The sequence below is a fragment of the Notothenia rossii genome, assembly GCF_949606895.1.
Source record: "Notothenia rossii genome assembly, chromosome: 6".
Classification (NCBI taxonomy): domain Eukaryota; kingdom Metazoa; phylum Chordata; class Actinopteri; order Perciformes; family Nototheniidae; genus Notothenia; species Notothenia rossii.
In genome coordinates, this window is record NC_136909.1 from 34,245,997 (window position 1) to 34,318,085 (window position 72,089).

Sequence of the window (72,089 nt, forward strand, 5' to 3'; positions counted from 1 at the left end):
GAGACAACGAACTGACAATTAACAGGAGGGAGCTAACACAATATATACACAGGTAAAGGGGACACAGTTGGAAACAATCAGGGCGGGGAAAATAATCAAGGACGCAGGAGACAGAAAAGGGGCGGGGAGCGTGGAGGCCTGAAAAGAGAGGAAGAAATAATTAAGGGTATAGACATAAAGCACAAGACAAAGGGACATGACAACTCTAACATAAAGAATAAACTTTCACAATAAGTTTCTTGGACATGACAGTACCCCCCCTTCTAGGGACGGCTCCTGACGGCCCAGGCTCCTCTGAGTTGAGGCGGTCAAAATCCTCAATGAGGCTTTTGTCCACGATGAAGCGGGAAGGAATCCATTGCCGCTCCTCAGGACCATAACCCTTCCAGTCAACCAGTAACTGTCGCCCTCTACCCCTTTTCCGACTAGCCAATAGTGACTTGACCGTGTAAACCGGACCTCCATCGATCATCCGGGGGGGCGGGGGGGGTTTGACGGTGGGAACCATAGCGCTCTCCTTCAATGGTTTTAATTTCCCTACATGGAAGGTGGGATGTACCTTCATGGCCCTGGGAAGCCGTAGTCTCACTGAGACTGGGTTTATGACCTTGGTGATGGGAAAAGGACCCACAAACCGGGGAGCCAGTTTTCGGGAGAGTACGTGGAGGGGAAGGTCTCGTGTAGAGAGCCAGACTTTTTGGCCTGGCTGGTATACAGGGGCTGGTCGGCGTTTTCGGTCTGCTGCTCTCTTAACCAGTTGTGAATTCCTGCAGAGTATCTTCCTAGCCGCAGCCCACACGCGCCGACAACGCCTGACCAGAGCGTGGGCAGACGGGACCGTGACCTCCCTCTCCGTGGCTGGGAACAGTGGCGGCTGGTAGCCATAAACACAGTGAAACGGGGACAGGCCCGTGGCAGAAGTAGGGAGGATGTTGTGTGCATACTCAACCCAGGTGAGGTGCTCGCTCCAGGAGGATGGATTCTGGGACACCAGGCAGCGCAGGCAGGTCTCCAGTTCTTGATTTAGGCGCTCTGTCTGGCCGTTAGACTCCGGATGATATCCAGACGAGAGACTGACCGTGGCACCGATGAGGCTGCAGAACTCCTTCCAGAAGCGTGACACAAACTGGGGGCCCCGGTCGGAGACAATATCCTTAGGGAAACCATGAAGCCGAAACACATTCTGCATCATGACCTCCGCCGTTTCCTTACCTGAGGGCATCTTTGGCAGAGCAATGAAATGTGTCATTTTGGAAAATCTGTCCACTACCGTGAGAACTGTGGTTTTACCTCTAGAGAGGGGCAGGCCAGTGACGAAGTCCATGGAGATCTCTGACCAGGGCCTGTTGGGAATAGGGAGTGGTTGTAATAACCCTATTCGCGACCTGGAAGAGGTCTTGTTTCGAGCGCAGATAGGGCACGCCTCCACATACTCCTTCACCTCCTTCTCCATGGATGTCCACCAGAAACGTTGTTTAACAATGAACATAGTTCTCTTGACTCCGGGGTGGCAGGTGAGCAGCGAAGTGTGAGCCCAGTGGATCACCTGTGGTCGCTCGGCCTCCTGAACAAAAATCCGGTTAGGCGGGCAACCCCTTGGTGCAGGAGCTCCAGCATTGGCACGTATTACCTCCTTTTCTACTGGCCAAGTCAGCGCTCCTACCACCCGGTTCAATGGGATGATGGGTTCCGGCTCCTTGGCTGCAGGCACAGGGTCAAACAGACGGGACAGAGCGTCAGGCTTGACATTCTGAGACCCCGGCCTGTAGGAAAGAACAAAGTCAAAACGGTTGAAAAACAAGGTCCACCTAGCCTGGCGGGAGTTCAGTCTTTTGGCCTTTCTGATGTACTCCAGGTTCTTGTGATCGGTCCAGACCACAAAAGGATGCTCGGCTCCCTCCAACCAATGCCTCCACTCTTCCAACGCTAACTTCACGGCCAGCAACTCACGGTTTCCCACGTCATAATTTCTCTCTGCCGGGGAGAGCTTCCTGGACAGGAAGGCGCAGGGGTGAAGTTTGTTGTCCTTCTGTTGTTGCTGGGAGAGGACCGCTCCCACCCCCTCGTTGGAGGCATCCACTTCCACCACGAACTGGCGAGTGGGATCCGGCATGGTAAGTATGGGGGCAGTGGTGAACATCTTTTTCAGCCGAGAAAAAGCCTCCTCAGCCTGAGGAGACCACACAAAAGGCACCTGAGGGGACGTGAGGACATGAAGAGGGGCTGCAATAGCGCTGAAGCTCCGCACAAAACGTCTGTAAAAATTAGCAAAGCCTAAAAACTGCTGCACTTTTTTGCGAGAGTCAGGGGTAGGCCAACAAGCTACTGCGCTAACCTTCTCTGGGTCCATCATAACCTGACCTGGGGAAATGATGAAGCCCAAAAAAGTGACTGTTTCCACATGAAATTCACACTTTTCAGCTTTGACAAACAACTTATTTTGGAGCAGTTTCTGTAGAACCAGGCGGACATGTTGTTTGTGGGTGTGAAGGTCAGGGGAGTAGATCAGAATGTCGTCCAGATAAACAAAAACGAAACGGTTCAGAAACTCCCTCAACACGTCGTTGATCATAGCCTGGAAGACTGCAGGAGCGTTTGACAATCCAAACGGCATGACCAGGTATTCATAATGTCCTGAAGGGGTGTTAAAACCCGTCTTCCATTCATCGCCCTCCCTGATCCTGACCAAATGATAGGCGTTCCGCAGGTCTAATTTGGTGAAAACCTTGGCTTCCTGAAGCTGCTCGAAAGCGGACGAGATGAGAGGGAGGGGGTACCGGTTTTTAACCGTAATGTCATTGAGAGGTGAGTAGTCGATACAGGGCCTAAGAGACCCATCCTTTTTGCCCACGAAAAAAAACCCTGCCCCTGCTGGGGATGAGGAATGACGAATAAGCCCTGTCTTGAGGGAGGCATCAATATAGTCCTTCATGGCCTCTTTCTCAGGTCCTGAAATTGCATAAAGTCGACCCTTAGGAATGGGAGACCCGGCAATCAAGTCAATAGCACAGTCATAGGAGCGGTGAGGAGGAAGAGCCAGAGCTTTGGACTTACTAAAAACTTCACTAAGGTCGTGGTAGCAGGAAGGAACTGAAAGTACATCCGGAAGATATATTTTTGGGACTGTATCCTGCCTAACACTCCCAGTGTTACATCCCCTGTCAATCTCTGCTACCTGCTTAAAACAGAGATCAATGCAATTCTTTCCCCACCCCTCCACCCTCCCAGATTGCCAATCTATGTGAGGGTTATGAAGTTTCAACCAGGGAAACCCCAAAATGAGTGGATGTTGGGCTGAGTTAAATAAGTGAAAAGACATTGTCTCATGGTGGTTATCATTACATCTTACTTCTAAAGGCTCCGTTTGGTGAGTCACTTTAAACAACAGCCGCCCATCGAGAGCACTCGCTTCAAGAGGCTGGGGTAGAGGTTTAGTTTTTATGTCCCATTTTTTAACTAAACCCCAATCCATAAGACTTTCGTCCGCCCCTGAGTCAATGAGAACACCATGAGTAACTACATTGTCTCTGATTTTTACCTGGATCCGGGTCAGGGTGCGAGGAGGAAAGTCAGAGGAAGAGATCCGGCTCACCAACGTACTCCTCTTCATTGGTGAGCCTCCTCTTTTACCGGACAAGCCGCTTGTGGGTGTCCGCGCTGCCCGCAGTAGAAACACAGACCTTCCTTGAATCGACGCTGACGTTCTGCCAGCGACAGCTTGGCGCGGCCCAACTGCATTGGCTCCTCCACGGAGCCAGGGGGCGCTGTTGTCCGGAACGCAGGTGGTGAGGGGTGACGGGGCCTCCAAGAAGAAGTAATATCCAGCGGCGAGCGTCTCCTCTGGAGAGGTGGATCAACCGCATCCTTGGATTTATTCCTTCTCCTCTCCGTCAAACGATTGTCTATACGTAAAGCCATGGATATGACAGAGTCCAAATCAGCGGGCAGATCGAGAGGCGCCAGCTGGTCTTGTAAAGAATCCGAGAGACCGCTGACGAAAGCGTCAAACAATGCAGCGGAGTTCCAGCCGCTGTCGGCTGCCTTAGTCCGGAACTCGATGGCGTAGTCAGCCACACTCCGCTGATGTTGTCGCAGCTTGATCAGAGCCCGAGCTGCTTCCCTGCCCGGCGTGGTTTGATCGAAGGTCTTCCTCATAGTGTCTATGAAGTTCTCCAGAGACCCGCAGATAGGCGAGCCTCGGGACCATTCTGCCGTGGCCCACGCTGCTGCTCGGCCGGAGAGATGAGAGATCATAAAAGCCACTTTGGAAATGTCCGTGGGAAAAGCAGCCGGTTGGTGGTGATAGTGTAACTCACACTGCACGATGAACGGCCGGCAGCCTTCTGAGTCCCCGGAGTACCTTTCGGGTGGAGCCAGACGCATGGAAGCCCTGTGCGGCTCAGTAACCCGGTTGGGATCGAATCCGGTCACCGCTGGAACCGGAGGAGTCGTAGGAGGAGAAACAGCCTGCAGGTGAGTGAGCACACGCTGAACCTCTGCTGCCAGTAGATTAACTTGGGTCGTCAACGATGTTTGTAGTTCCCCCTGGCTGCTGGTTAGATCCTGCACTCCCTGCTGCATGGTGGCCATACGCTCCTCTTGTTGCCCAAGACGTTGGCCCTGAGAACGGATAGCGTTCTTAATCTGATCTGAGTCGGCTGAGTTCATTTTGATGGTCAGTTCGTACTGTCAAGGGGAGAACACTGAGGCATGAACTCAATTGCACGACTCAAAACTCAGACTCAGATAGCGTTTCAAAATAAAGACTTTACTGGAATTTGCACAGTAATAAAACAAGGAAAACAAAACCACTCTTTCGAGGAAAACTATAATGCGATCTATAGCATAGGTCCGTGAAAGGTCCGTGAAAAGGTCCGTGAGGTAAGCCGATACGTGGTCTTCGTGAGACAACGAACTGACAATTAACAGGAGGGAGCTAACACAATATATACACAGGTAAAGGGGACACAGTTGGAAACAATCAGGGCGGGGAAAATAATCAAGGACGCAGGAGACAGAAAAGGGGCGGGGAGCGTGGAGGCCTGAAAAGAGAGGAAGAAATAATTAAGGGTATAGACATAAAGCACAAGACAAAGGGACATGACAACTCTAACATAAAGAATAAACTTTCACAATAAGTTTCTTGGACATGACATGTCATGAACGACATAAAACATAGACGACTGTAGCACAGGTATATTTTATCATGGAAAAGAGTGGGGCTTTGTCTGTTCGTGATGACTTTTTTCTCAGTATACATGAAAGCCTTTCTTCACTATCTTACTTAATTTTTGGAATTGTCACCCGAACTTGTCACCTCCCTTTAATCAAATACAGTATATATACATTTCCAACATAAACTGGTGCATACAAAATCGCCAGAATGTAGAACATGAACACTGATATCCCACTTAAAATGAGCCAATGTTGAAACTTAACCTACCCTTCTCCACCGCACACATTGATTCTCGTTGACAGTGGATAAAAAATCCCAACACACACACACACACACACACACACACACACACACACACACACACACACACACACACACACACACACACACACACACACACACACACACACACACACACACACACACACACACACACACACACAGCCTCCTTCTCCATGCTGACAGGTGGTGTGTCTGTAACAAGTGAACAGGTGTTGCTTTGTGGCTCCGCCAAGAGACAGCAAGCTGAAAAAAACTAAGCAAACAAGCAGCACCATGCTTGTCCTGCTAATGACTGAGAGAACATTTATGACTTTAGTTTGAGTTTAATTAAAAGCCTTTTCTTTGCACTTCAAATGCTTATCTCATTCCCCTCTGAGGTTTTCCTTCCACCTCTACTCGACTCCTCATTTCTCAGAGCTGTCTTTCAGAGCAGGCCTTGAACTTTGAAAGAAGAAAGGTTCAGGGACTGGAAGCTCTGTGGTAACTCAAAGAGGTCATCAACGGAGCGGGAACAACATGGCCGCCGCCAAATGGCACGTCTAGAGGGGCTGCTGATGATGGGAAATGCTGACGGGGACGTCCCCCAATGTGTTTGTGGATTCAGTGACATTTCTGAAGCAACGCTACTTTAAAGTCAATACATCAGCTGGCAGTGATTTGTTTGTGTGTCTAGAGGAAAATGGCCTCTTCACACTGCAAGACATGTATTCATTCCTATTCAAAGCATTAGTGTAAACATTGTAAATCATATATGACCCGGGTTACAGAATATGAAGGGAACTTGGCTGACCTCTGTAGTTGTAGCAGGAGACTAAAGAAAAAAGTCTGACGAAAGTCTTAAAATATTGGGTGGCCAAAGAATATGTAGACACAAACTAAGCGTGCTCGAGTAATTTGACTCCGACAAAAAGGCTCAGAGAGCAAAATAATATACAATGATCTGAGGCACAGCTCATTAATTCTGACCCATGCATGCCGGACAAGCAAAGGCAGAAACAAATTCCACATCAGTACAAATGTTAAACCAGTTCACTGTCAAATATGAACTTAAGGGGACTCATGCCTGGGTTTCTCAAGATGTCTTCTCCTCCATTTACAGTACTGAACAACTGCAGCACAAACATTCAATGTTGAGTTTGTTAAAGCTAACATGGGGGTAGTGTAAAGCTTGTTTTCTTCTAATTTCAGAGTTTTGGTCAAACAAGCTTTCAACTCAATTATGAGGCTTGGTTACATTTTCCACCCCTGTCTAGTAAGAAATGCTGAACCTTACTCCTCTATGGAGATACATGTAAGGGTTGCGGTCGAATAGTCAAAAAATCAGCTCCTATCGTCTATTCCTTGACCTCGGTGTGAAACGTCACTGGGTTAAGGGATAGTCGATAGGAGAATTCAAAAGGATTTAGGAGAAGAGACTGTGGTGCTTTGAGAATCCGACTGCACTTTCACTATCCAACGTGTTTATGATGCGCCAGCGGACGTCATGAATGTGTGTCTGCTGCTGTGGGGAAACTACAGTTTTCTATACAACGGACTACATGATGTAGAATAAGAACGACGGACTACTGTAAACTCAGAGACTCTGCAGTGCACCGTGCTCTGACACTGTTGTTTTATGCTTTATGAACGTGGACAACAGAGAAACATATTCATGACCAAAGTTGGAATTTATTTAAATAAAAAAGGAAAGTGAAACTTATGCTCATCACCCTCTCCCTCCAGTCCACATTAATAGAAATGATCCCAATACGTACGATTGTATGATAAAAAGGTCTTAAAATAAATACAAATATGTTTATTATAAACGTTAGTCCTTAACATCTATCACTGTGTATATCACCATTCAAACATCTTTTAAAAGTTGAACAAACCCAACACAGCTCAGTAAACACTGTGAAATGTTGACTTTATTTGATCATTTCAGTAAAAACTAACGTTCATATTTCTCTTTTTGATTATAATACTGATGAACGTTCAAAACAAAGCACTTTGGCAAGTTACCACATACGTTTTAAAATGCTTAATAAGCACCGTAACTTTCATGATATAATTTCTCGGTCATAATCGGTTGTTTCCGTGAAAGGCCGACTGTTGTGTGACGGCAAATGCTGTGGCTGCAAGGCATGGTGGGGCAGCATTTTCTCCTCTCCTTTTGGTGAGGGAGGTCCAGTGGTTCCTAAGCTAAAGGATGTTATATAGGAAGCTTGAAACCTCCTTTCCTATCATCTAGAGCAGTGGTTCTCAACCTTTTTACACCAAGTACCACCTAAGAAAATAGTTGGCTCTCCAAGTACCACCATATGACCAATGTTAAAATACAGTCCATGCAGGACTCGGAGGCAAATGTACTCATGCTCGCTCTCTCTCTCTCTCTCTCTCTCTCTCTCTCTCTCTCTCTCTCTCTCTCTCTCTCTCTCTCTCTCTCTCTCTCTCTCTCTCTCTCTCTCTCTCTCTCTCTCTCTCTCACCACAAGTGAGAATATAAAGAACAAAATAATAACTTATTGTCACACAACAAATGTCAACTGTACACACATGTCATTTCCTGGACCTATACCAAAGTTTGAATGTAGGCTTCCTGCAACAACCTACATCATAACATGTAAATGTCCCATTGGGAATTCTGTTCCACAATAATAATGAAGCCTCCAGGAGCAGATGAGCCTAAAGGCTAATAGCTCATCTTCAGTCTGCTGATGTTTGCTATTGCCATTTCTGTGGTGGCAAAGTAAAAAAGAAAAGAAAAAAGATAAGAAAAAAGACAACAATTAAGGACAAGTGTGTGCTTTTTCAGCGTTTGACCTCGGTCACAGCCTTCTCTCCATTATTTGAGCAAATGCCTTCTTCCTGAGTCATTTCTCTCCTCCATCACAGCGGCTGTGCATATCACTTTTGCGTTGCTTGCGGAGCCTGCGCTTGTGCTCGGTTGATGACTGTCCTCCTCCTCATTCCCTTGTTCACTTTCGCTGGTAATATTCTCCTCTGTACCTCTCTTCCGAATACCTCCCGTTTTGAGCCACGTTTTTAACATCATTCAGCTTTCTTCTTTCTTTAGCTTGCTTGCAACGTTAGCGGGTAGTAAGGTCGTAATTAGCAACGCCAGAAATAAAATTAAAAAAATGTTTTCGTTTCTAAATCTAAAAACAGCAATAGCCTATTAGAACTAATTCAAACCACAATTTCAATTATCTCAAGCTTATTTTCATTCGTTGTAGTATTTTGATAGTATGATTTATTTTTGTATTAATGTTATTCAATCAAGTCTCAAACTGATGGCACTTGTCCCTATAGCCTGTTTTAAATTGAAGTTGTCTGAGGTCCTTACCATCAGCTGCTCTTGCAGTAATAATAGTGTACCTTAATGTCCCAAATGTTTTTTCGTCTTTTTGTTTACTTAGTTGTGTTTCCTGTATTTTATATGTCTGTGTTATGTGTAAAGGTTAAAGGTGGGGTAGGTAAGTTTGAGAAACCGGCTCGAGATACACTTTTTGTTATATTCCATGAATGCTCTTAACATCCCGATAGCAATGAATATCTTAAGTGCTTTGACAAAAAAATCCATGAAAAAAACGTCATCTTTGGAAGGCTCTGTAAGAAAGTGGCATATTTTTTCCGGTTGTGTATTTTAAAATTCTAGTTCACTCGAGCTGGTTTCTCCAAAATTACCTGCCCCACCTTTGAATAAAAAGAAAATAAAAAAAAATTAATCTTTTTTTTTTTTTTTATATGTCAGATTCCTCCACGTACCACTAGCGGGAGCTGGCGTACCACCAGTGGTACGCGTACCACAGGTTGAGAACCACTGATCTAGAGAATCCGAACGGCACTTATAATGGCTGCCACTGAGGGACTTCCGGGTAATTTCACTCCGTTAGGAAGGTTCCTAAGCTAAATGGACTATTCGACCGCAACTGCTGCCCGTTTTAATTCACAGGAGGTATAACGAGAAAAACTGATGATCCTGTCAAAAAAAGTAGCCAAAACAACATTATTTTTCCAGTAACACAGATGAAAACTCTTAGTTTAATCCTTTTTTTTGGTACGTTCTGAAATCTTATTAGATCACACAATGTTTTTCACTTTTTCACTCACTGCTTCCCTGGTTAAGGAACTTCCACATCAGGGTTACGGTAACATGCCCGTTAACCGAGAGGCCAAGGTGTAAGGCAGATTGCGGTCATAGTTAACAAGAACCCAACTCTGATTGTGGTTAGGAAATGAGAAACACATATTGGTGTCCCGTGTTAAAGGTCCCCTATTATACTGTTTTTCATCATTGGTCTCAGATATATACAAAACATGTCTCTGAAGTGTTTGGCTCCAAACACCAAACGGATCATTGCAGCATCCCATAAACCCCTCTGTTTCAGCCCTGTTTCCAAAGTGCTGATTCTCTGTCTGTTACTTTAGATGAAAATAAGGAGCCACTCCCCACGCCCCTCTTAGAGATATTTGGTTAAAAGGAACACAATGGTGCTCTAGGGGGAGATTCAGATGATGAGAGAGCTAATCTTTTTTCCTGAAACTTTCAGAATCTCTTTACACAGAGGGGACACATACTTATGTATAAAATACATGAAAAACTGGATTTTGAATAAGTGACCTTTAAAGTCCGACACTACAACAGCGTATCTTTCTCTGCATAACATCTGATCTTTCCTATACACTCATGAGCACGAACCTTATACCATAGATATCCTCACGTGAACCTTCTCGAAACACTGCTGGCATCCATAGATGTTTCATAGTTTTCATTTCTGACAAATACTTCCTTTCTCCATTTATCACATAAAGGTATTACTTTTTTGAAAGCCTTTTTTTTATTAGAGTCTTGAGAGTTCTGCAAAGGGGAATGTATCAGCAAAAGTATGACACAGGTTTGAATCCACAGTGACCATCAAGACTTTTCTTCATTCTTAGATTCTTTGGAAACCGTGAAGGCAGGTACCACAGAGGAATAAATGGTGATTTAGAGGGCGAAGTACCCCTTTAATCACTACTGGACATCAGAAAAATACGGTCTTTTTGTTGATGATTAAGGCCTTGGTCGGTACGATGCTCCCAAACAGTGGCCTCGACCCTCAGATTGATCACCGTCTCCGGGGCTCAACCGGCTGTCTGCAGTTTGCTTAGACTAAAAAGCTGCTAAAAGCCGGGATCAATGGGGTGGGGGAATCAATCAGGATCATCCGTGTTTATATGACTCAGGAGGATTACCTCACTGTTACTGAAATGGTCTCGCAGGACTGACTGGCCATTAGAACAGTGGGACTAAACACTGCCCTGCTGTTTACATAAAAGGTAATGTGGGCCCAGCCCTGGCTCCGTTTGCCGGAGACAATTAGGCCCTGACACAGGCCGTAATCCACCGCCGGGCGCGAGGTAATCAAATTCAAACATAGCTGGGCCCCCGAAAACAATGAGGGACGGGATTAAAGCAAATACATGTGAAGATAGAAAAAATGAATAAGCTTAACACTGAACAATGTGCTACAGGGGCCGAGACTCAAAGTATACAGCATCAGATGGTCTATGGTTCGTCAGAAAGTATAACTGTAAAGTGAAACACTGCATGTACTGTAAGGTAGGTGTCTTTTATTTGGAGATCTTGAAAACTCAGATTAAGTGCCATCACTGTTTTTCTGGAGGCAAATGCCAGCTCACAGTGTAAAAAAAAGCAATGCCGTAATCAATCTGAGAAATGGGGGAATCAGAAGTCCTGATGCATCTAAAGCTAATATAAGGTTGCAGTAAAATAACTTATACAAATCCAGTGAGTGTCCTCAAAAGCTGGTATTTGTAAGTGCACATTCCATCTTCACGTTAAGGGTTCAGCGTGCTTGAAACTGTTGGATCATTTCCTAAGGCAAAAACCCTTTACAATGGCCAATCTTAAGGATGGGATGAATTTAAGTTTCCATAAAGACGGATGAAAGATACATACAAGTATGTTTCAATTGCCAACTGGCATTTACACTTTAGGAAAAGCTCAGGTGATGATAGTAACATGAACATTTGCTTTGTTTTATTAGTCACCCAGTGAACCAGCATGAACCATAAGAGGACATTGTTTGTATTTTCACCTGTGCTTTTTCTTTTGTGACGGAAATGTCATGTGATTTTGTTTCAGACAACTTCAAGGCAGAAGCAATGTTCGTAACCAAACATTAATATGTTTTTTTATAGATAAACTGGAATAAACATTAAAAGCTTGATAAGTCGTATACTTTAAAATTAGTTATTTTCAAACTAACTGACTTATTAACTAAATTGAATTGCATTGTTGATAATCAAGCTGTATGGCAGACCACCTGGCGTCCACATGCCTTCAAATGTGTCCCTCTGCTTTAGAGCACTCAAAGTTCTGACCAGCAGGACTACTTTGGGTTGTTTCTCTTGGCTTTATATATGACACTCAGAAGGCTCTGACTGAATGATCAATGTTTTTCGCCCGATTCCGAACAACATGCAATAAATCATCAGCAAGCTCAAATCCCTATGTTGCCTTGCTGCTCTGAAAGAATCTCATCAAATAATGTGTAATATAACTTTACCCTTAGTTTAAAACAGGGAAGATTTATGATATGTTGTCTCAGTAAGTTAACCCTTTTGAGGATTTTAACAAACAAAATATCTGTAGTTATTCATGTAATAATAACTCTTCTTTTTACTGGATTAAGCTTTTATCACCCACATTTTCTACATTTCTGTGTTTGTGTGTTTGTTTGGCAACATAACCAAGCCACTGATGATACTAAGCCATGATGTTGAATATTAAAATGTTTAGTGACATTAATCGCTGGAGACACTTGACTAATAGGTAACATTCTTATGTGGGGAATTCAATGTTTTGCTTGAGGACAGGCTTCTGTTTCTTCGACACAAATTAAAAAACAGTTTTCATTATAAATGTTTATTCAGAGAGGATATAACTCATTCGGTAAAATCTTTAAAAAGAGAAAACCGGAATGAAATGTGTGGTTAATTTTTTCTCTCCAATAGTCCACAGTTTGATTAATACAATGTCTCCTGTGCACTGCTCAGAATACACCAGGATGCTTGACAGGCGCTTCTCCTGTAAGCATGTGGACGTATCATATGATAAGGTGGACTAAAGCCTATAAATACGACTGTGTGTGTGTGTCCCGGTGAAGCAGTGCTTAAACTCTGCTGCACCACCTGATGATCCCTGCAGCCTGAAGCCCGCCGTCCTGCCTTCAACGTCCTTATGTCGGTAAAACTATTCTGCTATGGAAATAAAGCGCCGTTTTATCCAAGTTTATTTATGTACGACATAATCTCATCCTCGATCTATTAAAAAACGATGTCTCCCTGTGCGTAAAATGCCGCGCTCAGTGCGTCCTGGCGCGGACGATTCCTTGGAAAATGTGCGGTGTCAGTCGCGTTTCCTTCACGCCCCGCTGCTGTGGATCGGTGCTGAGCAGGAGTGGCATCTCGGCGACAAAATCCGAATGAAAGAGCGTCCTTTAGAGCTCAGGCATGCATCGAGTAGTGAGATCATTGTCGTTATAAATATCCCGGTGCAAGCAGAACAACTCCAGCTCCTGCAGCCGGGGTAATGCTCAGGAGCGCTGCACGCGTGTGTGCGCACGGTTCGCGGTGCCCAGACCTCAGGAGCGACACCAAAATGCTCGGAGTGGCATAGCGAGTGTCTCCTGTTTGGAAGAATGAATGTTCCTCTTTACCTTCTGACCGTCGCACACTTGATTTGCGCCGCCGCCGGAGCAGAGCACGTCTCTTTGGAGCGCCAACTTCTGGAGGAGGGGATCAGTTCGGGACGCAGGACTTGCAGGCTCTACTGTAGGGTTGGCATCGGCTTCCATCTCCAGATTCATCCCGACGGCAGAGTTAACGGCAGCCATGAGCCCAACCAGCTGAGTAAGTCACTCCAGTTTCTCCACGGTGCACAAAAAACAACTGAACTACTAAATTATAAAACGTCTGACGCGCAGATGAGTCATGTGCGTCCCGCTGAGAATGCGCACTAGGATTTTCATTCCCTCGTCCGCTCGGAATGATTCAATGAGTTTTTATTTATTTTAGATATCATGACTGGAGGTTGTTAGAATAGTGATTTACACAGGAAGAGTGTAAGGTCCGCGCACCTAAACTTAGGCTGCCTGACCCTGTGAAATATCTGACCAGCGAGCTTCTGGTTGACGAGCATTGTTTGTGTCTCTCTGGGATGTTGGCAGGTAGACTATTTGTGGAAGTAACAGGTGCAGCAGGGAGGATGTGTTGGATTGTCGACTGTCATCACAACAATGTTACTCCAGATACACTGCAAAAAACATTGACTGTAAAACAAATGATCTTTTATTATTATTACCATTACTATAATAATAATAATAATAATAATTATTATTATAATTATTATAATAATTATTATTATCATTATTATTATTGTCTTACTTAATCCTCAAACTGTTTGCCATCAAAAACGTGAAAACAATGTGTTTTTGCTTGAGTTGCAAATTCAATAATTAGACGTTTTTTAATGAAACAATGAGGAATTATTCATCTTCAAGTTAACATTTTAATGATTTTTCGAATGTTTTATCTAGCTGATTTGAAGGAAATAAGGTTTTTGAGGTAAAAACAACATTGAGTTACTTTGCAGTGTAAATAATAGCAAATGATAGAGCCCAGTGTCTCTCCAGTGTCCAGTTATTCAAGCGCCATACTGGATTTGGCAAAAATAAACTCCTTTCTTAAAGCCAGTGACAAAAACTTAAAATAAGGCAGATTATTTCAAAATATGTTTATAATGAAATGTATTTTAATCATTATCGCTTAACCAAAAATAATATAGCAAAACCCAAAACTGCTCAAAAGAACAGTGAATGTTATCCAGGTTTCATGTGCAACCAGAACAAGGTTAGGGATATCAACATGAGTTGGGACTGAAAACATTTATGGAAAGTCAAAGTCAGCTGCTTTCAAATAACAAAGGTTCAATTTTGCTCTGTGATAATCTAATGGCGAGAAGAATAAAGTCATAAATCTTTTTTTTTTTTTTTTTTACTGCACCATCAGACCCCTCGTCGCTCCTCCAAACAGCCGAAGCTCACCGTGAAAGTGCACTTGTGCCTCCATTTCATGGTCCCCTTTAGAAGAGTTGTCAGGTTACATAGATTTCAACACGACAGCCATGTGTTTTTGAATCCTTCCTGACAGCACCGGAGACGAGCAGCAGACTGGGCGTCTTGCTCAAAGTATAGTTACAGTAATACAAGATTCAGTTACTGAAGAGAAGAAAACGTCTAGGACAACACTAGTATGTTCTTTCATTATGACTTTCGTTCTGGGATACTTGACTGATCTTGATGCTGTATATAATATATTCATATATGTTAATGATGTGGATGTAGGATGTGTTGGTGAATTTCTTTGTTATCCTGACCTGCATGCAGGTAATAAGTGAAAGTTGCCGAGATCATCAAATGTTTAATAAGACCAACTGGTTTGCATTTCCAAGAAAGACTGTGACATCACAAAAGTGTTGTTTTTAATACATTTTAGAAAAACCGCTACAAGAAACTGATTTTTTTGGAATGAACACATGTTAAAAAATGTATATTCTGATTCTTCTCACCACACAATGTCTGCTTTAGGCAACGAAAAATCACTTTTAAGGAAACATTCTGTCAAGGCAATGGGTTAAGTTAAGTTTGTGAAAGGCAAATGTTTTATTTTCTTTGCAATAAATACAAACTCTGACATAACTTATTTCTTTGGCAGCAAATGTCGTCATTAAGATGGATGCTCAAATGATCTGCATATGACTTAATTTTGAAGATGAAGTAGTTTTGGGGAAATTTAGCTGGACAGTTTTTCTAGAGCGTTAGCGATAGCAGTCACCTATAGGAGAGGGTTTCACTTGTACGTTATCTACATCGTACCCACTAACCCTTCTGTGGCTCAAACTGGTGATCCTGCCTCTGTGAACTCTAGACCGCTACTGTTAGTATCATGTGAACCGCTGACCGGTTTGTGCTTTCACACAACATTAAAGAAACACTTCACCCACAAAATGACCATTTGTATATCAATCACTCCACCCCTGTTACCTTGAATTCTTAAAGTAAGGAGTGGAGCGCCCAGCAAGCACAAGACTGTTTATGTTGAAGTGTATTAAACAGTGACCAATATTATGTGAAATATAATGCTAATTTTCAGGTTCAATTTTGTATTTTGTGCCTCTACTGTGACATGTTTACATGCTTGGTTCAGAAAGTGCTTTTTATTTTTACTGCAGCTCCTTTTTTGTGGAAAGTGACAAGAGGAGTATCCATGTTCCCAGGGGTCCTTTGTTCTTCACCTACTGTATATATCCTTGTAAAATGATAGAATAAAGAAACCTTTAAAATGTGTTATGTTCTCAATGTACATTGGAAAGCAGCCAATTACAGCCTATAGCCTACTGTTGTTATATAAACTTAATCCCTCCAATTGCAATCGAGGCAGTTTTATTGACGATAGACATTGATATCTCCAGAGTGGCTGAACAGATTTTTACCATTGAACCTGCAATTGAAATCTCCCTTAAATTGTTTGCAATTGAAACTGTGAATATAGACCTTTTCACTGTCTCACAAAAGAACATAGAACCCCGGGAACATAAGAGACTTTGAATATAGGGATGACCCCTGTAAAAATACAATCTGTCACCCATCAATCATCAGAGCATGTTATTTGTCCTCCCAGGTGTCCTGGAGCTCTTTGCGGTTTCTCAGGGGGTCATCTGCATCAAAGGGGTCTACAGTAACAGATTCCTGGCCATGAATAAAAGAGGAAGGCTCTACGCCACTGTAAGTATCCCACACACTTCTTTTTGTCACCCTGACACTAATTTGTTCTAAACAAGTGTCGATTGCAATGTTGCTGTCCAGTCATATTGTTTTTTAAATTGTTAACGTGATACCATCTTGCTAAATGTATTGCTGAAGATTCATTGAAAAATTGATTGTTTGGCCATTTGAGGACATACAACCAACTTTTTAAAGTTATTGATGTTAGGTAGCAAACGCTTGCCTTTTTTCCACATCTGGAAGACACAAAACAACATCACGTGTTTTTTAGTAGTCTTTTTGAATAAAATCTGACAGCAGTGTTTTAATTTCACTTAGAACATTTACCCAAGTACTGTAGCCTACTTGTATCTACTTAAATAAACTATAAGAGTTGCTGCTACTGTATACTTCTGCTTCACTTTTTAAAGAGGAAATATTATGCACATTTTCAGTTTTTGTATTTTGTGTCTCTACTGTGACTGTAATGTCTCCATGCTTTAGTGTTCAAAAAGCTCTTTATTTTTCTCATACTTCCTGTGTGCAGCACCTCTTTTCACCCTCTGTCTGAAACCAGAGCCCAGTCTGCTCTGATTGGTTAGCTGGCCGGCTCTGTTGTGATTGTTCAACCGCTTGTGATTGGTCCCGCCCCTTAGTACAATGCATAGAAGCACTAATGCAAGTAGAAATGCAAGTTTGACGAACGCAAGTCACTATACAAAGGAGTCCAATCGAAACTTTTCAGGCAGGGGGGGGGGGGAGTGTGTAGGAGAGAAGGAGGGGGAGTGTGTAGGAGAGAAACTCCCTCTGGAGGACGTTGGGATTTTGGCTTTTGCATTTTACATCCAAAAAAACCATATAAAACACACTACAGGAAAGTTAGTGACCCATAAAGTCTTACGAACTCAGACACTTAAGATGTAGGACCCAATTGCACGACCAGGGGGACAGAGGTAAAGTATTTGTAAGATACTTTATTTTTCCAAAATACAGCAATATGAACAACAAAAAAGGTCACGATCAAATCTCAAGTTTGAGATGACAAAAATAGAGAACAAAATGAAAGCGCTCACGTAGTGAGGAACCAAAACTATTCAAGAGCACAGAGAGCATAGACCTGACCATAGCAAGAGACTAAACAAACTGACACTGAACACTGGGAGACATGGGAATTTAGGCACATAATAATAAGACACAGGTGGGGACAATCAGGGGCGGGGCTGACGCTGATGAGCACAGGAGACAAACAAGGGGTGGACAATCAGAAGCCTGGAATGAGAGGTAAATGGTGAGTGACAAAACAAACATAAAAATACATAAAAATGAACCTCTCTAGCATTTCTGTCGGTGCACAACATAAAGTTTATTTGGCCACATTTATGAGAAAACTGAATTGAATTTTGGAGTAACTATATGCTGTAAAACCAAAACTGGACATGAAAGGGGCTAAAACGCTCCATAGAACTATGCTAGATTACATTTATAATACCAATTCATTGTGAATATAAAAATGTTGATGATTAGTTCCCATCTCTGGACTGTCATTTTGTATATTGATGATTATGTCTGACCATGAAGTCATTCACTGTGTTTCACTATAGGAAAAGTGAGAGGGTAATAGTGTTAAGCTCTCAGACAAGCAAACTTTGGCAATTCCAATCGTCCCCTTACACCCTACCCCTACACACTACCCCTCCGTTTGCGCATTCGCGCGGAGGGTCCGCCACATTAAGTGCTGTTCCAAACCAATGAGTGTCGAGGGGGAGTGGGTTATCAAGCCCTCAAACAACGAGGTTGTGTTCGAATAGTCCATTTAGCTTAGGAACCTTCCTAACGGAGTGAAATGACCCGGAAGTCCCTCAGTGGCAGCCATGATAAGTGCCGTTCTAATTCTCTTGAATGATAGGAAAGGAGGTTTCAAACTTCCTTTATAACCTCCTTTAGCTTAGGAACCACTGGACCTACGTAACCGAAAGGAGAGGAGAAAATGCTGCCCCACAATGCCTTGCAGCCGCAGCATTTGACGTCACACAACAGTCGGCCGTTCACGGACACAAACGATTATGACGGAGAAATTATATCATGAAAGTTACGGTGCATATTAAGCATTTTAAAATGTATGTGGTAAGTTGCCAAAATGCCTTGTTTTGAACGTTCACCAGTATTATAATCAAAAAGAGAAATATGAACGTTAGTTTTTACTGAAATAATCAAATAAAGTCAACATTTCACTGAGCTGTGTGGGGTTTGTTCAACTTTTAAAAGATGTTTGAATGGTGGTATACACAGTGATAGGTGTTAAAGACTAACGTTTATAATAAGTACATTTGTATTGATTTTAAGATATTTTCATAGTTCATACAATCATACTGGGATCATTTGTATTAATGTGGACCGGAGGGCAGGGCCGTGGGAAGTAGGGGTGCTGAGGGTGCTGCAGCACCCCCTGGTGGAAGACAGGGGATCTGCACTTCCACAAGATATAATACAAATATAATACAAAAAAAACGAATTTTCCGCCTTGATGTAACAACATTCATAATTAAGTAAAGATAACACCCTTTTCACCACGGTTACATTTTCCATTTGCCCCGTGCGATGGGCGCTGTAGTGATGAAAGTGGGGGATGTTGGCTTATCAGCCTCCGCAGCTCACAGCCAAAGTGAGAGAGATAGAGAGAGGGGGTGCACCGGTACCGGCGGGGATTGTTTTTAGCTTCTGTTGCGCTAACGGATATAAGAAGCTGTTTCTACAATAATGTGGAGGGAGAGTTCTGTCCTGTCAGACTGAGAGGCTCAGTGAGGTAAAGGACTCTGAGGGTTTAGATAGTTAACTTCAGTCTAAGTTATCTCAGTGAGTCTCAAACGTTTTGATCACAATTTATGTAAACAAATATTTCCAAGTTACACCTTTATAATTATTAGGATAAATAAAAACACGCTTGAAATCATTCCAATGTATACTATAGGACAGTAAACCAAAAATATTGTTTAAAACTGGAGAGATTTAAAAATATGCATAAATAAATAAGTGTTAACTGGTCAAATAAGATATGAATGAACAACACAAATAAAATAAGTTATATTTATTTGTTATTGGCTATGGTAGGTTATTGGAAATGTTCACATACTTATTTGATTAATAAAATGCAAACCGATCTTTTTAATATGGGTGTTTAGAGTTGTACCCCCTAGATCAGTTTCTAGTAATTGGGCGCTCAAAGTGCACCAGATTTAAGCATTTTACTTTAAAATGTTTAAAAAATCTTCCCGGGGGGGCACCCCCGGACCCCCCTAGAGGATGTGAAGTCCACCCCCCAATTAAAACATGTTATAATACTAAATAAATGTGAAGCCTTTTTATATATAAGCTGTCCACCATGTCAATATGTTTCTCTTTTCATAGTGTATTGGTCTTTTGTAGAGGTTTTTCATTGCCAACTAAAATCTTGCCTATAGGGCAGCACATTGGTCAGAACCAGCCCTGGTGTCATCCCCACAGCACCCCCCATTTGAAACATGTTCCCACGGCTATGCCGGAGGGAGAGGTTGACGAGCATAAGTATCATTTTCATTTTTTATTTCAATTCCAATTTTGGTCATGAAGAATATGTTTCTCTGTTGTCCACGTTTATAAAGCATAAAACAACAGAATCAGAGCACGGTGCAGAGTCTCTAGATGAGTTTACAGTAGTCCCTCGTTCTTATTAAACATCCATGTTGTAGTCCGCTGTATAGAAAACTGTAGTTTCCATAGTTTCCCCACAGCAGCAGATGCACAAAATGACGTCCGTTGGCGCATTCGGATTCTCTAAAGTACCGCATTCTCTTCTCCTAGGTCCTTTTGAATTCTCCTATACACTATCCCTTAACCCCGCGACGTTTCACTCAGAGGTCAAGGAATAGGAGATAGGGTTAGAACTTAGGAGCTGATTTTTAAACTATCCGAACGCAACCCTGCTGCCCTACATGACCGGACTCAATGCTGTGTGTGCCCGTCAGGAAACACGCTGTTTACAAACAGTTCCTGCAAACATTCACTGACTGATCAATTGTGATGTTAACAACCTCATGATAACCTCATATTTTTTTAACTTAGGATCATACATGTGTTTAGTCATACCTATGCATTTTTATTATAAAGTTGTGTATATTTACAGTCTGTTGCAAAAACTAAGAAACTTATAAACATCAGGTTTAAAACTAGAAGAACTTTAGAAAAAAGATGTTTGGAGTTTTATTTCAGTCATTAATTTTATTTTTTCCAAGAGATGCTGATTTGAAACCGTAGTTACATACACTTACGGCAATTCCTGTTTCTGCCGGAGAGAGGGGAGTTTGTCCCGAAGCTTGCCGCTGTATTTACTCCCTCCAACTGACAGGAGGGAGCCTCGTTGAGCTGCGAGTGTCACTCCGACACGGAGTGGGTAGGGTGTGATTTGGAATTGTGCCTTTGTTTGAAGTATACTGACGAAATTACTCAGTAATACATGTTGATCCCAAAGATAAAGAACACATTTCCTTGCTCATATTGTTTTCTTCTGATTTTGATGAACAATTATTTTTGTTTTGAGCAGACACCCTGCCAGTGTCCATACCTACGGGACCAGAATTTAATTGAGCCTTGTAGGTCCTACTGTGAACCTTCTTCTCATTTGCAGCTGTCTCTGATGCAGCACAGCTGATTTTCGACTCATATACATGGGTTTATTTCTCCATCAAAACCTTGCGTCTATATTTGTCATATATATTAGTTTGTGCAGCTTTTCATCAATGCCACATAGCAAAATCCCCAAATCTGACATTACCATGTCATGGCATACTGCTGTAATCTTTAGCCCCAGTTTCTCAGACTTTGAAATCCCCCCAAACACATAGTAAACCCAAATCTGCCCACTGCAGCTTGGCCTCTCCGCCGTAAGAAAGGGCGATTGGAGGGCCAGCAGCAGCCGGCCGCACCGACCAGTCATCTGTGGGAGCCTTGGCAGGAGTATAGATAGAAGCGGCTCCCTATTAGCATGTGTTAATGAGAAGAGCAGATTAAGTCCTGTCTGGGACGGCTGATAATATACAGAGGAGTGAGTCACAAAGTGAAGATCAATATGTCGAGTAAACAATCAGCCAGGCAGGCAATAATCGAAAAGGCGGAGCGTCTGAGGGCTGCTGTGGCTGTGCATGCTGAGCAACAGCGATGTATGCCCCCTCAGCTCCTGGTATTGTTTCTTGAAACCCTGTCAGCGGGGAGTGATGTGGCGTCTTTCCTCAAAGTGCATTCTCAGCCTCATCGTTCTGGAAATGAACTAATGCGACTTTGTTCTGTCAACCAGCATGACCAGTTGTTATTCCAGCTTATAAATGGTGATAATTACAAACTTTCTCAGGGTCAAAAAAACATCCCAAACAAGATTAAAACATGAACAAATTACAGTCATGGATAATCAGAGAACTTAATGCAATGTCCAATGGCAAAAAATCTGCGTCTACTCCAGACTGAAAGGTCAATAGGCCTACGTTGTTATTTATGGCTGTTTTTATTGTATCTGCTTGGCTTTATCAGGCTGAACAGTTGATACTGTTAGAAGAAGGGTTGGCTGTTGGCAGGTTCCATTATTTGCCTTTACATATTTTGTTGAGTCACAAGTCATATTTTCAAAACAGATCACACAGGCCTAAACTAAAAGTCAGTAGTTTAGTGCCGGTAAGAAGGAGTCGGAGGCGGAGTATTTAAAAGGGATTTCCACTCTTTATTTTCCATCAAGCAATAGTAGTATCAGACATGTACTCAGTGAGGAGAGTCAAGTTAGAGTGCGTTACTAGCTCTAGCTTGGCAACCTATATCTCCGGTGTTACCCTAAACCAGGTCCGTGTAGGAACTGTGACCCAAAAGTGAATTATGGTTAACTAGAGTCACCACACAAGCCCCCCCAGAATTCACAGATAAACAAAGTTCGTGCGCCAGGGAGGAACAACACGCCGACCCCCTCTACTCCTGAGTATGGGGGCAGGCAAAACAACCTCTGAACGTGCGGTTCCCGGCAAAGTGGGAACCGGGACCACAGGACTCAAACCTGTAGCGGGAATCGAAGACGGGGGGCGACCCCGTCGTGGTGGACGGGCCAACACCACCGGCTGCTACAAGTCCAAATGAGCAGCCTTAACCCGGTCCACGAGACGGTCTCCGCCTTGCCACCCATGTCGACCACCAGGTGCTTGTCCCCCTGCTCCAAAACCTGGAAAGGCCCATCGTAAGGGGGCTGTAGGGGGCCCCTGTGCGCGTCGTGGCGGATGTAAACGTGCTCAGCCGAGCGTAGCTCTGCTGGGACCTGAGACCCCGGCGCGCCGTGCTGAGAAGTCGGAACCGGAACGAAAGCCTCCGCCGCATCTTGCAGGAAAACCCGTTGAGCCGAAGGAGACCAAGGAACTGATGCCTTGGGTAGGAATTCCCCTGGGACTCTCAGGGGTTGACCATAAGCCATCTCCGCCGTGGAGCACTGCAGATCCTCCTTAGGCGCGGTCCTCAGGCCCAACATCACCCAGGGCAGCTTGTCGACCCAGTTACCGTCCGTAAGGCCAGCCTTGAGCGCTTGGGGTGGTAAGCGGTAGTCCTGTGCAGTTTGACCCCCAAACTGTCTGCAACAGAGCCCCAGAGCCCTGAAGTGAACTGTGAGCCCCTGTCCGAGGAAATGTCTGACGGGGTGCCAAAACGACACACCCACGTCGCGATAAAAGCCCTAGCCACGTCAGCGGCTGAAGTCGACACAAGAGGAACCGCCTCCGGCCAACGGGTCGTCCTATCCACCATGGTGAGGAGGTAGGAAAAACCCTGAGAGGAGGGCAACGGACCTACCAGGTTGATGTTAACATGATCAAACCTCCTCTCTGGCACTAGGAACCGCTCCAAAGGGGCCTTCGTGTGGCGGTGCACCTTAGTACGTTGACAAGCCACGCACCCCCCAGCCCAAGCTCTTACATCCTTTTTCAGCCCACGCCAGACAAACTTCGCGGCCACCAAGCGCACCGAAGGTTTAACGCCAGGATGAGACAAGCCGTGCACCGCCTCGAAAACAGGACGCCTCCAGTTGGCGGGACGACCGGTCGTGACAGACCCGTAGAGACGTCGCACAGAAGGGTGATTCCCGCGTCGCCGAACACCACGGAAAGGCAAGACCCCCCTTCAGGCGATCGACTGGACATCAGAGGCGGAAGTCGCTTTCACTGAAGTTAAGACCGCGCTGGCTCAAGCGGCTTTGCTGGCACACCCTTCATCCACGGCTCCCATCTCCATCACTACGGATGCTTCGGACTACGCAGCCGGCGCGGTGCACGAACAGTGGCTGGACGGAGCTTGGCAACCGCTCGCCTTTTTCAGCAGGCAACTGACGCCGAGGGAACGCAATTACAGCGCTTTTGACCGGGAGCTCCTGGATCTTTATTTGGCTGTGCGGCACTTTCGTTTTCTGTTTGAAGGCCGTGAGTTCACGGCGTTTGTAGACCACAAACCGCTCACCTTCGCCATGTCAAAGGTGGCGGAGCCTTGGTCGGCACGTCAGCAGCGGCAGCTCTCCAACATTTCTTTTTTTTTTTAACAATGTTTTTTATTAATTTTTCAATAAAAACATACAAAAACATAAAAAAAAAAAAAAAAACACAATAACACATGTCACACTATTTACACAATGAAAAACAGTCAAACCTCACTGCATACACAGATACAAAATCAGTAAAAATATACATATTGAAAACAATAATCACAAATAGGTAAATACAAATAATAAATACAATTGTCACACTGTCTCAATGATAAATCAAATCTACTGTTGCCTGAGAAAGTCCATTAAGGCTGTCCACACCTCTTCGAATTTCTGCAATTTACCCCTAATTACATAGGTTAGTTTTTCTAATGTAACACACATAGCCATTTCTCTAATCCAAGATTGTGTAGAGGATACTTCAGTCTCTTTCCAAGATAAAGCAATCATCCTCCTGGCCTGCAGGAGGCCAAAGGTGATCAGAGTCTTACACTTGGAGTTAATAGAAAGGCAATCCGGGTATATCCCTAAAATGCAAAGTTTTGGTATGCAAGGTACCTGAATACCTGTGATTCTACTTAGAATGTGGGTTACTCTTTTCCAAAAATCTACCAGCTTAGGACATTCCCATACACAATGGATCAAAGTACCTTTCTCAGTCAAACATTTCACACATGTATCTGGAATGTCAGGGGACCATTTATTGAGTTTCTCAGGGGTTATGTATGTTCTCATTAGCCATTTGTGTTGTAGCAGTTTCATTCGCGTATTAATGGTTTGTGATTGAGCTTTCAAACAGGCTGAAGTCCACTCAGCTTCTCCGATATCTTCCTCAATATCTAAACTCCATGCTCTCCTTCTATCATGACTAGACTCCTCGTCGTGCGAGACAAGTGCTGTGTATAGAATAGAGATTTGACGTTTCCCATTCATGTGTTTCAACACAATGTCCTCAAGGCAGGACAGAGGTGGTTCATGTATAGTCTGGTGCTGCTTTGATGAAATGAAATGCTTCAATTGTAAGTATTTAAAGAAGTGTTTTTTTGGAATTGAGTATTTTAAACAAAGGTCATTAAATGTTAGTAAAATGTTGTCAACATATAAATCTCCAATTTTTTGCACCCCCCTGTCAGCCCAGACCTGAAAACCACCATCTGCCCTGCCAGGGGCAAACTGCGCATTATGCCAAATAGGTGAAAATTGAGAGATGGGGGGAGTGTCGCCAAAATGTCTATGAGCCTTAAACCATATATCCACCGAGTTTTTTAAGAATGGGTTTGTTGTTTTTTTCTTTAAAGTTTTAACATCTGCTGAATATAAATATAGACTTAATGGAAGCTTAGGTACTGATGCTTGTTCAATATAAACCCATGTTGGAGGAGAGTTTGTGACAAAATAAAACATAGCACTACGCAGCTGAGCGGCCCAGTAATACCACTGTAAACTGGGCATCTGTAATCCACCCCTATCATAAGGCAAGTACAATAATCTGAGTCTCAGTCTGGGTTTTCTATTGTTCCAGATAAATCTACTAAATGCAGTATTCATTTCTTTAAAAAACGATTTTGGTAGTGGCATTGGGAGTGACTGAAAAAGATATAAGAACTTTGGTAATATAGTCATCTTAATTATGTTGATCCGACCAATCATTGATATTGGCATTGTTGTCCATTTTTCAAGTAGGTCTTGTACCTCTCTTATCAACGGGTCGTAGTTTGCATTAACAACTGTATTAATTTGGGGGGTAATCTTAATTCCAAGGTAGGTAAAGCCCTCCCTCGCATTAAGAAAGGGTGTACTTATCACTGGATCGGCTCTTTCTTCTTTATTCAGGAAAAGTATAGAAGACTTCTCATTATTAATATTGTATCCAGAAAACTGACCGAATGTATTAATTAAATGTAATAATGTCTGGACACTGTTTGATAAATCAGACAAAAAAAGAATCACATCGTCTGCATATAACGATATCCTGTGTTCATGTTCTCCAATTGTTATACCTGACAATTTGGTTTCTGCTCTAATGGACATGGCCAAAGGTTCGATGGCCAAAACGAACAATAGTGGAGAGAGAGGACAGCCCTGGCGGGTTGACCTCTCTAGTGTAAACAAGCTTGATAAATTGTTATTTGTCATTACACGTGCTGTGGGGTTAGTGTATAATAGTTTTATCCATTTTATAAATTTCCCCCCAAGTCCATATCTTGGTAACAAATTAAACAAGTAAGGCCACTCGATTCTATCGAACGCTTGTCTAGCATCTAGAGATAAAAGCGCTGTATCCCTGTTGTTATTTTTGAAGTGGATTATGTTGAGGACCCTTCTGATATTATGAAATCCCTGACGACCCTGTACGAACCCATTCTGGTCATTATGTACCAAAAGAGAGACGTATGGGTCTAACCTTTTAGCAAGGACTTTACACAATATTTGTGTGTCTACTCCCATAAGACTGATGGGCCTGTAAGAAGAGCAGGTGGTCGGTATTTTTCCAGGTTTCAAAATAAGAATTATTGTAGCAAGTCTTAAAGTTGGTGGCAATATACCATCATTTAATGACTCTTTGAACATATTCAAAAGAGGGATCAACAACTGCATTTGGAAAGTTTTATAAAACTCTATTGGAAGGCCATCAGGCCCTGGAGCTTTGCCTGAGTTAATACTTTTTATGGCTTGCAAAAGCTCTTCCACCGTTATGTCCTCATCCAGGTCCTCCTTAACCTCCTCTGTGAGAGTTTTAAATTGGAGCTGATTAAGAAAGGTATCTCTGTGAGTAGGTGTGGGGGAGCATTCTGACATGTACAGTGACTGATAAAATTCTTTAAATGTATTATTAATATCTAGGGGATCGTTTGATATCTGTCCTGATTGGGTAGTTATGCCATTAATGGCTCTTTCAGATTGTATTTTTTTGATTCTCCAAGCTAACAGTTTGCCGGCCTTTTCTCCCTGATCATAAAAGGCCTGATTCAACCACAGTAAGCTTTTTGCTGCTCTATCAGATGTTAGTTTATTGTATTCCGTTCTTAAAATTAGTAACTGTTTTTCTTTTTCAAGGTCCTCATTATTATTTATATCTATTTCCAAAGATTTTATTTGTTTCTCCAATTCATTAATTTCTGCTTTTTGTTTTTTGTTTGTAGTGCTTGTGAAGCTAATAATGTGCCCTCTAATATATGCCTTGAAGGCTTCCCATCTAATACATGCATTAGTTTGATTAGTATTAATCTGAAAATAGTCGTCAATCTTATCTTTAACATATTTGATAAATGTTGGATGTTTAAGCCACTTCACTTGTAAACGCCAATAAGTGGGAGACTGCTGAAGCTTTTCAATTTGTACAGACATAGAAATGGGGGAGTGATCACTAATAACTATACAATCATACCAACACTTCTTAATACTGGATACCAGTTCTTGTGAAACCAAAAAATAATCAATTCGAGACCTGGATTTATGTAATCCGGAGTAGCATGAATATTCCAATTTATCTAGGTTGAGTTTTCTCCAGATTTCAGATAAATTTAAGTCTGTGATGTATTGTAAAATTGTTTTTCTAGACTGTTTTTTATAGGGATCACATTTTGTAGATCGGTCTATCGATGGGTTCAAAGTGCAATTGAAATCTCCACCGATAATATTCAGGCCATATAATGAAGACAAGGTCAAAAAGAAATCTTCAAAAAATCGTGGGTTATCCTCGTTAGGACCATATATGCTGACTAAATTCAGTGCCCGAGAAAGGATCCTACCCTGAGCAATTACAAATCGTCCTTGGGGGTCCCGGATAGTATTAATAAGTTGAAAGGGAATTGTTTTATGAATAAGAATAAGTACACCTCGAGCGGAGTTATTATATGTGGCCTGTATAACTTGGCCAGGCCATCTTCGCTGTACTTGTTTAATTTCGGTGACTGTGATATGAGTTTCCTGAAGAAAGATTATTTTAGATTGTAGGTTTTTAAGTCTATTCATTACCTGTTTCAGTTTGGTTAGCTTATTGAGTCCCCTAACATTCCAGCTTGTAAATCTTAAATCAGACAGTTTTGTACTTTCCATGTTGGTTTATGTACAGTGAGATATATGACTGTGTTAAGTGTGACAAAGTAAAAACAAAAAACAGTAAACAAAAACAAAGAATAGATAAAGACAACCCAAACCAAACCCCACATATAACCTTTTGAACCCCCTCCCCCCTTCCCTTACTTAAACTAGGCATGTAGGGCAAGTACCAATCCACAAACAATGAGGAGTGGTTATACTGTAGGCACTTCTCTCAGGCAGCCCCTCCCCCGGTCCCCCCCAACCCCTTATCATGAACTAAAAGTTCAAACAATTAACGTCCTTAAAATGAAGGATAACATTAATAACACTTCTTGGTTTAGCTGCCTCAGAATACTGTTAAATAACACAACAAATGTATCGGCAGATAGAAGGTGCATAAAATAAAGTGTCCACCAAATAATGTTATAGCAGCTCTGTTAATACTTAGAACGATTTAGAGAATACAGAATATACACAAATCCAACTTTGCATAACTTATATTAAACGACTGTGCACGTATATTGCCCATATCAGTCCCTTTGCAATACCTGTATTCATCGGCGTCCTGAAGTTTGTGAGTCTGGGATGAAGTTTTCAGCTTCTTCTGGTGTAGAAAAAAGAACTATATTCCCGTTGTGCAGAGCTCTCATCTTGCAAGGACGAAGGGTGAATCCCCGAAAAGTTCCAGCATCAATGAATTTCTTTTTCACTGCATTAAACGTACTCCGCACCTTCATGGTCTCCGCTGCTAGGTCTTGAGCAAAGAAGAGTTTGTGACCATCATGAGTGGGAGAGCGTTGTTTGGATGCTTTGAAAACAAATTCACGGTCTTGAAACTGCTGGAATCGGATGATAACAGCTCTGCTCCTCTGGTCCGGTCTTGGTCGAGCCCATATGCGGTGCGCCCTTTCTAGGGGGAGAGATTTAGCGGCATCGGCCCCCAGCCAGACCGGCAGCATACGCTGGATGTAGTCAGTCATAGGCTGGGTACCCTCAGCATTCTCCGGGAGCCCCACCAGTCGTAGGTTCTTTCTCCGGGCACGATTTTCTAGATCTTCCGTTTTGGATTCTAGGTAGGTGATGCGTTTAACGGCGTCAGTCAGCTCCGTGTGTACAGTCTGCAGGCTATCCTCGTTATCTCCGATGCGCCCCTCTGCCTCCGTTAGCCGCGTAGCATTAGCACTGATGTCCTGTTGAAGGTCCGCAAAGCTCTTCTGTACAGCATCAACAGAGTTATTCATCTCGACTATGCGTCTCTCCACGTTGTCGAGTTTAGCCCCAAAGCCATCAAGAGCACTTATCTTGTTGTTCATTGCTGTGACGGTCATACCGAGTGACTTTAGTTCACCAAGCACCACAGCTAAGTCACTCCGTGGGTTAGCTGCCTCGTTAGCAACCTCGGCTACCTCCGCCGAAGTAGTAGTTTTAAGTCTCTGAGAGCCTCGGGGCTTGGAGCCGCTTTCACAGTCTTTCAACGTCGTTTGTTTAGACATCGTGTAGAACCAGTTAGAAGTGTTAATAGTAATTATAAAATAGGACTTTTAGCGGAGTTGCGGGGAGCACTCACTTTATGCTGCCATCTTGGTCCGTGGCTCTACAGCGCCCCCCAGCTCTCCAACATTTCTGAGTTTACCACAGACATTAAACACGTGGCTGGCAAGTCGAACTTGGTTGCCGATTGCCTCTCCAGGGTCATCATCGGAGCCGTCCAGCTGGGCCTGGAATATGCTCGTATGGCAGCGGACCAGGTCACCAACTCCGGCGTCCAGAGTCTGAAGACAGAGAGCGCTGGGCTGCGCCTGGAGAGCCTCATACAATGGCCGCATGATGTGGGCGGCCCGGGGGATGAAACGGTGGTAGAAAGTCACCATCCCCAGGAACTCACGCAGTGACCGGGCTGTAAGCGGGCGAGGAAAAGCCGCAACAGCCTCCACCTTCGCCGGCAGGGGTGTTGCACCGTCCTTGGTGACGTGGTGCCCGAGGAAGTTAATGTCCGACACCCCGAACGGGCACTTTGCAGGGTTGATGATCAATCCATGTTCGCTGAGCCGCGTGAACAGGGCCCGGAGGTGAGACAGGTGCTCCTCCACTGAAATGCTGGCGACGAGGATGTCGTCCAGGTACACGAACACGAACGGCAGGTCCCGCAGCACCGAATCCATCAGGTGCTGGAACGTCTGGGCGGCATTCTTGAGCCCAAAAGGCATCCGCAGGAACTCAAAGAGTCCAAAAGGCGTTATTACTGCCGTTTTGGAAATGTCCAGGGGGTGCATGGGCACTTGGTGGAATCCACGCACAAGGTCCACCTTGGAGAAAACCTTCGTGCCGGCCAAATGCGCTGAAAAGTCCTGTATGTGCGGCACCGGGTAGCGGTCAGGTGTAGTGGCATCGTTGAGTCGGCGGTAATCCCCGCACGGGCGGAAACAGCCGTTCGGCTTGGGCACGACGTGCAGAGGAGAGGCCCAAGGGCTGTTGGAGCGGCGGACGATGCCCAGGCGTTCCATGGTTGCGAATTCCGCCCTCGCTACGGTTAGCTGAGAAGGGTTCAACCTTCGGGCCCTAGCGTAGACTGGAGGCCCCTCAGTGGTGACGTGGTGCTCCACGCCATGTTTGGTGGTGAGCGCGGAGAAAGTGGGCAGCGACAGATCAGGAAACTCGGCCAAAAGTCTGAGAAAAATGTCCTCCCCCGACAGCGAGCCCGACAGCCCGTCGTACGCTGCGCTGCCGAGTGTGCACACGAGAGAAGAAAACGTTAAGGCATCCACTAAACGTTTATTTTTAATGTCCACCAACAGCCCATGAGCACACAAAACGTCCACCCCAAGAAGAGGAAAAGAAATGTCCGCTGTTACAAACTCCCAGCTGAAACGCTGTCCACCGATGCACAAACACATAAGCCGTAATCCGTACGTGCGAATGGGCCCGCCGTTAGCCATTGTTAGCCGTGGGCCGTGCCCGCCTCGAGTGATGTCTTCTCTCGACGCGGGAACCACACTCCGCTGCGCGCCCGTGTCGCACAGAAACAGGCTCCCTGAAACACTGTCTTTGACGAAAAGGAGCCTGCCCGTGCCGCCGACGCTCAGAGCCACTACTGAGCATCGGCACCTCCGTTTCTTGGAGGCTTGTAGCTGCATGGAGCGATGCACCTCTTTGCCATCGTCCCGAAACGTGCATGGTAAAAGCACTCACCGGTATCCCCTCGCCGACTCGGCGTCGCTGTGTCCGGCCTCCGCCATGCTTTCTTGCCCGCAGAAGGGCCGCTGTGCGCCATAGCCAACGCCTCCGCACCAGACTGTCGGGTAGCCAGGAAGAAACGGTCCCCTTCTCCGGCCAGCGCGCGGGGCTCTGTGATGGATGTGTTGGCCAACGTTGTCTGGACTCGGGGAGGTAAGTGTTGAAGAAACATCTCCATGAACAAAATCTGGGTATCTTCCCCTCCTAGCAGGCTTAGCATCTTCTCCATTAACTGAGATGGCTTGCCATCTCCGAGGCCCTGAATGTCCATAATTTGGCGGGCTCTTTCTCTCGTCGATAAACCAAATGTCTTCAGGAGAAGAGCCTTGATAGCCTCGTATTTGCCGAGGCGTGGGGGTGCTGCGATGAAACCCACTAAGCTGGCTGAAGTAGAAACCCTCAGCAAAGCCACCACGTGGTAATATCTCAGATCTTTGTCGTGGAGATGCTTGCAAGCGAAGTCAGCCTCCACGTGTGCAAACCATGCCTCCACGGCATGCTCCCAAAACTCCGGCAGCTTAACGAAAACATCTCATTCAGCCATGTTCAAAAATGTTTTCTGAAACTATCTCGAAAAACTCAGGGTCACCAGTGTAGTGCCGGTAAGAAGGAGTCGGAGGCGGAGTAATTAAAAGGGATTTCCACTCTTTATTTTCCATCAAGCAATAGTAGTATCAGAAATGTACTCAGTGAGGAGAGTCAAGTTTGAGTGCGTTGCTAGCTCTAGCTTGGCAACCTATATCTCCGGTGTTACCCTAAACCAGGTCCGTGTAGGAACTGTGACCCAGAAGTGAACTATGGTTAACTAGAGTCACCACAGTAGCCTAACCAAAATGCCAAATATCAAAATATTTCCATCAAACAATATGTTAAATTGAATATGTTGATTGTATCAAACACATTGTACGAGTAAATAAAAAAACAACTTTCAATATACACCAGGTCAACCTTAATTTGAACAATAGCCTATGCCTGTGCCGTTTGTTGTTACGCTAGCATTATGTTATCTACGTAAGCATTACGTTAATTTACAGTAATTATGCAAGTCATTTCCATCAGCTGCATAGTTGTTTTCCTTTTGTAATAGTTGGAGATTCGTCATGTCTTTTTTGAATAACATTTGAAAAATGTGGAAACTCAATAAAATCATGTAAACAGAAGATGTTTGCTGTGGCTAGCTAAGCTAGCTAATACTAGGTTGCAGCTTCTAGCCTAGTTACCTAGCAGACCAATCTGTTGCAGGTCTATGCTACCACAATGTATAGTTACAGTTCATTTTTCTGGGGAGGTGCATGTCAGGCTACGGACGGTGTAGAAGATTAAACTCAGAAGTCTACTCAAGGGTATGTCAGCATGAAGGAATCTTGCTAGGCTGAATTAAAAACCTACATTGTTTTTTGTGTTAACATATTTTTAGATTGAGAATGCAGTGATCTCATTGTCAGAGTTGCTAGATTCCCATAACTGCTAAATGTATAGGTGGATAGGGTTTGCTTACAATTCCATAAATGTAGGATAACTGTTTGGAAGTCTACCATAAAGTTTATCAAGAGACCTATTATGCCTTTTGGGGCTTCCCTTTCCTGTAGTGTGTTATGGGTTTGGATGCATGTACATGGTTTAGACATCACTATGTAACACTCAGGCTTCTATTGGCAAGCACTCCAACAGTGTACATAATAGGCTAAGGGGCGGGACATCTTTAAGCGGTTGACCAATCACAACAGAGCCGGCCAGCGAACCAATCAGAGCAGACTGGACTCTGCTTTAAGACAGAGGGTGAAAATAGGTGCTGCAGCACAGGCAGTATGAGAAAAATAAAGCACTTTTTCCACATTGAAACATGTCACAGAAAAGGCAAAAAATACAATTATGAACTCTGAAAATGGGCATAATAGGGCTTTAAGATGTTGTTGTTTTTGCTATTTAACATATTGCAGCCTCCACAGGCTGATTCCAGACTTTTGACATTTTTAAATCATCATAGACATTGTTTTAGGTGAAGTAAATGGAAGTTCACTTTAATCAAAGCTCCCAGCTTTACTACTTACTATAGATATCTAGCTCTCTGAGAGGCTGGATCTATGGCTTCAACCGATGCTGTCAGAGCTTATTTTTGCCTTCGGAGCAGCTCTGCCTCAGAAAAATATTTGTATAACTAAAACTCCAATCTGTGTCTATGCTGCACTGTGCTATTTAACTGCCTTGATGATTTGGGGTGGATGTAAACCTCTGGGGCCACAGACAGGCTTGGGCCTCATGTTAGGGTGTCAGGTGACACCCTGAACCTTATCTTGTTGCATCGTTGGTCATATCTAATAATTGAGATGTTTTCACAGTGGCAATTTATCAGCTGTATAATAAGCGAGGGGACAGATGCACATTGCTCTGCACGACCTGCTCAGCATGCCATCACAAACATAATTTTTTGAGAGGTGAAAGGGTCAACTGCATTTTTTGAACAAACAGTGACAGAATTATGGACAGATAGATAGAGAGAGAGTAGAGAGAGGAGCGAGAGAGAGAGAAAAATGCACCCACTTCATTGTTGAATTTGTGTTTTATATGTTTCCTTTGCATCTATGATGTATTTCTGAAAACCTATTTTATTTGTGATCGGGAAGTGTACCCATTGCCTAACAGTTAATTGAAATCCCAGTTTCTTAAATTAGTTATATCTGGTGTATTCTTTGTTTACCATTGACATTTTAGATTTTAAGTGGCATATCTCAATGCATATTTGATGGATTGGATGAATCCATACTGACTTTGACTGTAGGGCTAGCAGCAGATTAAATGTTCCACTTATCTAGGGAAATACCCAAACATCTACATGATGGATTTGAAGACCACATTGCAGACATTGCAGACATTGGTGGTTCCAAAACAATGCAACCTAATGAAAATGTAATCTCCCATTGAATGTTATTCTATTTCTACAAGCAGCTTGATTTTTCTTCTTCTCCCCCCAATAGAATCAATAAAATAATTGGATTGGACCATTGAATTTTGCACCACACATTGTTTTGTTTGGTTTTCATTGACCATATTTTTGAGGGAAAAGGGAAACCTCACCAGTTATTCTGCGTAACCAGCAATCACTAAGTAGCTGTTGTGATGCTAACTTTGCTATTTACTTAGTCTCTTGGAGGAAAAAACAACAGCGAATGCCTCAAAGTACACCAAGCTAAGCTCAAAAACCGGCTATGTTGAGCTCATACAGCAATTCCTAGTTAGTGCTAATATATCAAATACATATTAAATCCCTTTATTTTTCACATGAAATCCTAATATTAAAATGTAAAACTAGTGAAGTTCAATCCTTTCAGCTGGTTACATTTAATTCAAAACCATAACCCTTATCTTTTTTTCTTGCAAGAGCCTTATGATCTTTGGAATCATAATAAGAAGTTATCAAAACAGCACTGTGGTTGAATTGAGCTGTCCGGTTTTCCAAGGCCGGATTAACCATATGGACATATTTTAATTTTTTTTCCCCGGGCACAACCTCACTCATCATACATTATTTTAAATGACACTCACTCTTCGCCATAAATAACACAGCTTTTCCATAGGGTCAAATTACTGTAGGTCTCTGTACTGTAGGTCTCACTATGTATGCGCTCAACTTTCTTACTACGCGGCGGCGGTGTATAGCCGAATCACAGCCCCACCCTTGAGCGACCACACAATCCCACTACATATTTTACTTTTGTACTCTCAATGTTTGTGATAAATAGAACTCCTCATGTACTTGTATAGCCAGCCAGTCATATTTTGGCATTAAGTGGGGTGCTGTTCTGAGGTTTTGATTGATATTACCTGTCTTCTTGAGCCATACACTGTCTTGGGATCTTATCCATTGTGTCTTTGTCTTGTGATTTTTGACTAAAAAGGGCAAAAGGCTAGACCTACTTTGGTTGAACTATGCGGCTGCGTCCCTGCTTCTGACAAATAGGTGTGCGATTTGACATGCCAGATTCTAAATATTGGTCATGTTGGTAGTATTGGGTAGGCGTGGTGTTACTTGTCGGTACGTGGGTTGGTGGGGAGCCCATGAGTGCTCAGTGCCCAGGGGCCCCTGGAGGTACTAATCCGGCCTTGCGGTTTTCGAGGACTCAGCCAAACTATAGTGAAACAGGACATAATCAGTTCCTGATATCCTTTATAAACTGTTGAGGAACGGGTAGAGGAAATGTGTAACTTTCCACATCTGTTCTAAGTACAGCTTACCCCGAAGATCATGGGAAAGGTCCCTTTAAAAGAGTGTGACAAATCCAGAAGGGCAAGTGCCAGGTTAAACAGCTGTACAAGCATTATGATTTTAACAATAAGATCTCTGGAATCTGTCCGTAGCCATTAAATCCTATGAAACACAGCAGGACCCAAAGCCTGGTATGTGTCTGTGTGTGTGTGGTGTGTGTGTGTGTGTGTGTGTGTGTGTGTGTGTGTGTGTGTGTGTGTGTGTGTGTGTGTGTGTGTGTGGGTGTGGGTGTGTGTGTGTGTGTGTGTGTGTGTGTGTGTGTGTGTGTGTGTGTGTGTGTGTGTGTGTGTGTGTGTGTGTGTGTGTGTGTGTGTGTGGGTGTGTGTGCGTGCGTGCGTGCGTGCGTGCGTGCGTGCGTGCGTGCGTGCGTGTGCACGTGTGTGTGTTTGTAAGGGAGAGAGTAAATTCATACATGCTCCAATGGATTTGTTTCCAGATGTGTAATTCCTTGACTGGTACCAGAGCCGGTATGTTGCTCAAATGTAGTGTTCTGTTAAATCATTGCAATCCACCCATAACAATTACTCTGGAATTCTGTTCAATTTTTCTAATTATCTCTATAAAAAAAACGCCAAAAGCTACACATTGGTCACTTTGAATAACTTAAATGTTGATACACTTCTGCAGCGGCCGCAACGCACTCTCTGGTGACTGGCATGTTTACCGAACGCTGTAATGGCATCATTTTCTGCTATGCTGCACTCTTCAGCAAAGCAGAACAGTTTGTTTTATTTCAGAATGGCAGGAGGTTATACAAGGAAGTCATACTGCATCAAGAAGCAGGCATCCCGCCGTACATGTCAACGTTTCCCACCCAAGATATTTTTAGGCATAAAATGGGAACATTCAATGAATATCTGCATTTCCATTTCTGAAATGTAGTATAGCAGAGTGTAAAGTGTTGTCTTTATATTTTTACCAAGAACAGTGAAAACCTCAGTGATCACTCTTGATCATTTTAAACAGATTTTTGTTATTAGCAAATGTGTTTCTTATTCTTTATTGAATATGAATGTTATAATTATTAGAATGTTTGTATTACATGAATAGGAAACAAAGAATCAGCTATGGTATTTACCTCATTTACCTCAGACTGTATCAAAATAAAATATACCGGTTTAAATGAATGATTAAGAAAAATACACCATGTATAATACACTTATACATATAAGCTATATGAATGTTATAATTATTAGAATGTTTGTATTACATGAATAGGAAACAAAGAATCAGCTATGGTATTTACCTCATTTACCTCAGACTAATGTATCAAAATAAAATATACCGGTTTAAATGAATGATTAAGAAAAATACAACATGTATAATACACAATATATATATAGCTTATAGCTTGTATAAAAATATAGCTTGGAGTTGGTTCCGGGGCATTTTGACATTTTTATCAAGTCTAAAAATAATGCGTACCTGCTTTTAAAACAAATATTTACACTACAAAGTCTCTACATATAAACATTTTGTTTTACAGTAGCTTAAAACAAACAAACAAATGTTTCAGAACATTTTGGCTGAGGCATTTTGGATTGGTAAAAAACTTATTTCAATTTGGTTAAACCTATACCCAAATATTTTCATTGAATTACAATGAAGAGTTTCAGAAGAGATGTGGGGAGTATTAAGCCTCTTCAGATAATTATTATGAATCCATTAGAAATGTATAAAATGTTATATATAATTTAATTAACTTCTGTTGACCAGTCAAATATCGGCATTCCACGTATATAAGAAGCCAGAGAAGACATTGTTCAACCCCAGTCAGAAACAATGATGTTATGTCTTCAATTCCAATTCATTCTTAGAGCAATACCTTTTCAAAAACGTCTCCAGAAATACCAAAACTAGGTCTTTAGATCAATGTCATAAAAGCACTAGCTCGTCAGTCTTCATTTAGAAGTACTTCCTGAATGAAGTTAAGACACAGTCCCTAATGAGTTAAGACCAGAACAAAGAACTGTCTGCTGCTGTCAGTCAAAGCATCTCAGAGATAAGAAAAGTCATTTAGATGACTTTGAAACCCAGCCGCAGGATGAAAGACAAATGCTCTGTATTTTGGAGCGGTGTCAGTTTGCAGCAGCTAACACCATCAGATCACAATCAGAAGATATTATGTTAACAACAAAGGGGCTGTTCAGTGAGAAGTGAGGTTGAGATCAAACTTCATTAGAAATACAATTTATTTTCTTTCTCCCTTTATTCTTGGTCATTCCATACAGCAACAGGTCACACATCAGTCTTCCATTTCATTTTACAGTGTTCTTAATATAGTTCGCTATCTGTGTACTTTTTTTTTGATTTTTTGCTTTATATTTTATGTATGCACCATGACATCAAGTCAAATTCCTCGTGTTTTGTGAGGCAACAAACCCATTTCTGATTCTGATTTTTATTTAGATTTCCTTCTTGATCAGGTATTGTGTGAGAAAGCTGTTAGACATACTTACATTAAAGCTCACCTATTATGCTATATATTTCAACAATATATTATAGGGCCACATATCTATACAAAACATGTCTCTGAAGTATTTTGCTCAAAATGCCAAACAGATCACCCATTGTAGCCATGCCCATACTTGCCAACCTTGAGACCACAGAAATCGGGAGCATTTCAAAATGCAAAATGGGGGGGGGTGCTAGTGGATCACTGGAGCTGTTAGATTAACATTAACATGCTTATTGTAGTTATAAGTGCAATGCCTTGCGGCCTGTAGCACCATCCTTGATGGAGCATATGTGTGGGCAGGAAAGGAGTGAGCAGAGAGTAGAGTAGTTGTTGATTCTTGTTCTGTTTTCTGTGACTATCTGCCTCACCCTCTCAGACTTTCAGTTGCGCACTACTAAAGAGACGTGTTACCATGGAAACCAAACAATGGTGTAGCTGTATTAAAGTCTGAGTGGAAACAGTCCTGAGTAAATCTGATTTAGTCAGAAATCGGGAGAAATACGGGAGAAATATGACCCCGGGAGGAAACCGGGAGAGGGCAATGAAATCGGGAGTCTCCCGCAAAAATCGGGAGGGCTGACAAGTATGGCCATGCCTCATACCCCTCTATTTCAGCCCTGTTACAAAAGTGCTGATTCTGAGTCCGGCCCTTTAAATGTTACCGAGCTGCTGCTGGCCACGCCCCTTTGGAGCTGCTGCTAGCCACGCCCCTTTGGAGCGCAGGCAAACAGTGAGCTATGTGAAGAGAAGGCTGTCTAACGGCAGAAACTCAGCTAAACGCTGCGGTGATTAAACGCCATATTATGCTCCAAACCACATCAAGCATTAATTCTGAAACAGTATGGATTTCCGGCTTCTTTACAAATATTCTCTCTAGTACAGCGTTAGCTCTGAGGAATGCTTGCGTGCATTGTTTCTGATACAGCACATAGCTTGACATGTTCTTTCTTCAGTGTTACTCGTAGAGTAAAGTTGTTATATATATATATATATATAACAACTTTACTCTACGAGTCCCAGACATCCTGCTGAATACACTGACACACAGCTGCAGGAGGGATTCAGCTAGCCGACTGTAAATGGGAGACGATAGGGTTGGGACGTGGTGGGGACGTTGCCAGGAGTTCAATGTAAAGCCAGCCTACATTTTAGAAATGACGCCAAGTCCGCAGAAAATCTTGATCAGCTCCGTTGAACCCCCGTTTTTAGAGATGTGGGTAAGGCGGAAAACAGAGAGGGTTGTATTTTCGGACACTTTGTGAGTTTCCTTTCACACCGGGGACACATATTTATCTATGAAAGAAATCAAAAAGTTAATTTTGCATAATAGGTTAAAAATAGAAAACCTAGTACAAAGTGAAACAAAGTGTGTCTCATATGGGGTTGCCCTAGTTCTACTGCAAATCGGAAAGGCTTTAGAGCACACAGTCCCTTACTTTTACACTATATCATCTTATCACCTGTTTTGAGGGATATTTTAAAGGGAAACAAATGACATACACTAAAGTAGACTGGCACTCGGAGAGCTCAGACGTTGGATGTTCCTATTTCAAGAGGTCCCAGAGAACTTGATGTATTCATTAAGGTAAAGGTAAGGTAAATCGGTCCAGTAGTTTTTTGTAATTCTGCCTTAGGACAAACAGCAAGCACCTAGAACATTTCAATTTTCTCACAGTAGCAGCAAATGTGCATGAGTGTGTGTGCCCTTTTGTCAGATGAGTATTAACAAGGACATTAAATGTAATCAGTGGGGAGTATCTGGAAGGAGTCAGCTTCCAGATGCTTGTTGGTGTTGGCTTTTTTGTAAAGGAATAGGAGCCATTACTTTTTCTTACCCCAATTAAAAAACAATTATGAGGCAGCTTACAAGAGCAACTCAGGGTGAGGTGGTAGCACGCAAACAAAGATCCAATAATGTTCTGCAGCTGAGCCCTGTTTACATGAGGACAGTTCCAGTAATGAAGTCAGAACACGTGGAACAATAAAGAAACTAGCAGATTCAAAGGTTTTTTAATCATGTTGATTAAACATGATTTTATATATTTAAAAAGTACCAATGGCTGGAAATGCAACGACTGCTACATCACTTAAAATGGCGGCAGCACTGATCGAGGTTTGACAGTTCCTTCTTTAATGGGGACAATTTAGCCATCGTGAATCCACATTTGTGTGCTCTCCACAAATATAAATGTAAACATTCAAAAAGTATTCCATGGTGCTTTCTGATGGAGAAAACTATTTGTTATCCAGAGCCGGGGTTACAAATGTATTGGACTTCTTGCTGCAGATTGATATTACCGCATATAGTCAGTCCCTTGAGTTGTCTGTTCTCCTAATCAGCGGATTGTTAGCAAAAATTAACAACCGCTGGAATGTCCAGATTCACTTATCAGAATCGAGTGTTCAAAGCCGTGTAATAATACCTTATGCTGTCCTTCTTTTGCAGGAATGGTTCACTGATGACTGTAAGTTCAGGGAGCGATTCCAGGAAAACAGCTACAACACTTACGCCTCAGTAATCCACAGGAACCACAGGACTGGTCGCGACTGGTTTGTGGCGCTCAATAAGAGAGGGAAAGCTAAAATGGGCTCCAGTCCCCGGGTTAAATCCCAGCATGTCTCCACTCACTTCCTGCCCAGGGTCGACCTGCATGACAAGAGCGAGCGTGGCTTCACGATCACTGAGAGGAGCAAAGAGAGGAGGAAAAACCCACCGCCACTACCGCCCAAACCTCCACTGGCGAAGGCTGTCCTTCCAAGAACACCCACGAGACGTACGCAGGTCAAATACTGGCCAAAGTATCGGTTTGGATAGGTGTTATTGACTCAGTCTGGGGCACAACAACTTCATAGACGTTGGACATATGTCGCATTCAAAACATTCCGGGTATCCATAAAGTATGTGACAAACCTCAAAGGGCTGCCATGTAAAACACTGAGCTTTCCTTTGTTCAAGCTGTGATCATGGTTGGGGTTTCCACTTAAGTTGATGATGCGCTGTCTTTTTTTATGTTTTAGTATATCATCAATCATCAATCATCCATGTTATGTCCTGCATCACTATGTCAGTCATATATTATTATGTGAGGGACTGCACAAAAATGTGTTTATGTACTTATTATAACCAACTCAACTCAGGGGGCGGTCTAAAGAAGATATTGATGTTTTTTTTTTTAAAAAAACATTTTTGCACAGTCCCTTAAGCGTGGAAATTATGCACTGAAGTACAATGAGACATGGATTTTGTAAAACGAAAGTTATCTTATGTTGTGTGTGAAGGCTGTTGTTTGACCATACTTATATTAGTACATTTTTATACTATATATAGTACAATTAATACAGCTGATATGTTATACTGAAAACAAAATGAGAACTTCTAAACAAGTTCAGAGAAATAAGAGCACATAGATAAGATGTCGATTTTCGCTTTAAACACAGAAAAAGTATGAAAGTGAGACAGTGCTTCAAACATTTCTCCTGCCTAAATGCCCCCCCCCCCCCCAGATTTGAGATAATCAACATGAAAATGAGGACTGGTTCTCTGGAGACTCCTAGACAGCTGGGGGATAAAGGAGAGCATTCTGTCCATCAAAACATCATTTTAGCAACCGGCTGTCCCCCTGAAAAATCCAGAGTCATGACCTCGCGGCATTCCCCCCAGGAGCAGCGTGCACCGCCGTCACCACAGGGATAAAGATGCCAAGAAAGAGCGGTCACTTGTTTTGGGGAAGGTTGGAGCAGTAGGTGTATCAGATGGCAAGCAGCCGTGGAAGGGCACTGTAGGAACATCTCTGGGGAGGAGAGCAAGACCTTAAACTATAAATTACAATGCTGTCTTTTTATTTAATTGTTTGGATTACGAGCTTGTGGTATCTTTTTTAAGAAGCATTCTAAAAAACTCAAATGGACAATCTGTCACAATACTTTGATTATATTCCACTGTCAGAACCTGTGTAATAACCTATGTGAAAAAGTACATTATGACATAATATATCTCAAAACCTAAAATATCTGTATTTTTGATATTAGGCCTGTAACAAGAAGAGTAAAAGTATAAAACATGTGTTTATAAACTTTCTATTTAAATTGCAATTATTAGAGCTTGGTTTAAAAGGAACGTTAGGGTAATGAACGTGGCTGATTTTATATCTTTGAACAGTATTCTGTTAAAATGTTATATCCAAAAGGTATTCAACAATGTCAAGACAAACCAAGCAAGCAGAAAGCACTCAGAGCTAGAATACTACTACCTGTCCAGCTTTGGAAAAAGTATTGGGTTTCATGTCTGGATCACACCATAATGTATATTTTCAAACTGGATACAGTTAAAAATATTATTTATTATAATATTTCTGACTTTACTCTGTCGAACGTGCTAATAATCTGCTCCCATGTTAAAAAAGGATTTGCAGTGCCCATGATGTATCCGATGCACTGCTTTAGCTTGGCAAGCTAACAGTTAGAAATTAATTAAATAAAGCAAAATTGTAACTTTGGGTCTCAGGTTGGGTTCAGTGCAGTGATTCACATTTGGGCAGGGTCTTAAAGGTGCCCTTTGAGACTTTTGGGGATTTCCCTTTCCTGTAGTGTGTTATATAGTTTTTGTGGATGTAAATGGTCTGCAAAGGCTAACATCCCCAAAGTTCACGCCACAGGAAGTTTCTCTCCCACACACTGCCTGAAACGCTTCCATTGTAGTCCTTTGTTTACTTCCGTATCATGGTGCCACCCCGCGCGCTTCTATTGGCTGGTGCTCCATCACACTGTACGTCAGGTGGGATATCTCTAAGCAGTTGACCAATAACAGCAAAGCCGGTCAGCTAATCATGTCAGACTGGGCTCTGGTTTCAGACAGAGGGGGAAAAGAGGTGCTGCAGCACAGGCAGTATGAGACAAATAAAGACCTTTTTGAACATTAAAGCATGTCAACATGTCACAGTAGAGGTACAAAATGATGATATAAAATGTTAATAATCCTTAACCACATTTGCCAAATAATATGCACAATGACGGACAATCATGGGACATGGAAACCAGTTAAGGGAAAAAACTAAACAATTCTACTTAAGAAACTGCTTCTATTTTATGGTTAATACACAGGTTAATACAGAGGACAAGTATATACAATATACAGTGGCCAAGTATTACGTGGTGTTTTTGTCTTTGTTGTGGCATAGTAAAACACTCCTTGTTCTTCCTATAAACTGTTTGTATTTTGTTATGATCTTATGTGATGTTATCATGTTGTTTGGTTGTCATACACATCCTAAGGAAATATTTTTTCTACCACGTTTTTAAAATATAAAAAAGTATGTATGAAATATATTTGTACTTAATATGACTATTAAAGACAGTGCACATATCAGCTGATCTTTATATGTGTATAATGTTGTATTTGACTTGAATGTAGCACACTTTTAGAATGCCAAATATGCTTACTTGTTATACAGATCATGCTTTGTGGTATTTCTACGTTGGATGAGACACTACAGGTTGATATTATTTCACACACTGGTACATTTTTAGACTTTTGGGCTATTTCCATTCCATAAGATGTCTTCTTTTAGAATAGTGGAAAGAAAACATCCAAAATACTAATTTAGGTGTTTTTTCCTCCCAAGTTTGTATTTTTGCATCTGTAGATTTCTCCTTAATTCACGAAAAATGTGCATTACATGAATTATAATAACTAATAAGATCACTCATCTGCACATTTCGGAAAACTCATATTGTAAAAAATGATTGCCTAAATGCCTAAATGCCTAAATCCATTGCTAGAGGTTTTATGGTGATATTTATTGCTTACCCTTAGGGGCCGTATTATGCTTTTTAGGGTTTTCCTCTTCCGGTAGCGTGTTATATAGGTTTCTGTGCATGTAAATGGTCTGTAAACACAAAATTCCTAAAGTTCCCTCCAGAGGGAGTTTCTCTCCCACACTCCCCCCCTGCCTGAAACACCTCCATTAGACTCCTTTGTTTACCTTTGTTGTTCCCAAAGAACAGTAAAAGAAGAAGAGTCCAGGATGGCACTGGCCGTCTAATAAAAGACAGGTGTGTGTGTGTGTGTGTGTGTGTGTGTGTGTGTGTGTGTGTGTGTGTGTGTGTGTGTGTGTGTGTGTGTGTGTGTGTGTGTGTGTGTGTGTGTGTGTGTGTGTGTGTGTGTGTGTGTGTGTGTGTGTGTGTGTGTGTGTGTGTGTGTGTGTGTGTGTGTGTGGGTGTGTGTGTGTGTGTGTGAAGCAATTGTGCTTACAAAACAGTCGGCTGATGTTATCCTCTGAGGTCATGACAGTTTTTACTTTAGTCTAAAAGAGGCCTGAGGGCTGATACTCGCGCACATTAACATCTCGTGTCACTCTGTCAAGAAAAGAGATTTCCTACTGCTCTCTTCAGAGGTCAGAGGTCAGGACCCTGACACAAGTCACAATATCTCAGCCTCTGCTCCATGTACTGTATTTTAATGTTTTTTCCTCAATCTTAATGGAAGTCAATACAAAATCACTTTGTGAATTGTATTTCATTACACAGCATTACTGAATCTGCTCATTCTTTTTTAAATCAAAGTTTAAAACATGATCGTAAGTTTGGCCAAAACAGAAATCCTTTTTAAGGTTTAGAAAATAAATGTGTTATCTATATAACAGTACTGTATACATATTTTTTTTAATAAATAATATGCTGTATAAAAATCATCCAGGTCCTTCCATTTATCAAATACTATCACAAATATAATATCAGTTCACTTACTATCAGTGGTAGGCCAAAAACTATTTATACTGTAAAAGCATTACGAGCATATTTGGTGCATTACAACAACCCAGAATTTGATCAAAATTGTGTATTTGGCTAAATAATATGTGGTTGGCAATAATAGAAGAGGGATGTTTCTGATTCATCTTCACTCAGAATGTCTCAGGATTCGATGTCAGGGTAAACACAGTTCAGAATAATTGATTACTTAAAAGGAGGCCCAATCAGCAGAAGATTGACTTTGAATGCAGAGAGGAGGAATCACTTGGTTAATCACTTCTGAACTTCAAAAGTGCCTTGAGTGGAGTAAAAATGTCGGCCAGGTATGTCCAAATCAAAAACTGCCTTGGTTAGCTTACTTATGACAATATTCAGATAATTGGCTTAACAGGTTAAATGGAGCGATATTAGTAAAATACCAATAATCTCTAACTGCGATTCACTGAAAAGAAACATATTTTTAAATGTTGCCATTTTTAGTTGGCAGTTTTTTCACAGGTTTAAGCTCTTTCCTTAACATCGAACTTTTGCCACTGTTGTTTAAGTGCCAATAATAGAAAAATGACACTGAATGTACCGACCTTCAATTTCTCTAAGGACATCATATCTTGGTGTCTAAGGGAGAGTAAATGGAATGGGACCACAAGCAGGAAAATGAATGTCTCCTGGTTAAGTGTTTCATTTTTTATTCTAAAGACAAAAGGTCATGAGTTGCAAATTCAACAACAAGATCTTTACATCACATTAACATAATTTAATTGGTCACAAAACAAACTACAAACCATCTTCCAAATGGAATCACACCAGCCATTATGCCATATTGGGCCAAGTTTGTAAAGTATTTTAAAATGTCTTATTAATATAAAATACTCGTAAAATTCGTAAACCAAAACATTATAAAACACTGACATTTACATCACAAAATGTGAGTATCAAATTGAATCATGATTCGATTTCATCACATTTTTGACAAACTGCAAAGTCTTACTTTTACACATCGGCTATAGGCTATGCCTATAGATAATAAACAACAACAAAATCAAGTATGCATTGTTATTTTCAATTCTCCCTACAGTATGTGCAGGATATTCATTTGTCATTCCCTCTAAGATTGAGAAAAATGTATATAACGGAAAAAAGAAATAAGCTGAAGTACGCCATAAACCAAAACTAAAATGATCAAGATCCTTTCACTAACGTTGAAAGAAAAGAAAGAGTATCACCATGGAAAAAAGGTTGTTGAACACAGAATCAGGACAACAGGATTTTCTTATTTATTATTCATACAGTCCTGGTGTTAAATAATGAAGTGGGTCTTTATTTCTAGGTAGAACACCCTTGGTGACCTCAGAAGTACGATGAAGCTTGCGTGACAGTCTTTATTTTAAGTTGATCTTGAAGGAGCATGTTCCCTTGTTAAGCAACTTACATCTCCACCGCTCTGCTCACCCCTCTGCCTCCACTTATCTAATTTCTCTGTCTACGTATTCCCACATTGGACATGAATTACATTGCTGTGGCATGAAAGCACGTCTCATAACAACATTTGAAATCATTACCTCACTTTCCGTGGACGTCATTGCAGAGCCATTAAAAGTCATGCTGAATGAGAAAATTAAACAAAATGATGATAAAAGTTGATAATGACAGCCAAGAGTCAAAGTATTTCTGTAAATGGAGCCGAGGACATTCCCACTCTACTTTTTATTCTATATTATACTGTCATTAAAGGGACCAAATCGTGTTGATTGAGAATGTAGGGATTGACGTCATGGGACTGAGTAACTTTCTCATATTGTACATTCATTCCAGGTTTAGGCTCCATACATATGTGTATATTGATTTCAGTGAAGTTAAGCAGGTATTTAGACATACAGAAAGACATTGAAACAGAAGACATGTATTACTTTTACAACTTGCAATATAATGATACATTACTTTGAATTTAAATTAGTTTACTATGATAACTTATACCAAAACTTGGATTTAATCTTGACAAGTAAGGACTGGTGAAGACCTTCAGCGAGGAATTCTCCCGTAGTCTACATTTTTGCTGCACTCAACCTTAACACAGTAAGTGAGTCCTAAAACATGGAAATGAGTTCTTCTGGTTCCCACATCTCCTAGTCAATGGGTTGTTGCATAATAATAATAATAAATTATATTTCTATAGCGCTTTTCTTGAGCCCAAAGACGCTTTGCAGCACCTCTTTTCCCCCTCTGAATGGATTGAGTGATGTAAGGTCTATGGTTAACATAACCTTTGGAGGACTTCACTTTTACTGACTTAATAAGCAATTGTTAACAAGTAGATAAACAAGACTAATAATAGTTGTCATTACCGTGAACATAAGTTGTTCTTAAGTAGTGGTATCATTGAAGTCATCAACTGAGGAGGTTTTTACTTGGTGGCATTAACTCTTCAAAAATCCCTTAAAAAATAACGTACTTTTTGGTTTTGTTTTCCGAGTTTATTTCTGCAATAATCTCAAATATGTGGGCTTTTGTAGAGGGAACTATAGCAAACTTCCAGGTGAGCCTACAAGAGCACTTTATCCCGACTGCATTCAATGTAAATTAAAAGTCCAGTGTTAAATTAACTCCTACAGAGTTGATTTCAACACTTTTTCGGAGTTAATATACTCCACACTGAGTTAAATGAACACTTTCAAAATACTTAAACATTTAACACTATGCCAGTGTTACTTCTTTAACTCTCAAAACAGAGTTAAAGTAACACTAGGGGATTAAACAAATAAAAATGGTCTGAGTGTCAGTTTTAACTCTGAGAAAGTGTTACAATTATTTTAATTGTATTGTATATATATATATATATATAAACACAAGGATGAGTTACAATAAATAGTTGATTTCAACCATATTTATTTGTGCCTTTCAACATCAACAGTCCTTTGGAAGTGTGGGCCCCCCAAGTCAATAGGGCTATTTGGTGGCATAGCAGATCTTCTGCGAATCTTCCTTTGGACCATTTTCAGACGCCAAGAAAGGTATCCCGTGCTGCTTGCTGCATCATAGAAGTGTTCCTAAAATTAAAAAAAGGCATTGTCATTCTCTGCTCATGAGGAAATCTCAATGTTATTCACATACTCAAGAATAACATGAAAGTGTCATACAAACATTATTATTAAACATTAGTATTAACTTACGTAGCCTTTTTTGGTGTGGATCCTTGAGGGAACAGCATCACTATCCCAAGAGCATACTCTTCTCTGATTGCTTTAGTGGGGCAGTGCCTAAAAAGAGACATTATTTATGTTAATATGGTTACCAGCCGTTGTTGGCACAATAATAGATACATATAAAACACATACCCATGATTGTCAATCATGTGAGCCATGTTAACCATTTTTCTTCTTGTAGCATCTGTTATGGTTCCTGTTGTTTGGTACTCCTGTAGCATCTCTTCACCACCGGATTTTCCTCTTAGCACAGTTTCAATCAACTCACAAAAATCAAAACCAGAGAGAATGCAACAAATTATTAATTACACCATTTCTAGGAATTGTTTGAAACCAAAAAATAAATTATTAAAATTAAACTTTGTTTCAACCTCTTTAGCAGACACTGCCTCTCATGTATCGTCAACCCTCTGTCTCTTGTTAAGTTAAGTTATTTAATTTTGTACCTAAGCAAAGCTAAAGTAAAATGAAATACCTTTTTCGTGGAATAGCAAAAAGTCAAACCGTCCATCAACCTGATCCAATTTTACATATTTCTGCTGTGCACAGTACGTCACCTGGACCAGCATTTTACTAAAAGATGAAAGAAAATTTGACACAACAATTTAAATTTCAACATTTAGACAAAATGACAGTATACAATAAAGCTTTGTCCCGGTCACAGACAACTTGACCCATGCATGTTGAAACATGCACGTGTTGGGACACGTTTTCTGCGGCTATGCTGCTTTCATGTTCAAGCATTGCAAAGGCAAAGTAAAAAACTTAGCTCCAGCCTCAGACTAAATCTTATATAGTAAAAAAAAAAATCTAAAGCTTTGTTTTGCTTTCTTTGAGCTACAATTTTAATTGTTGTTAAGTCGTTATTTATACAATTGGAGACATTAACAGCTAGCATAGACAGTTATCGAAGTTAGCTAGCTAACATAGACAGTTAGCTAAATTAGCTTATCACCTCGACACATTTGCTGTTCACTTCTAGAAACAAAGTTGTAAACGCATATATTCAACGGTAGTCATTGTACATACTACACGACACAGCATAAATTGTTTCTGTAGTTTGACTTGATTTAACTCACCACGTAGAACTTATCAAGGAGAAAATGGCACCCGGTGGGTGTTTCTCAATGTCGAGGACGCTTGCTTGGTAGCACATGTCTTCCGAGTCACTGGCCGTTTCTCAATCGCGAGGAAACTGGCTTCCAAGCCAATATTTCAAGGATACTACGTCATCGAGTGCCGCCGAAGGACTGTTCCAATCTCCAGCATACTTGGAATTCCACCGAGGCCACGTCCTTGGTTTGGGGGTAATTTCGAGGCTGCACATGGGTAGACTTCGCGTCCTTCAAATCCCCACAATGCTTTGCGCACGGACCAATTTCAAAAACCCTTGCGGAAAATGGCTGAACCGACGCAGCACAGCACACATTTAAATGTAAGTATGTAGTGGGGTAGAACATGTGTTGGTAAATATGTTACTTTGTTGCATTTGTTATCACCAGAAATGTGTTCCGTGAAAGTAAAGCAAGTTCATAATTAGATAGACATCGTGAGGTATTTATTTTCGGTACATTTTATGTTGAAACCATTAGAGAGAGTGGCACACTTGTTAGCCTGTTCCATTCTTCTTTGTTTTCCGAAGCCGTGGCTTGGAAGTATACTTGCTTCGTTTCTTAAGGAAGTGACTTGGAAGTATGCCACTACCAAGCCAGTATCCTCGCGATTGAGAAACGGCCACTTGCTTCAGAAGTGAGGCAAGAATCCTTCCTAGCCTCGGAAAACGAAGAATTGTGGAACAGGCTAACAGGTGTGCAGGTGTGCGTCATATGCGAGACCCTGCCTTAAATGGAGCGCGATTTCCGCCAAAGATTTGGAAATTGGTCCGTGCGCAAAGCATTGTGGGGATTTTAAAACCGCTGAGTCTACACATGTGCAGCCTCGAAATTTCTCGCTACGAAGTACGCCGGCCTCGGTAGAATTCCAAGTATGCTGGACATTGGAACATTCTTTCGGCGGCACTCGATGACGTAGCATACTTGAAATAGTGGCTCTGGAGCAGCCTTCCTCGACATTGAGAAACACCCAGGCCAATTCTCAATCGCTTTTCACGGAACACATTTTTGGTGATAACAAATGCAACAAAGTAACATATTTACCAACACATGTTCTACGCCACTACATACTTACATTTAAATGTGTGCTGTGCTGCGTCGGTTCAGCCATTCTCCGCAAGAGTTTTTGAAATTGGTCCGTGCGCAAAGCATTGTGGGGATTTGAAGGACGCGAAGTCTACCCATGTGCAGCCTCGAAATTACCGAGATTGGAACAGTCCTTCGGCGGCACTCGATGACGTAGTATCCTTGAAATATTGGCTTGGAAGCCAGTTTCCTCGCGATTGAGAAACGGCCCCAGTATCTCTTGTTTCTAACCGAATAACTGAAATACGGGAGTGCCTGCGCGTGCCTTGCGTGGGTGGAGCTTAATTACACCTCTGCAGGTGTTCAGTTCAACACTGATGTGATCAACTCTTTTAAATAACTCCAACACTGAACACCATTTGAATCATAAAGTGTTAAAATTACACTTTTGGAGTTAAAATCAACTCTCAAATGTTTAACCCTGAAATATCAACACTCCAATTTTTGCTGTGATTTTTGCTGTTTTTGTCCATTACAGCTTTGAGGGTTTTACTTGGTACAGAAAGTTATTTGGTATCCAGAGTTATATGGTGTAAACTTGCAATCATAGCACCAGGATTTTAACTGCCCAGCCAAACTGCTGTTTTTAGATTTTAACCTTCATACGTTTGTAAAAAGGACGTCTGTAATAACTATTTATGAATCTATTTGTGAAACTGAGGGCTCTAATATAACATTTTAGTCAAATTGTTATGATTTTAAACGGAAGCATTTAGTGGGTGTGTGCAGCTTGTGGACTTCCGCTTCCTGTGATACCTTGTTGCTATAGCAGCCTCACAACACGGAGCAAGTGAAGATGGAGTACAGCACAGCCGCTCGTGTCAACGATTCAGTGACACAGTTTAAAGTCTACGAAGATTATCTCGACTCAAATGTCAAGCCAATGGATTTATTTTACCTAAAAGTGAGTCACTCTGCTATAAACTTGTGGCATAATTCCTCTCTGAAACGTTAAATGTCTTTCTCAAGGTAACCCCGTTCTGTTTTTAACATTATGTCAGAACCACATTCGCTAAACTGATAGTTTTAGATAATCTTTGTAATAATGCAACAGTGCACGTTACAAAAACGTAATTTTTCACTTTAAAAAACATCATCCAGCTCCTGTTCAATTCGGCCTCATTTTAATCCTTAGGCGTGGTTTTATTTAATAATTAAATTAAAGTAATACAACACCACTTGTTTCAAATATATTTGTCAACACAGCAGCAGCAGCTAGCTGTCGTGAAAGAAGAGCATGACACCTATTTTGACACGCTGCCCTGCTATGCGTTTATCTTTTGTTTACTTATTTACTTAAGCCATAAGATTATTACATCGATTAAATTCACGTTTTAATAAGTATGGCTCTCTCCTGCTGGTGATGAAGACACAAACATGCGGGAACAAAATTAATGGTATCTGGTTTGTAGTTCATACTCAAAACATAGACTAAAGACGACATTTCTTGTGACTGCTTTTCCCTCTTTAATATAATTAGGTTAAACACGCTTTAAAAAGTAAGCATTTTAAAAACTATAGCCATTTCTCACTTTTTTGACAGTTTTTAATAGCGTGCTGTTAAAACCAGTGGTGGAAATTAATTAAATACATATATTCAAGTACTAATGTACTTAAGTATACATTTGAGGTTCTTGCACTTTACCCTAGCATTTTCATTCTATACTACTTTATACTTCTACTCTATTACATTTTGGAAGCAAATGTTGTACTTTTGCCCCATATTTAGTTACGTTACAACATTATGATGTTGACAAACTATATTTAGGAAACATTTTTAAAGTAGGATTATTTGGTTGAGATTAAACCATGAGTGGATTAACAGAAAAATAAGTGGGAGCAAGAGGTTTTCTGTTCAAACATATTTCACAGTTTCTATAATGTTAGGAATAGCTGCTTTTTCTCTAAAATATTTTTTGAAATTAAATATGTTATGCTGTAAAATATATTTTTAAATTTAAATATTTTTTGAGTTTTTTTCTGCAATTAATACTTTTACTCCTAAGACTCTAAGTACATGTTTCTAATCTAAAAAGTATTTGTACAGTGTTTTATTTGTACTTTTACTCAAGTAAATAATTGGATAACTTTTTCGACCATTAATCAAAAGCACTGTTTTCTCAAATTGCACAATTGCTGGCTTTTCCATGGTGATACATTTAGCTGTTGTAGTGCAAGTGGTCGCACGCTAGGTGGCAGTCATACACAGTTTTGATTAAAGCGATTTAGACAGTAGATTTAACAGGCAGCTACCACCAATGCCCATTTCAGATGTGCTTCACTCATTCATAATTTCAAAACACACAAGACAACCACAGCATGATTATCATTGATACAACCAAAATATAAAGACAAAAAGTCACAAAGAAGTCTCTGCGTGTCCTCTGCCCTAGAAGTGGTAGTTGGGCCATTTTGACAATTTAATTTACTCCTGGCCAAAATTAAAACTTAAATGATTTTAATAGTCTAGTTTTGAGAATTTAAAAAGTCTTAATCGTCTACTTTGCAAATTCTGTTATCACCTAAAGTGTATCTATAACATGTAAAACGTGTGTTTTTATTGAAGCAGCGTTTTTTCTAGAAAAATATAGTATTAGGGTGCTGATCTTGTATATAAGATATATAAATTATCGTGAGAATATGACGGCCGTATAGAAGATGGCGCTGCAGACATAAACAACAGCCTGATGTTGGCATTCCTTAAAGAGCAACTTCAAGGTTAGAGACACCAGTGAATAAATGTGTAGGAAAATTATGAATACACTAGATTTTCAAAAAAATATACAGAAATATACACTACAGTGACATCTGGCGTCGTTTTTGTAAGACATTTTCACTTCCGCATAAAAAAGCCTTGGCACGTGACCTCCCGCGTGTGACGTAACATGGGGGAAACAAGGGGGAGAGCGGCCGGTGTAACGTATTAATAAACATGGATCCCAATGCTAGTTTCGACACAGAAGACACAGAGAGATGTAATACTGTTTCCTGATAAAGCTGTGGAGAGTATGTGCTGCAGGGAGGTGGATGCACAACGCACCCAGGAACGAACGCTAGCTCCGGTCCATTTCCCGTGAGGGAAACTGTGGACTCGATGTCCTGACAGGCTGGTATTTGTGCAACCTGCACAAACACAATACTGCACCATGATTACTAGGGGTGCACCGAATGGGAAATTCTTGGCCGAAACCGATACCAAAAATAGGAAACAGTTGGCCGAAAACCGAATGCCGAAAGGCCGAAAATGATTAATAGAAATATATATATATATATATATATATATATATATATATATAATGTATACATTTTTTACCAATGTTGTTCAGCTGCCTGATTATGGAAAAATAAATGATTATGGCAAAACTTAACTTAAAGAGCCAGTGACACGAACCCAACAACTGTTGTGCAATGAAATAGTGGGCTACTAGTAATCTCGAACCGTCAGTTTAAAAAGAAGGTGCGATACCGTTCCGATAAATATCAATAATTTCGAACATCGCGGGAAAATTCCTTCAACTCATTTTGAGGTTTTGGGGGAAGCCGGAAGTGACGTCAATGCGGGAACGCTTCACTGTGCGGCGAGAGAGCCAAACACGGACAAAGTGTGTTGTCATGCATAGAAATGGTGAATTACTGAGTTTAGGCACGTTAATAACGTTTTAATGAAGTTGAATACAGTATATTCATATTTGTCAGTGCTTTCGTGTCAATTCGGTGAACATAAACATAAATGATCGTGGTGAAGATGATGATTAAATTAGGATTAAAAATCGGTAGTGAGAGCTGCTGAATTTCCTCCCGTCGGATGTGATATAAAAACAAATCGATTATTTTTGTAGTTGTAAACTCAAGTGGATGAAACTACATTTATTAGTGCTTTCATGTCAATTCGGCGAACATATGATACATTAAATGATCGTGAGGATGATGATTTAAAAATATTTTGTTTGAGCCGGTCTGCATTTCCTGATGAGAAAACAAACCTTAGCTTTTTGAAGTTGCAGTCAGTGGTGTAGTGGGCGTTGGACGCGGGGGTACGCCGTACCCACACTTATTTGAAGCATGATTTCTTTTTTTAATAGTCTAATACATCTAAAATCATTGCCAGTGTTATCAGTTGCAAGGTGTTTGTTGTAATAATGACGAAAACATAATAGGCAGATTTCACAGTAATTATAATAAAAACGTAGCTCAAGCATTTATGCAACTTGATTTGAAGCGTGTGTGTGTGAGGGGCAGAACTGTGTGTGTAGGGTGACCAGGTGTCCCGCACATTGAGACTATGTCCCGCATTTGAGTGATAGTCGTGCAGAAAGGCCGGATCGGTTCGCTGACAGCCGGCACCGCCCTTTATTATTATATTGTCTAAACGGCATCATGTAAGTTGCGCTGACAGGCGACACAGAGGTCCCCAAGCCCCCCCCCGTTGACAGTTCACGAGCGCGTCCATAGTGTCTCCCGTCCACCCACCACCCCGTCCACCCTGTAAAAACATCCCCACTACACCACTGGTTGTAGTAGTACACCAACATGGATTAAACGTGTGTTTTTTTTTTACCACAATGTTGGGGAAATTAATGGATAAAATGCACGGATTATTATTATTATTCCCACTCCGATCGGGACACTAGGTCCACCGTTTCCCCGCAGCGAGGCTCCCCCCGTTGACAGTTTACGCGGGCTGGGCTGGGTGCAGTGGCGGACTGGCCATCGGGACGAATCCCGATGGGCCGGTACCGAAGTGGGCCGGTCGGATAAGTCACTAGCACATCCCCCACTCCCCCCGTTGACAATTTACTAGTGGTACCGAAGTGGGCCGGTCGAGAGTCCCGGGCTGATTTTTAGTCCCAGTCCACCACTGGCTACATGACCGTATGATCGCCCATATTGACGCACCTAATTCCTAAACTTCTACAGATACAACATAAACCGATCCTTCAGCCTCATATGAGCTCTCAGACACGTTCAAAATTAAACTCTCATCGCTGTCTGAGCTTGCTGCTGTGTGCCCCATCGTGCGTTTACATGCAGATGCTGGGATCCTGAACGGTGCAGCTGGAGTGCTGTGCCCACAATGACGTCACACATAATTTGGCGGGACTTGAAGAATCCCCGAGAAGATCTAGAAAATTGTCAACATTGAAGGGCAGATTAATGGTTATCAAAGTACAAATATCCAAAATCAGTTCAGTAACGGTTTTCAAGGGGACAATATTTACTCAAATTGATGGGTTTGGATGATGGGGGAAACTCGTGTCACAGGCTCTTTAAATAATAATCACTATTATGGGTCCATAAAACATTTATTCAGCACTTTTGAATACATACAGTACATTAATTCCAAGTCCAGTGCATTTTCTTTTCTCTGTAGGATAACTACAAGAAAGTGCATTCAGAACAAAGCCAAGGTGCTCTAAAACTGCATAAACATCTAGGCCAGTAGGCCTACAACAAAATAGTGTAAATAAAGACTAACAGCCAGGCCTTCAACAACAACAAATGCACCTATAAGTGCATGCATACAAATGTGCAAACTGGATAAATCCACATGAATGTAACTATTTACAAATGAAATTACAATTGAATTTCAAGAATCTGTAAATAAAGCTGTCTGTCCTCATAAGCAAAGTAGTAAACATTGTATAAAGATACATAAAGTGAAAACTGGATACAAAATCCACAATCAATTACAAATTAAATTACAATTTCAAGAATCTGCAAATAAGGTGGTCTGTCCTCATGAGCAATGTAAACAACATTGTATCATTTAGATACCGAAAGTACAATATATTGAACACTGTGCTGCTGTCATTTCCCCCTAATGATAACCTGAGATGGTGAATTATAACTCACAATGAAAATTGTTCAGGAAATTGGGTATAGAGTAGACATGTAGAACTAGATAAGCTTATGATAAGCCAGCCTTGTCTACTTATTAAGGAAAAGTGGGAGGTTCTTTTTAATGAACAGTAGCTTCTCTGATTTATCAGCCATAAGTCTGTTCCTCTTCTCATCAAGCACATGAGAGGCAGCGCTGAACAGTCTCTCGCTGTCAGTGCTTGTGATTTGATCTTACTCCGCATATTTGTCCGGGTGTTTTGATTTCAAGTGGTGGAGTAATCCCGAAGTGGAGAAAGTCTTTGCAGTTACACCCCCTTGAGAAATGTCAGCTGAACACGTTTTACAAATCGCAATCCGCGCCTCTCTCTCTGATATTTTTAAATATCTCCAAGCGGCAGACATGTTGGCTGTGAGCCAGCCGCGAGCATGGTCGCGCGCCGTGCTTGTCTTGTATTTTTTCGGTGCTAGAATCCTTTCGGCCGAAAGCTGAAAGGGCCTTTTTAACCATTTTCGGCCGAATATTCGGCGGCCGAATATTCGGTGCATCCCTAATGATTACAAATGGTGAAATACAATGTAAAACTAACGAAAAATACCAGCTCACTAAAACACAACCGCTCAACTCAACGCGACTACTAACTATACCCGCGGTCAGAGAGCGGAGATGTTTACCCTTTGTGATGTAATATGATGCGTTTGACGTATGACCTTAAAAAAAAGCCGTTTTTAAGAGCAGAGCTCAAAATTGCTCCTTTCCCTCTGAATTCCTGCCCTTATGTCTCGTAAAACATATCAAATCCTACATTCACTTTTTTAATTGTAATTTTCAATTAAGTTTAAGCATAAATGTAGAAAAAAAAACAACCTGCAAGATGCTCTTTAAAAGTAAAGCTGTCTATGCCGTCTGACGGTCTATTCGACACAATTTTCATATTTTTGAGTAATTATACAGTTTTTGACAAACAGAAGTATTGTTTTCTGGCATCACATTAACATTTTAGAGGGAACATCTGCGTTTTGGTATGAGGGCTCACGCCGAAAGTAAGAGGGCGTAGCACCCCTGTTACCTTGTTTAGACAAAACCCTGAGAGGAATTGTCTGTGTCGCTACAAGTTTGGAATTTCATGTCAAGGGGAAAACTCTGAATCATAATTCATAATTATTTGCTTTTATGTTGCTCTCTTCTGGTTTTTGCTCACTGGTACACACATACTTATAGATATGCTTGAAATGAACCTACTAATAGGCAGTCCTGCTTTTGCCCAGCAGATGGCCCACTTGCTAATGATTTGCTAGCTGCTGCCACTGACCACTTTGTTTGAACACCTGTGTCCACACAGAGAAGAGAAGAACTCATATCTGCCCTGATAATCAGCTGCAGTCAATCACTATCTAACTCCATCACCCCTGTGTTGTGACACACCAAAGTCGGCCCAGGTCATCTAACCTGTGCGGTCACACTGATCTGGACTAAGTTCTGATAAATTCGCTAATTATAAACTTAATTTTCCTATTTTTAAGAATTTGACAAATTATGACTCAGAAAAGTGAAGTAGTTAAAGAGGTTTTAATACAAGGTCAGTATAGCTTTTGCCAGAATAGATGTCGCTGAGTATTCATCCAGGTCCTGATGTGTCCAGTGCAAGAAGCAGCTCAAACACATAGACCTATTCAATTCCATTCCATTCCATTGCATTGCATTTAGCTGACGCTTTTATCCAAAGCCACTTACAATAAGTGCATTCGACCAAGAATATACAAACTTGAAGAAAACAGAATCATATCAGGTTTCATAGAGCCAAAACATTTCAAGTGCTACTCAACTAGCTTTAGATAAGCCAGTCCTTTATTAGTATATAAGTGCTTTGTTAGTCATTTTATTGCTCGAAGTGGAATCAAAAGAGATGAGTTTTTAGTCTGCACCGGAAGATGGGCTTTCTGCTGTCCTGATGTCAATGGGGAGCTCATTCCACCATTTTGGAGCCAGGATAGCAAACCGACGTGTTTTTGCTGATGGGAACTTGGGTCCCCCTCAATGAGCCTTGAAAATGGAGAAAATGATTTTCACGCCAATTTTAGGTCCGGCAAATGTCTGAGACTCATTTCTGGTAAGCCACATCAAAGTTTAGGGAAAATATAACTTTTCCTCTGGGGTGCGGACGCAGGCCCGGCTGCTGGGATTTGGGTAGGAGGACATGTGGCCGAAGCTTTGATTTTATAAGCCACGCGATTTGACAGCAAGATTTGGTTTTTAGATGATGACTTTATGGCTTGGCTCTAATGACGGCGGGTCTGCAAAACTGTGATTGGAATAATGTAGCTAACAATCCCTACAGGGGCAATGACACATGGACACTCACGCACACCAAGCACACACACTTGAAATCACACTAAACCCATAAACTACTATATCTGAAGCTTGTGGTGTTGCAGAGCTGGCTATCACTTCGGTATTTTAGGCAGGAAAGTAAAATAACAAGTTTAGACTTAAAGCCAGAGTGGTGAGTAAATCTTAAATCTTACTGGCTGACAAATGAAACATTTAATTTGTCAGTGCTCTCACTGCTCTGTAAGGATTGCTTAGCAACACCCAAAACCAGGATGTTGCCGACTACACTGTATGCTTCGTCCTTAAATAGACACTGATTCATACACCATGCGGGATTGGGATACTCAACTTGCTTTGCCCTTAAGACTTTTTCGTAAAATGACAGGAAGCCAGGGGCCTAAACCGGGCCTCTGTCAGGGTATCCTCCCCTACCCCTTTATTTTTTTCAACAAGTCTATGTTGATGCTTTTATTGAGCACTCTTACACCTTGTTTGATTTAAACGTACACAAATAAATTCCCATGTATATCAATATGTGAATAGGAAAATAGTTGAAATGCCATCTGGCAACCTACTGGGGCCACACTTGTTTGCATGTTGAGGCATTTGCTGTTCAACTTTTACAGTAAAACTTAGCTAGTTGTCCTAAACATTTCTCTGTGAAATGGACCCACCGTTTGGTCCACATCTACCTAGGCAAATGCTTTCCTTCACACATAACGCACTTGACACAGGAGATTGTTTTTTATCCGTACTGGTTTATTCATACAAACCACTGCTAGCAAACACATTTCAACCTGTCTTGGAGTTTTTCAACTTTATTGACAACTCAAGCCAGAGCGATCCACCCGATGAGAAGATTTATTTAATATTTCCTATACAGTCTGAGCACTAAGGTTGTTGCTTAACAATCAGACTGTACAGTGTAATCTAGTAAATCCCTTTGTAGAAAAATAATCAATGCAGTATGAGTTGCTAAATACTAAAATGCTGTTCTCGGTTTGTCTATCATTTGAAGTTTAACATCTGTTGTATGTGGGGCGTCTGACAAACAGAGCAAGCAAAGGGACATCACCTTGAGGTCAGCAACATTTAATAGTAATAAAGATAGCACTCCAATGCCAAAATCCAAGACTGACAAGATTCAACTCTCTTGAGCAGTGACTGCATGCTGTATCCCCTCTGCTTGACTGACTCCTACTCCTTTTCTCCTGCAGAGCAGGGAGTTGGCCCATAAGCTGGTGGAGCACGGCCACAAGGGCACAGTCCTGAGAAGGGAAGAATTTGAGGAGAAGAAAGCAGCTGCACAAGCTGCGAAAAGCAACACTTTCTACAGCAGGAGCCGACCAATGTGAGTTAAATAATCACCCTAATCCACCATGCTCACTGAGATATTGTGTGTTTGACTAAAAGGGGAGATACATTCACACTAACCACCAGTCCAATGCTAGAATATCAAAAGGCTCCCCTGAAAACAAAATCTGGCTCTTTTCAAATCTGAATGTGGTCAGTGAATTTTGGAATCCATCACCATAGCTAGGAGAAAAAAAGTGACCCTCTGTCTACTCCCCTCTATGTTAGTGTTATGTGGTTTATTGTATTGACTTCTCATTCAGTGTGAATAATATTTCAGATGAGTGATCCTCTGCTTAAAATGAGTTTCTTGTTTCTCTCTTGGTGGAAGCTGGGAGCTCCCTGTGAAGAAATTCTGTATCCATACCGTGATGCCTCAGCCACTTTGAGTTCCAAACCATACCTTACATGTTGGCGAAGTTTTTATTTTTAATATTTCAAAATGTTCCTTGACTATCAAGTTGTTATGCGTGACTTTACATTTTCAGGATTCCCAAAATATAGTTCTTTAAAAATAGACTGGCACTAGAAAAGGTACTTTGATACTTATTTTTCAGCAAAACACTGGCTTACAGCTATATGTTTTAAGGTATTCTTCCAAAAATAAGCATGCGCATGCGTTTGATTGCACCCTAACCTTGTCGATTACATGCAAATTCGAGGTAGTGAAAATGTATAATGTTTCAATTTGAAAATAATGTGCGAGAAATAAATACAATAAAATTATAAATGATACTGACAGTTGCACTTCTGTGTAAAAGTATTCATGGCCGAAACAATATTGTGAACAATTATATTGTTTGAATTAATCGAACAAAAAAGGAGCCCGTAAAAATGTCTTGATGATAAATTCATGTCATCATAAAACTGAAAAAAAATGAAAATCTTCACAAATAAGAAGCTAGCATTTTAAAATGTTAAGTCCTATAGGCTATACTTGACTTTCTATACTCTTGTAACCCCTTCAAAAACTGTTTGTGCATTCGCTTTGAGGGTCCGCCATTTTAAATGCCATCCAAACTAATTAGGGGGCAGTGGATGTCGGTTATAAAATCTGCATTGATGCTAACTTTACTCCCTTTACTGATGCGACTGCCTCTAAAAACATTCAAACGGAAATCGGTCAAACAACAAAAAAGGTAATTTTGCAAAAATCAAGCAAGACCATTAATGTTAGAATAAAATCTAAAGAAATTACATCAAAGAATCTTCTGAGTTTTTGTTCTCCATTGTAAGTTTAGTTTGCTTCTTTTGGGAGATTTGAAAACCGATACCATGGTTATGAAAAGTCAGTTCCTGGTTTTGCCAACGGAAAGGACTTGACGCCGGGTTTATACACTACAACTTAATAAGTGACTACAATCGCCCATCACCGAGTGGGTGGGTGTACTGTATGTGCCAGATTGGAACTGTGTTGCTAGATCAAAGTGTCAGCTAAAAGTTTAACATGTAAAATATAATTCACAACATCTTTTACTTTCACCCTTTGTTTTTTGAGGCAGGATTTCTGTCTCTCTGCAACAAGTGGCAGCAGTATTATCTAGAGGAAAATGTAAAAGGCAATCTCAACTGAAGTTCTGCTCTGCTAATCAAGGCATGACAGCTCATAAAATCTGAATCTTTTATAGCCGTATCCGGTGCGATAGCAGTTTGAGCAGTTTGTATAATTCTTTATGATTGCATTTTACAAAAGACAGGATAAATTGGAGTAATTCATCAAGTTCACATCCTACATGAACAAGGCTTTTATTTGAATGCCTGCCCATCTGTCTAAATTCAAACATAAATGGTTAATGTAAACAAGCTCAATGACAAAAACTACAAAGAGTCTTCTATAAACTGCCCCTCCTGAGGAAAATGATCACAGATATTGTTCTCATTCCTGATAAAGCCTCGTGGTTGTGGTATCTCCTTTGATGATACGCCAGAACAGACTCCAAATAAGACCATTCAACATGCACACACCCACACACATACCCATGATTTTGAAGTTTCCAAACATTAACCTGCTAGGTGTTGAATTTGATTGAACCCTCAGATGCTTATCCAAACGTGCAGATTTCTCGCTGTTTTGTCCCCCCTCCTTTCTCCAAACGTCTGTGAACATCAGTGACACTGGTGAAATGGGAGCCTCCACACCTGCAGTTACAGTGATATTAGGCCACAAAGCCTTTTATCTTGTCCCAACAGGATCCAGGGAAATGTCATACGGGAACATTGGGATTTTATAATATACAAAGTAGTCTGTTCCGTCTCCAGGATCCACATCCAAGTAGAGATGGTTTCAAAGACTGTTTGCTTGGGTCCTCACAATGTTTGAGATACAGGATTAGAAACTCAACATTGACATCTAAAAAATCTATTAATTTAAATCTATAATCACCATAAATAGGTTTGTAGCTTGATTCTTCTGACAGTTTGGATTTAGTTAAACACTTTTACAATTGTAAGTCACACCCTAAAAAAGCATCTTAACATGCTTAAAGGGCCCATGTCATGCTTTTCCGGTTATTACCCGTCCCCTTGTGTGTTGTGAAGGTTTTTCTGCATGTAAACGGTCTGCAGAGTCACAAACCCCCAAAGTACACCCTGTAGCGAGTAAAACTCATAACACGGAAAATACCTGTCTATGTTGCCTCAGAACGCTTCGTTGGACATTTCTCATTTTCCATTGTTTGCTTCCTGGGTTCTGTGACATGTGAACACCCAAATCAACAACAAATGACCGGATTGGCCCAAATGGACCAATCCGCGGAGCACCTCACACACCAGGATCCCTTGGCTAACTAACAGGGAGTCCCCATTGACTTGCATAGAGCTCACTGAACGCTGGGAATAGACGAGTTGGGATCGCGGAGAAATGCTCTCCGCAGACCCATTCTCACAGCGTTATAAACCTTTTTCTTACTCAGCATCAAGCCACACTTATTATTTTTACTTGTGAGTGTTTGTGTGTGCTCAGGATGAGTTTCGCTGTGTCTCGCTGTATCGCCAACCCGGAAACCTGTCCGCTCCTCGCAGCAGTGGCGAGCAGTAGCGAGCCTCGCAACGTCCCGACCAATCAGAGCACACTGGGCTCACAGGGAGGGGGAGGGGGGGGGAGCTCCAACAAGCCGTTTAGGACAGAGAGTGAATACCTGGTGAATACACATACTATACAGAGATGCTGTATGAAAAACCAATGTGATTTTGAAAAATTGCACAATTTAAATATATTCTAGTAGACCTCAACAATGGAATTATGATCAATAGAAATGGCCATGACATGGGACCTTTAAACAATAAATAAATGCTGCATTTATTTTATATAGAGTGGCACAGTAATAAGTCTTCAAACCGGGAAATTAGCAAATTGGCATTCAACCACTTCCGGTTGCCTCGTCTCAAAGTCATCATGGTGATTAGAAGCCTGACAAAAGGTCTATGGTTAACACAAGCTGAAGAGATTTTCTTATTATGAGATAAAACACACCAGTTCACACCCCACTTGAGAATGTCTGAAGTGTCTGTGTGTAGTGCTGCGTACCGGTACGCCGAACCGGTACTGGACTTGTAAAAAGTTTTGGTTCAAGTCCGGTTAAAACCGGAACGTCGGGAACCGGTACTTACGTATATTCTCCTTTTTGTTCTAAACCATCTAAAACCTTCCATAGATCGAGAAATTTGCGCTGAGAAAAGACGAAAAACATTGTTTTGGCTTCTGATATGGCGGCCATTACTGAGCTCACGAAGTCTCGCAAAATATCGCAACTGCTCACGAGATCTGTGTGACGTCAAGGGAAGCTGGACACTGACAGCGTGGGATGCTGGTTGCCATATTTGGTAGTGTAGCTAAGCTAACTCCTTTGTATGTATGGTGATATAGTGTCTGCCGAAAGAGCAACACTTCCCCCAGACAATGTCAATATGTTGTTGTTCTTGAACAAGAACACATAGACTTGTACTCTTGCATATTGAGTCTTGTATGTACATCACTATGTATGTAGTTGTGTTGTGTTACTTACTAACTACAGTTAGTAAGTAACACATGTAGAGTTCTAGAAAAGACATGGTGTAGACACAAGTTGGAAGGGGGCACAATAAACCTGACGAGTTTGAATTTGAGTTGATTATGAGTTTATTTTCAATTGATAATTAGCTCACAGTAAGTTCACTTTAGTTACTCACACCACTTGACACAAGTCCGGACTTATAAGTCCGGACTTGAACCTGAACCTCTGGACTTGAGTCCGGACCTGAACCTGAATGTGAGTCCAGGTACACAGCACTATCTGTGTGTCATAAAAACGGCGGTTGCTAACAAGCAGCTAAGTAAACATTTTGTTAATGGATCCCTTGCCATGCTAACTTCAGGGTTGGCCTACCCTACAACAATACGTCACCACTGCACCACTTTATTTCTAGTTTTATTCGTAAACATTTTACAAAAAATAACTTTGCTTCTGTTGTTGAATACAAAAATAACAACGAGCTTTATAGCCAAATATTATTATTCAAAGTTAGACAAGGAAATAAGTATTGTTTTGTTGTAGCAAAACTCAGATCTGTATATTCTCAAACACTGTTCATATATATATCTACCAAGAGCAACGCACCTATTGCGGATAATTCGGCTATGCACCTATTGCGGATAATTCGGCTACCAATCTAAAACTTTTTGTAAATCTGCATCTTAATTTATCAGCGAAATAATCCAAACAAACGTAAGCATTGTTTCACCTTCATCAAATAACGGACAAACACACTGATCTTTAATAATAAACTGCTTTATTCATAGATGCTATCGTTTTTTAATCTGGTCCGTTTGTTTTGTAAATAAAGAAGCCTCTCCAGATAATACAGCTCCCATTCAAGAACTTTCTAATGATGAACAATGACGGTATCCATAGTGAGAGAAGGAATGCAATTGTAATAACAAAATTGGTAGCACTTCACAACAAAAAAAACGGTGTCTTTTGTTATTAATTAAGGGAACCGTAGTGGCAGCAAAAACAACTATTATATCTTAACTATGCACATGTTTAATTAGTGACTGCCAACACCATAAGAGTAATACATTAGCTCAGTTGTTTCCCCTTGTATTTTTTAATTGAATTTGACAATCTCGACCATGTACAAAAAATATTGCCGAAGACACGAAAAGAGATGTCTCCTGCCAAGTTTAAAACACAAGTTTCTTTCCATCTGCTCAGGTCATTTTAATTACAGCAAAGATATTTGATTCAAAAACAGTGTAATCTTAAAATAACCCCTTCTGGCTCACTTGTATAGGACTTGGCCATCATCTGTTATAGAGTAGCTTGTTTTTCATCAGCGCTGTGCAGTAGACAGATGAAAGTTCTCCGCTAATAATCGGACATTGCTGGAAAAGACATCAGTCATAACAGTTTTACAATCTGTTGTTCTGGGCTTGCCTGACAGCAGCAGGTGATTTTTCCATAGTAATTAACCCTTTACATTAAATGTGACCCTGTTATAGCTTAAAGCCAATCATAACATTTAACTCCATTAAATGCAAGCCTTTAATAATCAGATACTTCTGCTGTCTTTGAGGTTTTTCTTGCACTTTTGTCAGTCAAAATGTGAGCTAAGAGTGAGCTCAGCTAAATCATTTTGGTCCATTTCAGCTGCTGTCTTTGTTACTTCAATGCCAACAACCTGTAGGCCGACATATATTGTTTTTAAAAAAACATTCTGAACTAATTCACAGCTATCCCACATGGAAATCCTCCAAGGCGAACAAAACTGCACAACATTTGCAGACTTTTTCCATCAAAAGTGTCAAGTTTGAGCTGTGTCCCTTTCTGTCTAAATGCAGATTTCTCTTTCCTCTTTGTTTTTGTTTTTTCTGATTGGACTTCCACCAAAGTGACCCCCTGACCTCCTGTTATGGTCCCATTGTGAAAATACGAGCTCCAGAATGCAATGTACCACCTGCAAAGTGACTGAGCACAATCAGAACATTGTTCTGGAAACAAGTGCGGCCACACAAACAGGCAGCTGTAAGCTAAATACAAACTCAATGTATTTGGCTGTTAAAGAAAGATCTATACATCTGAAAAAGTCATGCTCTGAATAATTATGCATTTGGATTTGCATTTATTTGTGCCTCTTTTCATAAAAAATGTTAGCTTCCCTAAAGACTTTTGCACCTGTATACTTATCCTCTCATGGCAGTGGGTAGCCCTGCTGTTTTGAGAATGCATTTCGCCTTCCTTGTAGGCCTTAACCTATGTCTCTAGAGGCATGTCTTTTTTCACTCTTCTGTCACTGCTCTGTGTTTTTTTCCCTTCCTTTCTCTTCTTTTCAACCTCCCTGTGCTCTCTAAGACCTTTAGTGCCTGCAGGTGTATACATAGAGCTGTTTTCAATTAAGGGTCAACCTCGCCTGTAGCGTGCATCTGATCAATGAATGCCCCTGCACCTGTGGTAATAAAATACCAAGGGAGTGGAGATAGTTCCATGAATGCTAATCAGATGTTGCCCTGTTGTTGCCCTGTCTCATTCTTAAAGGACAACACACTGCTCCTGACAGCTTGGCTGTGAAAGGTGGGGGGCTTTACCAGCAAACCACAGAAAGGCCAAACAAAAGACCTGGTGCTCTCATCAGACATAAGTGAAATACAATACTTAAATGAATGGGATGCTTAGTCAGTTGTGAGGTTGTTTGGTTAGGGGGAAGCTGAACGGGTAGTCAGAATCAACAAATAGTAAATAGAAAGGGTTGGGTTCTGATAGATTACTTTTAATTTAAGATCCAATTTCAAGTTGGTAAAATACCTAGAATTGTTAGGCTGATTCTTAAATTGTTATATGCAGTGTTGTTGGCAAAAAGAGATTTACGTTAAATCTGCAAGAAGGTTTTTTAGTTGGCCAATTTTTGTTTTTATAACTTGTATATTTAAATTATTGTGTAATCTTTGTCTTTTCTTTAGCAACATTTTGAAAGCCTGATAACCGCTTTGAATGGTTAACATCCAACTAGTGGATTGTACACTGGATTAAGATTAGAAAAAATGCTATAAAAACACCCGCAAAAGAATATAAAATCTTTGTTATTTAATTTTGTATTCCGGAAGCTACCCAACAATTTAAGTTTGTTGACTATAGTGTCTTATCAAAAGCACTTAATCAGGACTTCTTTGATATTGCTCACACATATTTCTCAACCTGCCAGATGATAGAAATGATGTTCTGTTTAACGCAAACAAATCACATCCATATTAGTCTTGTTAGCATTTTGTTATATCTCGTGCCGAATAACATTTGATACAAAGTCAGAGACTAACAAGAGGAGCAGAGGAGCCCTGCTGAGCAGACATGAGGCCTCTGTTTCCTCTCTGCTCCGGCTCTGGCTCAGGCCCAGAAGTCCATGTCAGCAAATGTCCTGACCTCGCGTGCTCACGGCAGCCCTGCAAGGTTTCCATCAGGCTCCCCGCGATCTCCCCGCAGTCCAAACCACAGCCATGCTCATTGTCCATTGTGCTGCTGCGTTTGTACAGTCCACCTCAAGAATTCTCCGCTCTCTAACTCTCTACTCTATATTAAAAGTGAGCTATCACTTGCTGTGCCAAGTAAAACCAGCGCCACGAACACGCACAGTGAATACATTTCACTGCGGATCCAACCGCCAGATGCTTAGCGAAAATAAGATCGTGGATGTGACTGACATGAGAAGCCTCGCAAAGCTGATCCCAGGCTCATTTTTAGCGAGCCAAACCCCCGCCACTCTCCACGACTGCTTCTTTGGCGAGGGCCCTCAGGCGACGAGGTTTTTGCAGGCTCTATTACATATGCTGTCAAGCCAATTGCCTTCTGTGCTCTATGTGATTTTGGACGAGTCTAACTTTGGAGTTATCCCCTGCAAGCTCTGTCCAGAGACACACATCCTGCCAGGCTTAAGCTCACAACCACATCCCATAGATCAACATACGCTGGTTTAAGACCAGGTGGTACAGCAGATAATAAATAACAAGCTGTTGTTTGACCTGGACGTTGCCACATTTTAGAAGTCATTCCGTATTTAATATTTCATTATTTGATTAATGAATCCCCTGGTCACTCACTGGCTAGATGTAAAACACCCAAAAAGAGTTGTTGCATAGTAATTCAAGATGCGATAAAACTAAAAAGGGAACCAATGTTTACTTGCAAATAGTAATAACTTGCCAGTTGCCAGTTGTGTTGTGACCCACTGGTGCCGTAGATCCAACAGTAGATTGATGATGATCCTCCACCTTAGGTGCTTTCATGCCAAGTATTTTTCCCAGGAATAGTTCCCGGAATTTAGTCCCCCGGAATTCTTAATTCCTGAAATATCTAGTTGATCGCGTCCACACCGGAATAAATCCCTGAGGGAGGATTACGCAAATGAAACCGCTGACGTCACGCGTATACTGTCGCGTATAAGTCCCGGAGCCCCCCGGGTAAATTGCCAGAAGCGCGGACACCTCCTCATCACTCCACCGCTCCCACGTTTTATTTTGTGTTGCCATAAATTAGTCTCTCTCCGTTGGTGCGCTGGGCTAATGCTAATGCTAATGCAAGCAAATAAAATGGCGGCTTCACAAAACTTTTCCGAGTTTTACGGGGCGTGGTTTGCAATTCGCCCAGCCAATCAGAAATTGGAACCTTTTCCTCCCCAGGAAAGTACCACCTCTCTAGCAGGGACTGAAAAGGGGTGAAAAGGTTTGCAAAAAAAAGTTCTAGTTCCAGATCTTTTTGGTGTGAACGTAAAATCCCAGGAACTATCGGAACTATTCCTGGGAAGGAAACTAGGAGTTAAGATTAGGGGGGAAACTGCACATTGCTATCACTAGAAGAGGGGTAACTTTATTTGGCTATTTTTCTGTAACAAATATAGCATGGCACTGTAAGCTACACTGTGTACAGAAAATGAGCAGGCTGGTGCAGGTGGTTGGTGTTGAACGGTCCCTTAGAGTTTTGCCAGAAGAGATTGACTGTTTCCAGACAAATCCCATTTTAAAAATGGGCCCTATTCTAAATTGCTTCTAACTTTCTCCCTACCACTGTAGAGAAAGTCAAGCTACCTAGCTAACAAGCAAGCCCTATTTCTCCTAAGCTACTACCTCTGAACTCCTGGCTAGCCAGGACTACACTTTGGAGTACTACTGACTTGCGTTTGCACAATAACAACTAACTAAATGAACAATGTTTGTATGTACTAGTCAAATTACACCTTACCTTTCCCAGTTATAACATAACAAGGACATTTTCTAAGAGATTTGTTTTCTTCTAATAAGAAATGAAAATGGTGCTGTCATTTTTATATTTAGGATAAACATAATAACTGCTAGCTTTCTTTGGCCCCCCAGAAAGCGGTTTTATTTTCTAAAGTGTAAGCATGACTCCACAGTTTTGGACAGGACCTACAGTGCATAACCAAAAATAAGAAGTCTGTTACAATTGTGTTACTAAGGACATTTTTCACTAATCAGCACATGAAATTAGTTGAGAAAATATGTTTTAAATTATTTCATATGTGTTGCTTTGCATTACAATGTAAGCTAATGACCTAATGAGGAAGAAACTGCTCTGGTGTTAACATGTGCAAGACAGACAGGGATAAGGACATGTCTTCCAATTTCAACTTGCATTGTAGTAGATATAGATTTTTTAGAACTTTTAAGCTTTCTTTAGTTCCATTCAGATCTACACATCATTTTTCACTTTTCAAAAATCCTACTCTTGTTCTCTCTATGTTTGGACTAGGTCCATCACTACATGTTCCCCAAATGCAATATATCTTATTTACCTTAATAAGCACTCAGTAGGAAAAATATGACAATGATTCCTTTGATCCATCCAGCCAAAGCACAATGTGCAACTTCCCCAAGCCCTGAAAGCCAAGGTGGCCACAATACACAAAGAAAACTCAGGTAGAATATCTTGCGTAGCACATGTGTAACTGATACATTCAGCTTATTGTAATCAGAGGTGACAGAGGATTTTACAAAAAGCCCAAAATAAAGTAAATTGTCATGCTGTGTGGAATTTTTCTTGACGTCCAGCAGCCCAAAATAATATTTTCTATGAGATTCATTTTCCCAAGCACTCTGAGGAAAAATATTCTGGTACAGTATGTGTTGTTTCTTAAGAAATCACTGTACTATTGAAAGTTCACATCTGCCATACCCAGCTGTACACTAATGAAAGCTTCAATCTGTTAATATGCCTCTATAATAAAAGAAGATATTATTTCAAAGCACATCTGTTACGAATCAGGAAATGAAAATCTCTGGAAATCTGTCCACTTGCTGAATATTTATTTGTAAAACGAAGGCTACAAATGAGGAAGGAATGCTATCTTCGCATTCCTCAAAGACCCCTATAATGATATTCCATTAATTATGCTGGGAAATATTTGCTTTAGCAAGGTTTTGCATGTGTGAAAGACAACACAACCTGATACAGATCAAATTAGTTTGGCAAGGTTGATACAATTGAACAAAAGTTGAAGCCTAGGGAGAACTGCTACAGTATATTGAATTTCTTAACTTTTCATTGTAATAGTGTATAGTTCCTCTTTTCAGCTCTGCAAACAGTCTATTTGAGACTAGCTAAGACAATAATCATTGTTGTAGTTCAAGGACACTTAGGTTTACACATTTGTAGGTGACAGATGTAAACATGTGCAGTAAATAACACATGAACAGCAACAACTTCAAACAATTTCAAAGTGCAAGTGAGAGGGAACATCAATCACGTTCAACTTTGTCAAATTAGCACACACTAAAATTCAGATTTTGACGTGGGGATAAAACTGTAGTATGACAATATGGCATTCTTTTAATACAAATCATCCCGTGACTGTAAATTAATTTCTACTTGTTAAATACCATATTCTCCAAATAAAATGTACAGAGGCTACTTTATCACAACATCTGCACAACAATATCATCATGCAAAATAATTAAGACATTTGAAAAAATGAAATTCAAAACCCACCAGTTTCTCTGTGCATAGTATTTCCAGTTTTATTCTGAAGGACTAATTTCGGTTGTTTCAATTCCTACCCTCTCGGTTTCCCGCCTCCTTGATAACTTTCACCTGTCCCTCGTCACTCAGAAGACCTCTGCTCACCTGATCCCACTTCCATATTAGTTAGTTAGTACACATATACCGGTGCATTTTCTTTTATTCAGTTCATCTTCGTTTTACCCTTTGTCTAGAGTTTTGTTACCTGCTATCCTGTGACCCTGCCCTGTCTCTTGGATTCAAAACCTTTCAACCATTTCAATTAAATCATTGCTCTGTTCCTGCTGCCATAATCTGCGTTTGGGTCCTTCCCCTGCTATCTCCTATCCATGTCAACATGTCGGATAGAGTTAGTAGATCTTACTGAGAATAAATAGTTTAAAACATCAGTTTAGGAGGTCCAGGAAAAAGGCCCCCCGTGTTTTTCAGGCTGAGTACATTTCACTGTAACGCTGTTTATACATGTGTAAACATGCTTTGAGGCAGCAATAACAGCTGTTCTCTACCAACAGAGGTGGACAAAGCATTACATAAAGTTTATAACACACTGGACATGAACATCTTGACAACAGAAAATGGCATATTGAATGATTGATTGATTATCTTTCTGAGTCTTTTGAGGAGAATGTTACTTACCTCACCCCTAATGTTTCCTCAGATGATTACCTTCGCCAGTGCCATGCCATATTTCCGATTTTCCGATTAGAACTTAGTACTTTTTTGGCATATTGTTGTGTTGTTTGTTTATTATATTATAACTTAGTACTTTTTTAAGCATTTAAGATATGCAACACTAAGCTGTCTGTGGCTCTTTCCTGCTGTAAAGCTGCAAATTTCCCCTCTGTGGGACTAATAAAGGTATTCTAATTCTGATTCTGATTACAATATTCAGAAATGTTTCCAATTAGACAGAAAGCCCTTTACCCCGAGATAAACCACTAAGGGGCGTTTGTTTTTGTCGGCTTGCAGTTTAATGGGAAATTTTTCATATTGGGGTGCGTGAATAATTGCTCTTTTGTAAGTTTGTTATTCAATGTTGTTTGGGCGATATATCAAATAGTTACAGACAGATTTTAGCACGGGCCACAATGATGAGGAACCATGGCGTCTTCATTTTGATGAACAAAACGTTTTGGATTACTAGTTCTTTTTCATTCATCATCCTCCGCATGCACTAATCGGTGCATGAAAAAACGTACCTGTGGTGCTCACATTAGGTATCAACGATTCAGATAGAATGACATCCACATACCTTCCAAATTTTGATTAATGTTATCTCGTGATTATCTTTTAACCTGGCACAACAACAACACATATATTTGTAATAATAATTTGAATCTGTAGGACAGATTTTTTAAGAAAGATGTACTTTTTCAACACCACAGATTCGTTTCAGAGCCGTTTCACATTCCTTCCTCATTTCTATTCTTTTAATGCCAGGGCCCACCTGCCTTGACCACAATCCAAAGGAAAGACACTTAAAACACAGGGCTGGATTACAGTCAGCTTAATACCTAGTCATTAGCCACTAATAACCATCATTTAATAGTGAAATTCTTGTTATCCCTCCTAAATGAGGCTTGATAAGAAATGTGTTAATTGACGGGAAACTCAAACTTGCAGCGGCT

The 72,089-nt window shown here is 41.2% G+C and overlaps 2 protein-coding genes across 3 annotated transcripts in view; both read left to right on the top strand.

Annotated features, from left to right (window-relative positions):
- Positions 1-13,145: 13,145 nt before the first annotated feature.
- fgf5 (fibroblast growth factor 5) lies at positions 13,146-40,896 on the top strand (the record flags this gene model as incomplete). Its single annotated transcript, XM_079689828.1, has 3 exons — positions 13,146-13,356; positions 16,186-16,289; positions 40,243-40,896. The coding sequence occupies 3 exons, from the start codon at positions 13,146-13,148 to the stop codon at positions 40,609-40,611; spliced, it is 684 nt and encodes a 227-aa protein (XP_079545954.1). The 3' UTR covers positions 40,612-40,896.
- A 9,810-nt stretch (positions 40,897-50,706) lies between these two features.
- cfap299 (cilia and flagella associated protein 299) overlaps positions 50,707-72,089 on the top strand; it is a 107,842-nt gene continuing 86,459 nt past the window's right edge. For both annotated transcript variants that reach the window (XM_079687181.1, XM_079687182.1), the window contains exons 1-2: positions 50,707-50,845; positions 59,329-59,462. In XM_079687181.1, the coding sequence (XP_079543307.1) occupies positions 50,738-50,845; positions 59,329-59,462 (242 nt within the window). In that variant the 5' untranslated portion in view covers positions 50,707-50,737. The remainder of the gene's footprint in view (positions 50,846-59,328; positions 59,463-72,089) is intronic.